Source organism: Xenopus laevis, chromosome 3L (genome assembly GCF_017654675.1).
Source record: "Xenopus laevis strain J_2021 chromosome 3L, Xenopus_laevis_v10.1, whole genome shotgun sequence".
NCBI lineage: Eukaryota > Metazoa > Chordata > Amphibia > Anura > Pipidae > Xenopus > Xenopus laevis.
In genome coordinates this window covers 142,001,690-142,073,778 of record NC_054375.1, presented here as the reverse complement: position 1 = coordinate 142,073,778, position 72,089 = coordinate 142,001,690, and the positions used below count along the sequence as shown (strand labels likewise).

At 42.9% G+C, this 72,089-nt stretch overlaps 1 protein-coding gene across 1 annotated transcript; it reads left to right on the top strand.

The window, feature by feature from the left end:
* Positions 1 to 19,674: 19,674 nt before the first annotated feature.
* On the top strand, positions 19,675 to 71,253 carry notch3.L (notch 3 L homeolog). The gene is made up of 34 exons (XM_018253602.2): positions 19,675 to 19,831; positions 37,776 to 37,857; positions 49,612 to 49,754; positions 50,179 to 50,514; positions 50,653 to 50,775; positions 51,538 to 51,771; positions 52,267 to 52,422; positions 52,559 to 52,744; positions 53,156 to 53,269; positions 53,375 to 53,488; positions 53,836 to 54,069; positions 55,040 to 55,150; positions 55,477 to 55,684; positions 55,917 to 56,065; positions 56,241 to 56,354; positions 56,592 to 56,711; positions 56,803 to 56,955; positions 57,042 to 57,270; positions 58,291 to 58,492; positions 60,296 to 60,449; positions 60,535 to 60,719; positions 60,812 to 60,944; positions 61,040 to 61,291; positions 62,248 to 62,360; positions 62,454 to 63,013; positions 63,143 to 63,475; positions 63,989 to 64,137; positions 64,250 to 64,454; positions 64,833 to 64,917; positions 65,875 to 66,037; positions 67,609 to 67,907; positions 69,156 to 69,303; positions 69,423 to 69,520; positions 69,847 to 71,253. The coding sequence occupies exons 1-34, from the start codon at positions 19,762 to 19,764 to the stop codon at positions 71,104 to 71,106; spliced, it is 7,215 nt and encodes a 2,404-aa protein (XP_018109091.1). The 5' UTR covers positions 19,675 to 19,761; the 3' UTR covers positions 71,107 to 71,253.
* Positions 71,254 to 72,089: the final 836 nt, after the last annotated feature.

Here is a 72,089-nt window from a genome sequence, read left to right as displayed (position 1 = left end):
ACACAAATTATATGCAGTCCTATATACTTGGATTTACTGAATCAACAGTTACAGATAATTGGGGTAGAGGGATCCCTATCCCCAATGCAGCGCTGCTTATTCTAATTTATTTTAAATGGTTTTAAGTACATGCGGCATGGTGGTAAATAAATATTGCCTTTTATCTTAATTATATTGTATGGCTTTTTGTCATTTAAAGTAAGATTGGGCCTAGCACATGGTTGTTAAGTCCCACATTTGGTTTGTGTATATATTTCTAGCATTATTCTATTCTATTTTAGTTTAAAGTTTCCCTTTAACTAGACTCTCCCTCCTAGTAAAGGCGCGTTGTTTTGATCGCCACTAAGGTCTGTGTCCTTACACTGCTCTCTTCAGTGACCACCCCCAGGGTGTTTTGGCAATGTTCAAAGGAGAACCACGATGAAAAAAAAACTATGGTGTTGCCTCTAATACTAATAATTTGGAAAAGCTCTGACTATAGAAGTTTCTGGTCAGGGGCATAACAAAGCAAACCCCCCAACAGAAAAATTTTCGTAGGGCCTGTAGGGGGTTAGTAATTCTGGTGGTGTCACATAGGCATCACTTGGGAACGCTTGATTGGCATTCCACCTCTAACATCACCAGCATTTGCCATAGGCAGGACATCTTCGGATCAGCTGAATAGGATGCAATGTCAGGTGGGGAAGGGTATTTTGATGCTCTTCCTAAGAGCGCTGCATTGATCAAAGCCTCCAGTGTGACATAGACATTAAAATATAGTGTTACTGTTGCATAATTGTCCTATTGTCTCCATCTTGCTCCGTTATACCAGCTCACCTTCACTCTTTTCACTAAGAATTGTTGTCCCAAAATTCCGGCCCCAGGGCAATCATCTCTCTTATTGAAACAAGTATTCCTTCCCCTAACTGGGCACACTATTTGCTAACCTTGTCATACATACATTGTAAGTAGGGATGCCGAATCCACTATTTTGGATTCGGCCGAACCCCCGAATCCTTTGTGAAAGATTAGCCAGAATACTGAACCGAATCCTAATTTGCATATGCAAAGTCTTGTGATTTCCCTTCCCAATCCTAATTAGCATATGCAAATTAGGATTCAGATTCAGTTCGTCCAGACACAAGGATTCGGCTGAATCCGAATCATGCTGAAAAAGACAGAATCCTGGCCGAATCCCCAACCAAATCCTGTATTTGGTGCATCCCTAATTGTAAGTCTCAGAGAAAGTAGGGTTCTGGGGTTTCGTAGCCCTCCTACATCCATTTGTATGTTTATATTAGGGATGCACCGAATCCAAGATTCGGCCTTTTTCAGCAGGATTCGGATTCGGCCGAATCCTTGTGCCTGTACGAACTGATTCTGAATCCTAATTTGCATATGCAAATTAGGATTGGGAAGGGAAATCACAAGACTTTTGTCACAAAACAAGGAAGTAAACAATTTTTTTCACTTTTTCTGTTCCCAACCCTAATATGCTTATGCTTATGCAAATTAAGATTCGGTATTCGGTGATCTTTCACTAAGGATTCGGCCAAATCCAAAATAGTTTATATGGGTAATAACAATGCAATAATGCACCAGTGTTCCCAAAATATTTCAGGAGAAAGCAGCATCCTTCAAGTGCAGATCCACACTGTTTGTCCCTTGCAAGCAGTACCTTTATGTTACATACTGTATATCATGTGCTTTGGGAACGGAAAATTCTGTTTTGGGAAAATCCGAAGCAGATGCCTGGGAACTGACAGTATTGACGTGAGAGTCTTGTGTGACCAGAATAGAGGGCAATAAAGCACACGAGAAAGTAAGATGCTACGGGGGCCAAAAGGGCATATGGAAAAAGAAGGCAGAGGAAGTTATTTGTTGCTTATTTATAAAGTGCCAGGCATATTCCCTACCACTGAATGAAAAAGAAAAACAACTGCCTAGAACCAAAGACCAGTACTGTATATCAGTGGCATAACCATAGTGGGAGCAGATGCAATGGCTATTGGGGGGGAGATGTTTGTGTGTGTGTGTGTAGGGGGTGCGGACCCACAACATGTGTCTGCTGCCAGTGTGAATGCTTGGGTCCCCAATTGTGACAATTCAAGCATCCAACTCAAGTTGATTCTGGTCAAGATGCTGCAGAGTCCTGCATTCTTGCTGCTAACACACTGGCACAATAACATATTTTATCTGGGTAATAATGTAATTTAAAGGAGAACTAAACCCCAAAAATGAATATGGCTAAAAAGGCCTTATTTTATATAATGAACTTATTGCGCCAGCCTAAAGTTTCAGCTTGTCAATAGCGGCAATGATCCAGGACTTCAAACTTGTCACAGGGGGTCACCATCTTGGAAAGTGTCTGTGACACTCACATGCTCAGTGGGCTCTGAGCAGCTGTTGAGAAGCTAAGCTTAGGGCTCGTCACTAATTATCCAGCAGAAAATGAGGTTGGTCTGTAATATAAGCTGATGCTACAGGGCTGATTATTAAATTCTGATGCTAATTGCACTGGTTTCTGTGCTGCCATGTAGTAATTATCTGTATTAATGACTAATCAGCCTTATATTGTGACATTTCTATTCTATGTGTACTGTATATTGTGAGTGGGTCCCTAAGCTCAGTAAGTGACAGCAGCACAGAGCATGTGCAGTGAATCAGCAGAAAAGAAGATGGGGAGCTACTGGGGCATCTTTGGAGACAAAGATCTTTACTGCTAAAGGGCTGTGGTTGCCTTGAGCTGGTACAGAAGCACAAAACATAATGTACAACATTTTTATCCTACTTCTTTAGTTAAGCTTTAGTTCTCCTTTAAAGGGGGCAGGGATGTCTGTAATGGGCTAACATTTAGCAAAACCAAACAGAAGTTCTAGTTTTCCTTTGAAGGGCACCGGTCACCCCCTTAAAAGAGCCCACATACTACTATAGTTTATATAAACAAGCTGCTGTGTAGCCATGGGGACAACCATTCAAGCACAGGATACACAGTAGATAACAGATAAGTACTACTATAGTTTATATAAACAAGCTGCTGTGTAGCCATGGGGGCAGCCATTCAAGCACAGGATACACAGTAGATAACAGATAAGTACTACTATAGTTTATATAAACAAGCTGCTGTGTAGCCATGGGGGCAGCCATTCAAGCACAGGATACACAGTAGGTAACAGATAAATACTACTATAGTTTATATAAACAAGCTGCTGTGTAGCCATGGGGGCAGCCATTCAAGCACAGGATACACAGTAGATAACAGATAAGTACTACTATAGTTTACATAAACAAGCTGCTGTGTAGCCATGGGGGCAGCCATTCAAGCACAGGATACACAGTAGATAACAGATAAGTACTACTATAGTTTATATAAACAAGCTGCTGTGTAGCCATGGGGGCAGCCATTCAAGCACAGGATACACAGTAGATAAGGGATAAGCTCTACAGAATCCCATTGTATACTACAGAGATTATCTGTTATCTGCTGTGTATCCTGTGTATTTTCTCATTTTTCAGCTTTGAATGGCCGCCCCCATGGCTACACAGCGGCTTGTTTATATAAAGTATAGCAGAGTTTCTGAAGCTAACACATCAGTTTTACCAGTGCAGTTCAACAGTACATTATATTTTCATTACTTAGAAACAGTTTCATTTGTTGGTGGTACTGTTCCTTTAAGGAGAGTCTTCCTTCCCTTCACTAGCATGATGTGCACTATATTTTAAACTGCCATGTCCATTTCATACACAGAATTCATTTGAGAGAATGGGTGTGTAGCGCTCCCTGAGGAAAGATGCTGCATATGCTTTAGATATATCTTTATATGTATATGAGTCTGAATTCCTGTTTTGCAGTGCCTATTAACTACTTGTTGTGCCCCTTACTATAGACACACACACACTAGTGCACACATAAATCAAGTGTTTGTACAAAGACACGTATAAATTTCTCGCTATATCATTCAGCCTAATCACTGACCAAGCAATGCCAGTTGCCTTGAAGGACAAATCTAAAAAAGGCAAAAATGTGCTGACAGTGAGATGAGATCTTGAAAGCCTCTCTGTGAGAGCATCTGTCACAGCTCCCTTTGCACAGATACTTGGAACATTGGCTAAAGAATAGGTAGGAATGGCCAAGGAGAGGCAGACATGGGCTGATAAAAGTTGTTGACTCAGTCCCTTCAGAAATATTTGGTTCCATATTGGCCTGTTTATTGGGAATTTATTATGATCCTAAATCAGGTAGGTTAGATAATTCTATCAGACAAGGACCACAAGAATGCTGGGATGCAGTCAACTTTAAATGGGTCTCCAAAGACCCACAGTTAGGGCTGTCCCCTGGCTGGTATTTGACCGGCCTAGCCGGTAAAATACCTGCCAAGGCCGGTATTACAAATTTACCAGCAATGTAGTTGCCGGTAATTTGTAAAGGCCTTAGCCCTCCGGTGGAACTTACCTTTTCTTGTCTTCTTGGCATTGCGTGGTGTGGCCCCAGTGTCGGACTGGCCCGGCGGGATACCGGGAAAATACCCGGTGGGCCCCGACCCTAGTGGGCCCCGCCGGGCCAGTCCCCCTCTCCCAAACTGTTTTTTAAAAATAATAAAAAAAAAATCGGCGCATAGTAGCGCCGTTTGCGCATGCGCGCCGAGCGCCGTTTCCGTTTGCGCATGCGCGCCGTTTGCGCATGCGCGATGCGCCGAGCAGGGATTCGCCGAACAAGTAGGTAGCGGGGCCAGAGGGGGGCCCTGGACACCAGTCCCGGTGGGCCCCGGACCCCCCAGTCCGACCCTGTGTGGCCCAGCCCATTTTGCTGCACGACCCGTCGCGGCTCCACCCATTTTTGCATCATGGTCCACCCCTTTTTGCGTCATGGCCCTCTCCTTTAGTTCCCGTCCCCACCACTAGCCGTTAAAAGCCGGAAAAGTTGGCAACCCTACCTACAATATTAACTGATTTTTGGCTAGGGATGCACAGAATTCACTATTTTGGATTTGGCCGAACCCCTGAATCCTTTGTGAAAGATTCAGCTGAATACCGAATCGAATCTGAACCCTAATTTGCATTTTTTACTTCCTTGTTTTGTCACATGATTTTAAAGGGATATTGTCATTTTTTTCAAAATGCATCAGTTAATAGTGCTGCTCCAGCAGAATTCTGCACTGAAATCCATTTTTCAAAAGAGCAAAGAGATTTTTTTATATTCAATTTTGAAATCTGATTTTGAATCTGACTTGAAATCTGAAATCTAGACAGTTTCCCAGCTGCCCCGAGTCATGTGACTTATGCTCTGATAAATTTCAGTCACTCTTTACTGTTGTACGGCAAGTTGGAGTGATCTCACCTCCTCCCTAGAACAATGGAAAGGTAACCAGATAGCAGCTCCCTAACACAAGATAATAGCTGCCTGGTAGATCTAAGAACAGCACTCAATAGTAAAATCCAGGTCCCACTGCGACACATTCAGTTACATTGTGTCAGGGCCCGAAGGACTATATATATATATACGGACTAAGGAGGAAGCAGCAGGCACCAAACAAAGTTCAAGGTATCTAAGGGGTTAAGAAGATCAGCACAGTCAAGTCCAGGCAAGGGTCAGTTCAGGCAACAAGAATTCAAGTCGGTGAAACAGGCCGAGGTCAGGATCAGGAATCAGAATTAATAGTAAATAGTAGTAAATAATAGTAAATAGCGCACCCAGGAACACACAAGCTAGAACCTATAATTGGCATTGTTTACAAATTTCCGGCGTCTTTTAAAGGGGATTTGGCGGCAAAAACGGATGCGTTAATGTCACGCGCTGACGGCACGCGTTTTGACGCAGTGGCATTAAAACATCATGACATGACGAGTGCGACCTGTGGACGCCGCCATCTAGCGGGAGAAGTTGGCCGAATACCGAACCGAATCCTGGATTCGGTGCATTCTTATTTTTGGCCCAACAGTGAAAAGGTTGGATCATTCCTATTTAGCAAAGGGCAAAAAAAACCATGGGCAGTACAGTAGGGCACTAAAACCTTAACATACCAGCAGATCTGGTAAACAGCTACAAACAACCGTGGGATAACTGTAAAGCTATCTGAAGGGATTAACACAAAAATGCAGTTAATAAGCTTTCTATAATAGACCAACTGGTAATTTTCTACTTTTAAATTCTGTTTTTTACGTTTGTCATTCTATTGATTTTACACAGGAATCTTGGCTTTAAAGGGCATCTTCGGTTCCAATGATGTGAATTATTTTAAAGCTTCCAGCAAGCATTTGGCTTGGGAGAGGGTACACATATTTGACTGTTCTGCCGCAAACAAGGAACTGTAATTTTGCCCAGAGGCCTTGGTTGCACTTCCATGGTGGGAAGGGGTTATAAGGGCACATTAATAAAGCACTAGGCTGGGATGCCCTCCCCATCCTTCAACAATGGCCAAGACTGAAAACTCATTGTATGTCCAGAATACAGTTCCACAGGACACTTCTTGGTGAGGCACGGGCAAATTCCCTTTCTGCTCATATATTAATGAGGCCCTTGTTTTCAGGCTTTCCCATGCGGCAGGTTTTCTATATACCCACTCACCCAAATATTTTATTCAAATCTCTATTGTTTTCCTGCTCTCTCTTCACCATTCACTGATTTATACACTGGTCTCCTTTTGCCCTTACAGTACTTTCTTTTATTTCCCTTTATCTGCTTTTGACTTTTTTATTATTTTCCATACATTCCCCTATCCACCCCCTATAGCAACCACTTTAGGCCCATTGTTCCTTAAATGTGGGGGCTGCCCCTCACGGTGAGAACTCAACCTAAAGGAGTTACATGCGATTTGAGGAAAAATCTTATTTAATCACCTTGATACACCTGAAACCCCAGCATGAAGGTGATATTTAGGGAGTCCAGCAACAAAGTGATAGTGGGAGCACTTACCCGTACACAGCCAAGCTTCTGCGTGCTGTAACGTCCAGAGCGCTATCCCAAACGGCAATCCAGGGCAAAATCAATTTAGAGGAACGGAGCACCGCATACACCGCAACATAATATGTTTAAAAAGTTAAAATTTATTATAAATCCGTTAAGATCCGTCAGAAGTTGATGAAGTGCCAGTGAGTCACGAAACGCGTTGTGGGCAGCCCCACAGGAAAGATGCTGCTGTAATACCGAATCTGTAATAATACTGTAATTTTTAACGGATTTATAATAAATTTTAATTTTTTTTAACATATTATTCTGGCTCGCGGTGCTCCGTTCCTCTACATTGATATTTGGGGAGAAAATGCATTTGCTGCCTTATATATTTATCAAGCTATGACTGAATAACTGAAACTCCAATGTTTTCATATATTTGTGGCCTTTTTATGAGCAAAGGGAGGTCCCGACCAAAGTTTAACCTTGGAGAAGGGCTTGAACCATAACATTCAAATAAACAAACTGTATGGGCATATTTATAGTCTCTTTAAACAGATATGGGATCCATTATCCTGAAACCAATTATCCAGAAAACTCGAAAAGCCGTCTCATATTTTATCCAATTAATCCAACTTTTTAAAAATATTTCCTTTTTCTCTGTAATAATTAAACAGTATATTATACTTGACCCCAACTGTGCTTTTCTAGTAGACTTTAGCTATGGAGATACAAATTACAGAAAGGTCCGTTATCCAGAAAACTCCAGGTCCCGAGCATTCTGGATAACGGGTCCCAAACCTGTACCACATTAGTCTGAGCACATCTTGTGGCCAGTTTTTAAGACCCGCTTTGTAAAAGGAAAATCGACAAACATGAGAGAATTCACCAAGGGCTACTAAAATGCTTCAAATAAAGCGTATCGAGATGCAGCCGAGGAACCTAATATGTCTACCTCGCAGGGGGAGAGATTTCTCAAACTTGTAAATTCATCAAAGGGCCCCATAAAGTTGAGGAGGGTGTATATTTCAGAGGAAGGAGACTTATAGAACCAGAGGTCATGCCCTGAAGATCTTAGGTGGAAAGGTCAGAGGTAATTTTAGAAAGTATTTTACTGAAGGATAACGGGTGCTTGCAGCTCTCTTTCAGCAGGAGTAATATAAAACCTGTAGGGTATGAGACTGCAAAAAGGCAGGCTTAGGATAAGTATAGCATACGGCTATAGGCTAAAACTGCTTAGGATAAGTACAGTGTATGTCTATAGGCTAAAACTCCAATAGAGAGAAATAAGGGTTCCTTATACTTCAGACCTCTCCTAGTCCCTTATTAAGACCAATAAGACCAGCAAACGGTCTCGCCAAATCACTATCTTCATCATATTAAAAAAAGGTGAACTACCCCTATAAGAATTCTAATGTTTTGTGAGGCACTTCTACAGGATTAAATTTTACCTGCAAATAGAGCATGCGTGTGATGTGTATAATGGGGTTAAAGCCGTTGTTCACCTTTAGAGGACCTTGTTCACCATTAAGTTATTTCTTAATAAAGAAAATAAAGAATTAAAGGGGTTGTTCACCTTTAGAGGACCAGTAACATCATTTTTTTTTAAATTTGTTAGTATAAAACGGAAAAAAAAAACACAAGACAAATTAAACTTTTAAAAGTTTAATTTGTCTTGTGTTTTTTTTTTCGTTCTATACTAACAAATTGAAAAAAAAAATTGATGTTACTGGTCCTCTAAAGGTGAACAACACCTTTAATTCTTTATTTTCTTTATTAAGAAATAACTTACCAGAAACTCCGCTTGCGCTCCTCCTCAGAAAAGGCAACATGGGGACGATCCTTCATGCGGCACTCGATTTCTCCTCCCTGGCTAGCTCCTATAAGGAAGGCAGGAAGGAAAAATCAAGGGCCGCGCGATGGATCGTCCTTTTCTGAAGAGGAGCGAAAACAGCGTGTCGGTGAGTTTATTGCTTAATAAAGACTTAGCGATTTAAAAGTTTATTTTGTCTTTGTGTTTTTTTTTTCTTTCTGTACTCACAAATTAAAAAAAAAATGTTACTGGTCCTTTAAATAAACTTTTGGAATGATGTATATAGCGTTATTTTAAGACAATTTACACTGGTTTTTCACTTTTTTATTATTTGTGGTTTTTGCGTAATTAATTGTTTATTCAGCAGCTCTCCAGTTTGCAGTTTCAGCAATCTGGTTGTTAGGGTCTAAATCACCCTAGCAACCATGCATTGATATGAATAAGAGACTGGAATATGAATAGGAGAGGCCTGAATAGAAAGATGAGTAATAATAAAATGGGACCATTTGAAAGCTGAAAAGAGTCAGAAGGAAAAAGGCAAATAATTCAAAAAATATAAAAAAGAAAAGGCCAAAGAGTTGCTTAAACTTGGTCATTCTATGACATACCAAAAGTTAACTTAAAGGTGAACCACCCCCTTAACTAAAGAAGTAAGAACAAGCTTGGAAGAAGTAAACATAGGGGTATATGTGATATCATTAGTATGTTTGGAATTGGTACAGTGTAAGGTTATAGGCTAACGCTATGGTTTAAATGACCAGTAACATCAAAAACATTTTTTTAAAAGTTTGTTAGTATACCACTAAAAAAAAACAACAAGACAAATTTAACTTTAAAAATCGCACAGCCTTTATTAAGAAATAACTTATCGAAACTTTGCTTGTGCAACTCTTCAGAAAAGGCGATCCATCATGCGGCGCTCGTTTTCTCCTCCCTGCCTTCCTTATAGGAGATAGCCAGGGAGGAAAAATCGAGCGCCGCACGATGGATCGTCGCCATGTCGCCTTTTCTGAGGAGGAGCGCAAGCGGAGTTTCGGTAAGTTATTTCTCAATAAAGGATGTGCTAATTTAAAGTTTAATTAGTCTTGGTGTTTTTTTTTTCGTGGTATACTATCGAATATTTTTAAAAATATTTTTGATGTTACTGGTCCTTTAAAGCATGGTTTGGATATGTTACATTATAGCCTAAAACTCTATAGGCCCCTATACATGGACAGATATAAGCTGCCGACAGATTAAGTCGGCAGTTTATTGGGCAGTGTGTGGGGGCCCTCAGACGGGTTATCCTGATCGATATCTGGCTGAAAGTTGTCCACATGTTGATCGGTGGGTTTAAAAATCCTGTCGTATCCAGGGATCAGTTCATTGATGCGGTCCTTGGTCCAATTGCCAATATTGTTCTTATTGTGATCTGAACGTTGGGCCCTAGGGCCCACTATCGGATCAGCCAAATATCGCATATATATGGGCATATAGGGGAGAGATCCGCTCATTTGGTGACTTTGCCAAACAAGCAGATCTCCCTATGTATGGCCAGCTTAAAGGGGAAGGAAACCTAGTCGGCGCAAACCCCCCACCCCCCCTCTCATGTGTTGCCCACCCTCCCTCCTCCCCCCTGGCCTACCCGTCCCGCTGGGCAAATGCCCCTAACTTGTTACTTACCCTTCTGTGCAGGTCCAGTCCAGGGAGTTCACAGGCGACATCTTCTTCCACGCGATCTTCTTCCTGCTGTGAACGGCGCATGCGCAGTAGGATCATTTCGCCGGTACGATCTACTGCGCATGCGCGTGACTTTTGGCGCATGCTCAGTAGATCCGTACCGGCGAAATGATCCCACTGTGCATGCGCCAAAACGCCGGTCAAAGCAGGAAGAAGATCGCGTGGAAGAAGATGTCGTCTGTGAACTCCCTGGACTGGACCTGCACAGAAGGGTAAGTAACAAGTTAGGGGCATTTGCCCAGCGGGACGGGTAGGCCAGGGGGTAGGAGGGAGGGTGGGCAACAAACGGGTGGGGGGGTGGGGGGTTTGCGCCGACTAGGTTTCCTTCCCCTTTAAGAAAGCATGCTTGGAATAGGCAAATCATTTTTCTAAATCAGTGATCCCCAACCAGTAGTTTGCATGCAACATGTTGCTCACCAACCTCTTGTATGTAGCTCCCAGTGGCCTCAAAACAGGAGCTTATTTTTTAATTACAGACTTGGAGGCAAGTTTTGGTTTCATAAAAACCAGGTGTATTGACAAATAAAGCCTCCTGTAGTCTGCTAGGCCACATAGGGCCCACCAAATAGCCAGTTACCGCCCTTATTTAGCCCCCCAGGATGTTTTTGTATGACTTTGTTGCTCCCCAACTCTTTTTATTTTTGAATGTGGCTCACGGATTAAAAAAAGGTTGGGGACCCCTGTTCTAGAGGTTAAAACAGTAAGATAAGCTTAGAATAGGTACAGTACGCAGGTATAGGCTAAAACTGTAAGAAACCATGTTTGCAATATATATATTGGTTTAGACTTTTCTTGTGTTAAACTGTGCACATGGGTGTAAGCAGAGCAAGCTGAAGGGAAGCACTGGAACTCACAGCAAGTTGCAGAGAAGAACATGCATCCGTTTTAGCTCTTTGCATTGAGTGAATGAGCCCTGGTTAGGTATATGAGTATGGATATTCTAAAGGTGGCCACAGACTTTACAATTACGATCTTTCCTGGAAAATATCTTTCCAGGAAAGATCATTGGTTTCAATACACACACGTGTAGAGCTGAATCGTCAGATATACAGACAGAAACAATAGAATTCTACCTATAGACGATTCAGCACTAACAATGGGCGATGTTTGGAAGCCTCTAAAGGTGCCCGATCAAAGTTTTCCGACTAGCCCAATCATGAACCGACTGATATCCAAGTCCTCTGCTGAAATCAAGTTGGCTCGTCTCCCACCAATAAGCACCGAACATTGTAGGAATATTTGTTTCACACAATATAATCGGTGTGTCACCGTAACAGCCAATAAGAGTGAATAAACCTCCCTAGAAGAACTACCCCCTTGGTATTTCGTACTTACATCTTTTCTGGAATTTCTGCTATGTTTTCTCTTCTCTGTCACTCTCTGCCATCTATAAGTATAGCAGCCGCGAAGTAAGAGAATTCTCAAAGCCATTTGTCCTGTAAACAAGAAAATGTTTTATGTAGGACACTCTCTGAGACGCAATTATTTGCTCTGTCGTAATAAGATGTATCAACAACATGTCTGGCCATTTATCATGCAATCCGCTACAAACTCAGAGGCAGTTGTGTCTCCAGGGTTCATTGACCCTGAGTGCCCGCATGTGGCTACTGTTGTCCAAAAGTAAGGGGGGGAAAGTCATATTTTGTATGAGCAGTTACATTTTTCATGTATAAGCAACTTTATACCCCCCTGAAATCATTAAAGCATCTAGCACTGCACTTCAATGGTTGATCCTTTTCTAATCTGAACAGCAAGGTAGATCAATCAGGAGGAACATCTCCCAGTAGTTTAAAAGGGAAAATCACAACCCCCTCTTCCATGCTGTAAAGCTAGTAACGGCTCTGAGGCATACTGCACTGATTTCTATGTAGCCATGTAAACAAAAGGATGCCACAAACTCAGCATGCACAGGCTGCAGAGCACAGGAATAAGGGCGTTCTCTCTTCACTCTGATTTCAGGTTAACCATTATATCCTAACAGACTTGTATTGGAAAGTTTCATCAGGAACAAAGGCATTTCTCATGATTCTGAGTCAGACACAAAGCTATGGCGCTATCATAAAAATTCTCTTTATTGTACAAATTCACAAACCCTTCCTTTAACCCATTCTGCCTCTGAACTAGGACATCTACAAGTGCAACAGTGTGACAGGCCATGGACCCATTGCTTATAGGGGCTCAGCCACTCCAAGCCAAATCAGCAGCTTATCAATATGTATCAATATGTAGCCCTTGAGAGTTCCTGTTTGATCGATAACTCACTGAAAATTGCAGCGGCACAATCCTTCCTTGACGGGTCTCTTGGCCCCTAACCGGATCATAATGGGGCCACCATATGGAGAGGATAACACAGATGCGGCCCTTGTCGAACCAGTCTCCATAGGTCCTCATTATGAACTGATTGTTTACCCGGGGGCCAAATAATAAATTCATCCCAATGAGCAAAGATCTGCTTGTTTGGTGACCTGGCCAAATGAGATGATCTTACAATGTATGGGCAGATTTACCTTTCTATAAAGGTATGGGGTCTGTTATCCAGAATGCTCAGGACCATGGTGGTCTTTCTGTAACTTCTCCATGCCATGTATCTACTAAAAAACTATTTAAACCAAATAGAATTGTTTTGCCTCCAGTAAGGATTAATTATAAGTCAGTTGGGATCAAGTACAATGTACTGTTTTATTATTACAGGGATAAAGGAAATCGTGTTTTAAATCTTTCATTGTTCGATTGAAATGGAGTCTATGGGAAATGGCCTTCTCGTAATTTGGAGCTTTCTGGATGATGGGTTTCCGGATATAACAGATGTCATACCTGTACTGAATATTTATACATATATGTGTGTATGTATATTGTTGCATTTTTTGTGCATTTTCCAATAGTATATAACCGTGAGATATAAAAAATATCATCTATATATCTTTTTTCAACTTGCTCTTCTATATAGTCGGCACATCTAAAGGTGGCCATACACGATAAAATGTACTCGTTTGGCAAGGTCGAAAAACGAGCGGATCTTAACCCGATATTCCCACCAAAGGCAGGGCGATATCAGGTTAATCTGATCATTTGGCCCTAGTGCCAAACAATCGGATTACAATGAAGGAAATGGGCGCCTACGGGACGAGGACCACATCAACTAGTCAATGCGGTCCTCGATCACAAAAATCAACCCTGCCCAGTTGATATCTGGATGATTTTTGTCCTAACGTTTGGGGAGACCCGCTGGAATGCCCCCTTCACGGGCATATACAATGCTGAATCAATCTAATGGACAGATATCGGCAGCTTTAACCTGCCCATGTATAGCCACCCTTACAAGAAGTTGCAGGCTTCTACAAGTGAACTACAACTCCTAGCTTCTTCAGTTGGGGTATACTGGGAATTTAATTTGAATAACATCTAAAGGGCTTTAAATTAGTGATGCCTGCTGCAGACTATTTGTATGATATGAAGACCTAGTCATTTTAAATGTGGCCCTTGACACCCATGTTTTCTATTCAACTTTTAGATGTGCACAAATCCTTAACATCTTTTTAGAAAACATATACTTTTATTACTTCTTTTCTAGGCAAAGCCAGTGTTAATTAAGGTTAAGAAAAAAAAAACAGCTCATGCATGCCTTATGTGAGTTACTTGCATTGTCCCGTTTGTGTTTTCTTTGAATAGAACAATCAGGGAGGCAAAGGGCAAAGATTTCTCAGCCAGAAGGGAGTGAGCTCTGCTAGTGAAACTCCGCCGCTGCTGATTTCTTCCCTACTTTCTGCTCGAGTCGGCAGATGAGAAGCTTTGCAAGGGACTCCCTAAGCATGTCTTCCCACCGACAAAAATAAATATTCCCAAGATCGCTCCAGAGTTAATATAATCGTCCTCCTGACCTGTATGCACCAGAAGAAATATATAACATTTTCCAAGAAACTGTAAAGAAACAAGAAACGTGGGACAGGTTTTCTCAAGGGTGGTTTGAGGAATTGAGTGGGCCTTTGACCCGAGTCAAGCCCAAAATTATCCTTGATAAAATGACATATTCCAGACCCCCAAAAGAAGCATCACTAATAATCACATTCAATGGCAGGATATCTGAAGTTAACACCATTTCCCCCACCTGTGTTTATTTTATAGTCTGCACTTGGGCACTTAAAAGACGAGCGCTGCTCAAGCTTCCACGCACACTTATCATTGTTTACATATGAATTAATATTGCACTGAGTAACAGAAAATTAACTCACTGAATCATTAAGGAGGCGGGAGCTGGTGTGTCCCTGTTGGAGTTTGGATCCTTTTACCTGCAGTATCATGTATCCCTACAGCCTCTTCATGAATTGTGTGTTGTTTGTAGATCACTTTGAAATCGATCTACGTGGAATATGCCACGAAATACGAGAAAGGTGACACAAAATAAGGGGAGAGGAAGGAACAGTATTTAAATTAAACTGTAAGCTCTATGGGGCAGAGATCCCCTTCCTCTTTTCTTTCTAAGGGCAGGACTACAAGGGCATTTTCGGTGCGATCCGACGCGCTGCGCAAAAACGCAGGGGTCAAGTCGGTGGCAGCGGAAATAAGGTAAGATATGCAAATGTCGGATGATAGTTGCAGCGTTGATCCGACGCGACTGTCGGATGCAGATGGATTAACGCTAGGGTTGCCACCCGGCCAGTATTTTACCGGCCTAGCCGGTAAAATACCTGCCAAGGCCGGTATTACATATTTACCGGCAATGTAGCTGCCGGTAAATTTGTAGTACGATTAAAAGGAGCCCTCGGCTGCCCCCAATCCCCTGGAACTTACCTTTTCTTTTGCTTCTTCTAGCATCCGTGGCGCGGCCCCGCCCTTTTGATGCCACGACCCGCCCATTTTGACGTCACGGCCCGTCCCTTTGTGTCCCCGCCCCCCACCAGCCGGTAAAGCATTTTAAAAAAAATGGCAACCCTAATCAACGCTGCGGCACCATCCGACAATGCTATTGCTTACCTTATTTCCGTCGCATCCGACTTGACGTCTGCGATTTTGAGCAGCGCGTCGGATCACGCCGAAAACGCCCGTGTAGTCCTACCCTCTTACTTACAGTAGCTCTTAATCCTAAGTGTAAATGTATTTTGGATTTATTTATATTTTACTAGACATTAAGCCCGCTAAATTAACGGGCGCTAGCAGTGTCGGACTGGGGCACCTGGGGCCCACCAGAGAACCTGATCTGAAGGGCCCCCCAATTTACACACAAAAGCCCACAAGGGAAAATAAAGGCAATGCATACTAAAGTAAACATTCTCATTTGTATACTATTAAATAACATTAAGTTGCAATAACTATTAAATAAGCTTAATACCAAAAAAGCAACAATATTAAAGAAAGATGTTAAATCACAGCACATACTGTATAATTGTTAATCACTTAACTTTTAATCATCTATAAAAAATAAACACAAAGTAAATTAAATTATTTGCAATGTTCCTTTCAATGTTGTTAATATTTTGCATGTATGTACTTACTGTAGAAAATGTGTAAGATCACTTGGGCAGGGACTGATGGGAATGTGAAGGGGCAATGAAAGCAGTCCACAGTAGGTAAACATTATCATAGCTATATGTCTAAATATATAGATATATACACAATTATACACAGTTTAAAAAAAACAGTACTCCATTCCATTTAATCAACTTGTTATTTATTAATCAACTAAAAATTCATGTTACACTAACAATTAATCAAGTAAAAATTCAGTGAACATTTAATTTATTTGATCAATTTTTAATTCGTTGTAAGCACACCAGTCACAGTAAAATAACTTATAACTCAACCAGGGGCAGAGAGATGGAGAGATGCAGCAACTACAAAGGAGCATGGAAACAGGTAGTAAAAGTAAAGCAGCAAACTTAAAGGGGCAAACAATCTAAGAGTCCTCAGGGGTTAAAGGTAAAATTACATTTTGGTGCTGGATTGTTTGCCCTCCCCCAGGATCACTTGCTTTGACAGCAGCACCCCTCCAGATCTTTTGCACAGACAGCACATCCCCCATTCCTCCCCCTCCCCTAGGATAAGTTGCTCACCGGTAATGTAGCAGAGGAGCCAGTTTAGAAGGATGCAGCTTAGAAAGAACACAGTGGGGGTCATTTATCAACAATGGGCAAATTTGCCCATGGGCAGTAACCCATGGCAACGTATCAGATTGCTGCATTCATTGTTCTACTTGCAGCTAGTTTCAAAAAGCTAATCACTGATTGGTTGCTATAGGTAACTGCCCATGAGCAAATTTGCCCAGTGTTGATAAATGAGCCCAGTGAGTGCGAGCATGCAGCCCCAACCGGCCCAGAAGATAAATCAGCACAGGCAGCCACTCGCTGTAATCCGCAGACGCTCCCTTCTCAATTCGCCTCTCTCTGATTCCCTCCACGTGCAGAGTCTGACATCAGGTCGCACAGCAGATAACGTGCACAACCGGACAGTAGCAGGAACAGCGGGGCAGCATTTCCAATTAAAGCACTATGTGCCTGGTGAAGTAGGGAGTGGGGTGGGCCCATTAAGTTTGAGGGGGGCCCACATAGCTACTATATACTTGCGCGAAACTGGGGCGCACAATCTAACCACCTGCAAAGAAGTGAAGTAGCGAGTGCCCGCAGGGGCCCACAAGGCCTGGGGCCCACCGGAATTTCTCCCGGGGTCCGTGGGGCACATGCGCAGTAGCGCCAGAGACGGTCCGTGGGGCACATGCGCAGTAGCGCCAGAGACGGTCCGTGGGGCACATGCGCAGTAGCGCCAGAGACGGTCCGTGGGGCACATGCGCAGTAGCGCCAGAGACGGTCCGTGGGGCACATGCGCAGTAGCGCCAGAGACGGTCCGTGGGGCACATGCGCAGTAGCGCCAGAGACGGTCCGTGGGGCACATGCGCAGTAGCGCCAGAGACGGTCCGTGGGGCACATGCGCAGTAGCGCCAGAGACGGTCCGTGGGGCACATGCGCAGTAGCGCCAGAGACGGTCCGTGGAGCACATGCGCAGTAGCGCCAGAGACGGTCCGTGGAGCACATGCGCAGTAGCGCCAGAGACGGTCCGTGGGGCACATGCGCAGTAGCGCCAGAGACGGTCCGTGGGGCACATGCGCAGTAGCGCCAGAGACGGTCCGTGGGGCACATGCGCAGTAGCGCCAGAGACGGTCCGTGGGGCACATGCGCAGTAGCGCCAGAGACGGTCCGTGGGGCACATGCGCAGTAGCGCCAGAGACGGTCCGTGGGGCACATGCGCAGTAGCGCCAGAGACGGTCCGTGGAGCACATGCGCAGTAGCGCCAGAGACGGTCCGTGGGGCACATGCGCAGTAGCGCCAGAGACGAGCCGTGGGGCACATGCGCAGTAGCGCAATCCCACGGACACAGGGACTGGACGCAGAGACACTTCAACTTTATTATATAGTGAATAAAGTACCCCCTCTTGTAAAATATAAGGATATTATAAGTTACCGAGGAGTTTCATGACCATATAAAAACACGAGGCCGAAGGCCGAGTGTTTTTATACAGGTCATGGAACTCCGAGGTAACTTCTAATATCCTCATATTTTACAACTGGGGGTACTTTATTTATTATAATACACAAGTTTCAGTAAGTCATGTGACTGAAATGACATCAGAACTCACCGTTTATAACTGATGACATCAGAACTCACCGTTTATAAGGATATAATTTACACGATATTCATGGCTTTTGTGTATTATATAGGATTATTGTATCGACCCTAGTCTGTTCTATGAATGTATTGTTCTGCTGTACAAAACTGCATGCACCATTAGAACTATATAAATAATAAACAAACGTACAATTCAAAACCCATGGGCCTGGATGAAACGTCATGCCGCCGGCGTCAAAACGCGCAGGTGGCCCTTATGTGGCCAGGAGACTCTGTTTGGCATTATACTTAGTTGTTATGCAATTAAAACTTGCTTTTAATCCAGGAATTCAAAAATAAGAGGCACTGAGAGCAACATCCAAGGGGTTGGTGAGTAACATGTTGCTCATGAGCTACTGGTTGGGGATCACTGGTCCAGATTAAAGGTGGCCATAGACTCAAAGATCCGCTCCTTTGGCGACATCGCCAAACGAGCGGATCTTTCCCCGATATGCCACTAAACTGCGTGGCTATATCGGGGGTAATTCAAGCGTTCGGCCGTATGGCCGAACGATCGAATTACGATGCGCCAAGCGGCTCCGACGGGTCGGTCGGGTAAAAATCCAACCTTCCCGATCGATATCGTGGCCAGATATCAATCGGGAAGACCCGTCGGAAGCCCCCATACACGGGCAGATAAGCTGTCAAATCGGTCCAAACGACCGATATCGGCAGCTTTATCTGCCCGTGTATGGCCACCTTAACACTGACAATAGTGAATGAGAGCGGAGCAAAGGGACAATAGTGAGGGGATGGGATTGGCAGTAATGAGGTGGATGATGATGAGGTGGGCAATAAAAAAAAATGTTGGCTACTGGGGGTGAGGCTCAAATGGTAAAAACTGGCAATTGGTGAGGGGGAGGAGCTGCTGAAGGGGAACAGGCAGTTGTGGGGTTGATCCTGAGGTAGAAAATGGTCAGTGTGTGTGTTGGTTGCTGGGGGGTAAATAATAATGGCGCAAAGTAAACCAGTTCATAGAGAAAGGAGCAGTCACTGCGCAAAGGCAGGTGGGACACTTGTTTAGATGAGGGAGACAATAGTGAGCGGGAAGAAGCCATTGCACATACAAATAATGACTGAGAAAAGCGAGGGAAAGTTGTAATGGAGAGCAGCACATCACACGCTGCAGGGACACATTGTAACATGGCTCCCACGGGAGGCCCGGATCTGCTAGTGGACAATAGGTCACAGGCACAGAGCCCTATTCATTCCAGCACAAATAACTTGCCCCACGTGGTGTCTGCTCTGGAATCCACTCTCTGCGACTTGCCTCCGTTGCTAGGGGTTTCTAGCCCCGCCCCTACACAGCCGTCTCAGTCCGAGCTCGATCCTCAGCTCTGATTGGAAGAGCGAATGTCGGATTTGTCAATCATGTCCTTATCTCCCGCCTTCAATCATTCTTAGAGCGATACAATGCATGAAAAAAGGGGGCGTGGCAAGCATTCTCGGGGCGGGGGACGTTTCTTCAATTACTTCGCAGGCGGGGTGTGTCTTCGTCTCCCAGGGCTTTGAGTTGCAGCAATCGAGCTTGTAGGAGGCGTCAAGCCCCGCCCATCTTTACTTCTATTGGTTGCTGTTTTGTATGGTAGGTGTGACCAAGAGTCCGCTTGCTTCCCACTGCACTAAACCTTCTTCAGTGTATCTAAAGCAGCCGGGCCGATAGGAGATCCCGGATTGGATTGGAGGGGTCCCGGGGGAGGAGAGCATCATGGGCCGGCCACGGATGTGTGAACTTATCTGGGTCGCTGCTGTACTGCTCAGTCGGAAAGGAATCCATGGTATGTTGTCCCATCTCCCCTACAGAGAAATGCCGATATGTGTCTGTAGCCAGCGCAGCGATCATGTGCGACTGCCGCCTCCGTACAGCTGGCAATTGCTTACTGCTCACAGCGGGGGTCTGGGAATGTAGTGTAACAATGGCATGGGGTCGGGGGCAGGGGTACAGCTTGCTTCTTAGTATTCTGTGTCTTACATACACTATTGCTCCTGCTTTTATAATATATATGGTACCTGTTTAAGCCTGAAAATGTTACTTACCTGTTATTCACTATGTGCATCATCATTTAATCTGCTATTGCATTCTTATTAACCCTCTTAATATTATGTGTAATTAAAGATGCACTGGTGTCTGTCTCACTGTCTACTGCCTATGCTGGCTCCATTATGTGTAATTAAATAGTTACTGATTTCTATCTGTCTGCTGGCTCTGTAAAATCAAGTGCCCGCTTGACTGGCACTTGATTTGATAGAACCAGCATAGGTGGTAGGGGAAATAGATAATCCTTATTGGGAGCAAAACAGTCCTATTAAGGGTCAGGGCACACGCTCAGATTCTGGGAGATTAGTCGCCAAAATATCCGCTTCTTCAGGGCAACTAATCTCCCCGGCTAGTATGTAAATCGCCGGCGGGATGGCACTCGGAACGCTTCATTTCTGAATTCGCCCGAGGTTTCCTCATAAGGCGACTACGGAAAACGAAGCGCACCGTTTGCCATCCCACCGGCGATTTACATTCTAGCCGGCGGGAGGCAGTTCGGCGAGATTTCCTCGTGAGGCAACTTCGGACGACTTTAGAAAACGAAGCGCTCTGAGTGCCATCCCGCCGGTGATTCTAGCCAGCAGGAGGCCGATTAGTCGCCCGAAGAACAGGAGATTTGACTAATCTCCCTGAATCTGAGCGTGTGCCATGACCCTAATTATTGTTTAAATGAGACTTAAGGTACAGAGATCCAAATTATGTAAAGATCCCTTACCTGGAAACTCCCAGGTCCAGAGTGTTCTGGATAACCGGTTCTATACATGTGTTTGTGTGTATATATATCTAGGACGGCTAGAGTTTGATAGCCCAAACGTTGAGGAATAAAATCACAGCCCTTGTGGCTTTTTTTTCTAAATAAATATATGTAAATTTTTACCAGATTTTGGACTTCTATATTTTATATATATATATATATATATATATATATATATATATATATATATATATATATATATATATATATATATATATATATATATATATTTATTTATTTATTAAGGCATACAGAATCGTGACAACCAGATTGATGGGGGTCCAGGCGTGGGAGAGATATTTACTTCCTTTATAGCGCTGGGATTGTATATATCTTTGTATATACAGTAGTAATGGATTTCTTATCAGCAGTTGTGTTTCTTTTGAGGAGGGCGGCTATAAACATTCCAAACTCAGGGCAGTCTTGTCATTTCTAAATTATTTTAATGACATATACTAAATATTTGATTTTAATTTTAGCTAGACTTTGTCTAGAGAATTTACTCTCTAACTGTGTGACAATTAAACAATGCTGTTATGGGAGTAGCTCCCTTGCCATGAACTGTATGGGTTCACAACTAGCACAACTGTGTGTTTGCCGAGTGGCAGTTAGCGGATTCCATGCATACTGATGGAGGTTACATTGCATTGGCTAAGGGGCTCGGGATGCTCTTGTTTCCTGTTGTCATGACGTTCAGTTTGGACCGTGCAACTGTAACTTTTAGAAGTGTTTTAAAAGCATTAATAGTATCCACTTGTTGGGTGAAACAGTTACAGCCATCCTTGTTCTTGTGCATGGAGGCATGTGAGTGTAACAGGCAGTTAGGTGAGGCCACTGCTCCCACACCTTGACTTTCCCCTCTGTTTTTATGGGATGTCTGGCCCAATATTCTGTATGTGTGTGTATATAGTGAATAAAGTACCCCCCTTGTAAAATATAAGGATATTATAAATTACCTAGGAGTTTCATGACCATATAAAAACACGAGGCTGAAGGCCGAGTGTTTTTATACAGGTCATGGAACTCCGAGGTAACTTCTAATATCCTCATATTTTACAACTGGGGGTACTTTATTTATTATAATACACAAATTTCAGTGAGTCATGTAACAGAAATGACCTCAGAACTCACCGTTTATAACTGATGACATCAGAACTCACCGTTTATAAGGATATAATTTACAGGATATTCATGGCTTTTGTGTATTATATATATATATATATATATATATATATATATATATATATATATATATATAACTTTCCTTATTGTAGAGATGCCATACTGAATTAAACCGTTTAATTAATTGAGATGAGACTATACGGTGGGCTTTTTTAAATTTTTTATTTATTTAATCTGAGAAATTCTTTTCGTGCTGCATCTCAGGGCATATGGCGCACATTGTGTCGAAAGGCAAATGGGCAGAATCAGCCTTAGTTGGCACCATAAGGGAAGTGGTTTCTCATGTTATATCAAACATTTCCTGTTAGATATTTTGATATGGAACTCAAGGGTTGCTGGAATGTTGGTTTTTTTTTTCTAAAAGTTGTGGCATTTTTAATAACCTCAGGGCTGTCTTCAGTAGTGGCATGTCCCCAGGCAAAACTGACTTTGCAGAGCTTATATTTGTGTTCCGTAAAACTATCCAACGTGTAGCCCTTAAGCTAAAACTCTCAGAACCCCTGACAGCTGAAGGTTGTGACACAGTTATATAAGTGGTAACAGCATCATACGTCTCTGTTTCTCTATCTCCCTCTACACTTTATAACCCGCAGTAGCCTTATTACACTATACCTGCTATGACATGAATCCATTCCCAGAGACTATTGTCACCACTGCTACTATAGGCACCATCTCTCCCTACTATACCTGCTATCCCACAGTCACACTCCCTTCCCAGAGACTATTATACCACTGTTACTATAGGCACCATCTCACCCTACTATACCTGCTATCCCACAGTCACACTCCCTTCCCAGAGACTATTATCCACTGTTACTATAGGCACCATCTCACCCTACTATACCTGCTATCCCACAGTCACACTCCCTTCCCAGAGACTATTATCCCACTGTTACTATAGGCACCATCTCTCCCTACTATACCTGCTATCCCACAGTCACACTCCCTTCCCAGAGACTATTATCCCACTGTTACTATAGGCACCATCTCTCCCTACTATACCTGCTATCCCACAGTCACACTCCCTTCCCAGAGACTATTATCCACTGTTACTATAGGCACCATCTCTCCCTACTATACCTGCTATCCCACAGTCACACTCCCTTCCCAGAGACTATAATCCACTGTTACTATAGGCACCATCTCTCCCTACTATACCTGCTATCTCACAGCCACATAGGTTTTATATTACTGGCAAATCTTGAACTGGTTGCAGGATTCTGCTAACCTGTAGAGTCAGTGGGAGGCATGGGTAGAAGCACTATTCAGGATTCTGTAGGTGACAAGAGGGTTTTGCAGGATCAGGTTTTCAGTATAGAAACCCACACATTGCTCTTTGTTAATGGGGTTAAAAAAAAAAAAATTCTGCATTTCCACAAATAATTGTGTTTAGATTCATAGATTTCTCTCCTGAATTTTCCCAGACAGTTTTGCCTCTAATCTGTAGCCACTACAATTATTTCACATGGCAGGACCAGCTAAAATAAGGTCCAGGGGTCGGATGCACCCATTCCCACAATGCTCACCTGCCCCTTTGTTCCTTGGAGCAATTGGGAAAATGCTGTAATTACTATCCTGCATATGTAATCAGTATTATTTGCTAATGTAATCACTGTCCTGCAGGCTGCTACAATCCTAAATGGACTTTCGTTAAAAAGGGCAGTTGTTCTACACCTTAATAACCTATTAACATTATAAAAATGATCCCCTTTCCCTTCTAGTGATGGTATTGCACAATTTTTTACTCTTTTGTCAGAAAATCTTGGAATGGGTATCTCCAAATTGTGGTTATAGTTTTAACTACAGTTCCCATCATCTTCAGTCTGATATATATTGTATAATAATATATTTTTCTGAATTTTAATGTAGATCACAACTTATAATAATATAATAGCCACCCTGTCGCCCACTCATTAGGCAGATGTACAAATCCCAGTAACCTTAGCAAGGGTGTTGCAATTTCTGCCGTACAGGATTTAGTATGCAGCGACTGTGCTTATTACATGGGAATTCTCCTTAGCCCGCACTGCTGTTTTTTTTTTTTCCCTCTAACAATCCTTTTTCCAAATTTTCCCACCCATCCCCCTCCAGCTCTCCCCCTCCTCCCCCCCCCCAGAGGGCAGAGAGAAGGAGTGAGAGGGGGGAGGAGAGAAAGAGAGAGAGGAGGAAGAGAGAGACCTTTCTTGTGTGATAACAATTGGGATAAGAGAGAGTAGGGGGATGGGGGAGACGCTCTACAAAAAGCCCCCACAAATCTGTCTGCTGCCTCCCGCAGCTCCTCTCTCTGTCTCTCTCAGCTGCTACTTGTCTCCTACTCCCTTGTGCTGTCTCTTCTTTTCCCCCAACCCATTGTGTTTGCCCCTTTTACTCAGTCCGTTGCACCCTTGTTCCTCTCCCCCTCCCTCTCTGTGCCAGTCTTGCACTTTGGCTCCTGGCTCCCCCCACATGGCCACTCATTCACTGGTTCTATCAGTATCTCTTGCTTGGTGCCTGATGATTTTCCATACTTTGCTGCCAGTCTAGTAAACTTGGCACTCTCTTTGCCACCTCCTGTGCTCTGTTTGTGCCAGTCATTCCCACTTGCCAATCTGCTTTTTTGAACTCTGGCAGTCTCTCACTCCTCATTGGCTCTCTGACTGTCTCTTCTGTTTGCTTGTAGTCTCTTCTTTCCTCAACTCTTTGTCTGTTTGCCAGTATCTTTCTCTTTCCATACTGGGTACCTGATACTCTCCATCCCTGTGTTCATTAAACTTGGTATACTCTTTGCCCCCTTTTTCACTCCCAGTCTTTCCCTTTTTCTCGTTATTTTATGTTGGTGGTCTCTTGCCATTGCTCATTTGCTTTCCTCCATCAATCTGTGCCCCTTCTTCACTGCCTTTATCTGTCACACTGTAGCGATTATTCATCACATCTTTCTGCCAGTCTCTCCCTTCCTGACACCTTTCTACTGCCATGATCATTCTCCCGCACATATTGAATATGACAGTCTCTATACCTTGCCCTTTTCTGACTCCTGGCTGAATTTTGATCATGTCAGTCTCGCCTCCTTGAATTCCCTGCCACTCTTTTACAGCACTCTCTGTCAGTGTCGTTTCCCTGATGCATTTTCTCTCTCTGACAGTTTTGTCTCACTTGAACGCTCTCTTTGCCAATTTCCCCCCTCATACTCCTTTATTTACTCTCTCCCCCTCACATTCCTATTTTCTATCCCTAGTTGCTCTCTACCTATCTGCCAGTTTATTTTCTTTCTGAGCCAGTCCCTACCCCTCCCTCCTTGTCCATCTCTTTTTTTTTTTTTTTTTCTCCCTTTCTCCATGCCAAACTTTCTCCTCCTTGCAAAGAGACATAATTCTGCCGGATACATCCATAGCCTATGCTAGGGAATTTTCTCTGAAGCTGTTATTCTTTCTCAATGACTTCCCTTACTTATCCTGCCTTGTGCATACATTTCTTTTCATTGATTTAATTCTTCTCCTCTCCTGTAGCCCAGTGAGTGCCCATCTTGCCAGCCATATTTCTGCTTGGTCGGCTCACAATTCCTCTGATTGACTGGTTGGCTCTGTGTGTTTGTCCTGCTTGGCTGGTTCTACTCAATCATCTTGCTCGGCTGCTGCTCATAAACTACTTTAATGTATACATTGTCTGTAACCCAACGTAAATCTCCATCTGGACGCCTTAATGTGTTTTAACATGCACATCCATTCCAATCAGGTTCCTCTGCTAAATGTATCACAGGGTGTTGCCAATGATCTTCGACTGGTAGATCTCCACCAATGACTTGTTCCTTTACATCTGACAATAGCAGCAGTATGGCAGCTTCCAGATGAAGTTTAATGACTGTACACAAACAAGTAATGCTTGTTCAGTCCTTCTATGAAATTCTGTGGAACTGTATCCACTTAAAATGTTGGCTTCTTTTTTTACTCCATTCCCAGCAGATATAGTTTAGTTCCTATGGGGGGCGGTGGGGGGTTGGCTGGGGGATAGTATAAATATTCCTGCAACCCAGGAGGCCAGTTGAAATGTACCTACTGCAGGTACATTTTTCATGTTACATAAAAAAAGTTTCTAGGGCACTGGGTTCTTGGGTTTGAAGAGTTACCCATAAGGAACCCCTGATGGTGGTATATTTGCACGGTATATTTGCACTAACGCGCCTATCTGTAAGTCATTCCATGTTTATTACCTGCTTCAAGATCTATAGCCTACGCAGTCTGATGGGTATCCATCAACGAGCCGTATCCTTGACCTGCTGCTCCCAGCAAACCCTGACAGCTTAGGACTGTCAATGAACCTGTAGTTTAACAATATCTACATTAACACTGGTGATCTGTGCCTTGACTAAGTCCCCCACATTCATTAAGACTAGGGATGCCAATACTTGTTGCCAGCCTACAACAGTAGGTGAGATGATGGAAAATATAATCCAGACAAGGCAGGAGGATTGGGGTTCCTGACAATTGTCCATCTGGATGTCCATAATACAGACGTGACCATCCAAGAGAATTTGTTGGCCCCCAGAACTGCTCAACCACATCATCAGCCAATGAGTATGCTTCTGGGCATGAGATTTATTGGTTGGCTGGGTAGATTGTTGGCATGTACAGAAATTCCTTGTATCAGTTATTCTTGGAATATGTTTTGAGATCTTTTTTTTCCCCAAAAGTTGGATGAGTGACGAAGGGAGGCACAGAACATTGAAACCACATTGATGCAGAGGAGAGAATCACTGTGACTCAGGCCCAGATTGAATCGGGTCCAACTCTTCAGCTTTTTTTTTTAATTCAGACAAGTCACTGTACCTCAGGCGTGGGCAATAACGATTCTGAACAAATTAATTACACTTTATGACATGTAAAGTATCAGTCGGATTGCACAAAGTTGTGCTTTTCTTCCTGTGTGTAGGGGTGGTGTTTTGTGTAGGGACAGGGAGCATCATAGAAGCTGAGGCTGGGAAAATACTCGTGTCCGTGGGCAAAGCAGTTGTACTGACCGTTCTATGAAAGAAAACTGTATGTGATCTGTCTATATGTAATTTTATTTTAAACAGACAGTTCTAATAAAGACAATATCTTTGCGCAATGTAAATTACTTTGACCCTTTGCACTTACAATACCCCCTTTCTTTTGTCCTTCTTTTCATGACCTTTCTTTTTGCTTTATTTGTGACTTTTTTTGTTCTCTGCCACTCCCTGTTGTGGTGTTTGCTGCTTTCAGATGCACCTTGCTGCATTGTGACCTTGTTGCTCAGCACCTAATTCCATTGTGATGTTGCTGCTGTGCACCCTGCAATCTGTTCTATGCTGAGACCTTGTCACTCTAGGACCACCCTATTGCCTTTTTGCATTGTGCTCAATGCCCCGCAGGAGTTGTACAGTATAAACCTTCACAAGACGCCCTTGGGACAATCTTCCATCAAATTTAGGGCAGTTGGGATCTAAGCTCTTTGTCCGTGTTGTGTTTTCCTCTGATTGGACTTTGTTCATTGCCCCCCCCCCCCCGTTACTATTCAAACTAAGCTATTTTGGTGAACCCAAAGGAATAAATATATTTTGTGTTGGTGGGAACAACAAAAAAGGCAGTGTGGAGCAGCAAGGCAGCTGGGGAGGTGGATAATGGAGCAGCTGGAGAGGTGGAGCAACAAGGCTCCAGGATGGGGTACCCACTGTGGGGGCACCTAGTAATAACACCATAGTAGGGTGGAACAAGTGGCATGGAATGTTGGGAACGCAATGTATGGGAGATCTGGGGGCCTGAGTGTCACTTGTTTAGGGTGATAGACACCCAGGGCGGCAGGGTATAGGGCATAGACAATGCGTTAATTGGAGGCCTGCCTGAACAGATTTAATGTACCCCCAAAGTGGGAGGACATGGGGTAAATAGGTACTGAGGAGACAAAGCAACAAGCTGCTTAGAAGGATTCCCTAATCAATTTACGGGAATTAATTTCCCTTAAAAATGTTCTACCCCAGCTTATCTGTATAACAAGATTTTAAAGTTCAAATCTTCTTAATGTGTTGTTGCTGAATTATTTAAAAAAAAATAATAAAAAGACTAATGCTCTTCAGCCCATATCTTGCTCTGACCTTCACTCCCTATGATCTTAATTCCTCCATCTACTGTTTATTGCACTTTTTGACATATTTGTACATTTTTTTCTCTACCTTACTCCTCCGTATTACCTCTTCCTGCCTCCCCTTCAATTTCCATTTTTTATTTCTCGTGTTGGTTTGTTCATTATCTGAATCTGTTCAGTCATATTTCCATTTGCTGAATTATGTAGATGACATTTTTACTGCCAATAAAAACTCTGTGAATCGTTATCCAATAGAAACCCGTACCTAAAATTATGGGTTTTTCTGGCAAGTTCTTCTGCAAGTCTACTTGTGAGGTGCCCATGGTGGTCCTTCCATTGCACTCAATAGGAAACCATGTGGCATTGTGTTGCCACTATCAGGGGATCAAAATTCCTGTTGTGCCATAACCCAGGAAGAGGGAGCTGGAACCGGAAGTCACTGTGGTTGGAGGGCTGAAGCTTAGAAAGGTGACAATAACCACTTCTTTGATTTAGGGCAAATTGAATCTTATACTTAAAGGGATATTGTCATGGGAAAAAAACATTTTTTCAAAATGAATCAGTTAATAGTGCTGCTTCAGCAGAATTCTGCACTGAAATCCATTTCTCAAAAGAGCATACAGCTTTTTTTACATTCAATTTTGAAATCTGACATGGGGCTAGACATTTTGTCAATTTCCCAGCTGCCCCTGGTCATGTGACTTGTGCCTGCACTTTAGGAGAGAAATGCTTTCTGGCAGGCTACTGTTTTTCCTTCTCAATGTAACTGAATGTGTCTCAGTGGGACATGGGTTTTTACTATTGAGTGTTGTTCTTAGATCTACCAAGCAGCTGTTATTTTGTGTTAGGGAGCTGTTATCTGGTTACCTTCCCATTGTTCTTTTGTTTGGCTGCTGGGGGGGAAGGGAGGGGAGTGATATCACTCCAACTTGCAGTACAGCAGTAAAGAGTGACTGAAGTTTATCAGAGCACAAGTCACATGACTTGGGGCAGCTGGGAAATTGACAATATGTCTAGCCCCATGTCAGATTTCAAAACTGAATATAAAAAAATCTGTTTGCTCTTTTGAGAAACGGATTTCAGTGCAGAATTCTGCTGGAGCAGCACTATTAACTGAATCATTTTGAAAAAAAAATGTTTTTCCCATGACAGTATCCCTTTAACTTGTGTTGCAAGATGTGGAGACTTCCAAGTTGGAATTGACTTGCGTTTCGGGGAAATTTATTATAATGACCCACATTTTGATGTCACAATTGCTTCATTGGCACACGTTCGTAGGAATCTTTCTATGGAAAGCTGGTCATTTTTGGTGCCATCTAGTGCGAAGGGAAAGTCTTTTAGCCACGATGAAACCTACAAAAAGAAATTAACTATCCTTAATGATCTATTGGAGTCTCAAAGACCAACAGTTGAGTCTAAGTAGAAAGAGTTCTAAATACTAGTTATTGTATGACAAGATTGAGACTGGGCAGGTTCCTTTTAATGCTCCTTAAATTTTCTTTTGTCCTGGGCCCACCACAACTAAAGACAGTCTGTAGAACCAAGGAAACATTTTTTCAAATATGTAAAATAAAGTAATATAATTTTCTTGGCAGGCATGGAGTTAAATTAATCCTGGGGACTATTCCCTTATTAATTCCACTCCCTCATTCCCTCCCCCCCAATAGTCTGATGGGGAACAATACACACGTCCCTTTTTCTATGGGAATCTTCCCCTCCCCTATAAAAGCCTGTCTGGGAAAGAAGGAGAAGGGGGAGAGAGGGACTTGAATTTCTCAGGGAGCAGAGGACGGGTTTTATATATGGCTTTTTTTTTTTTTTTTTTAAGTCCCCTTTCTGGCATTTTAATGAGGGACTTGGGTATAGGGGTAAAGGGCTACTAGAAAAGAAAGGACCCTATTGAATAATGAAAAAGATGTGAGAGAGAGAAAAAAAATATTCTCAAGATGGAAAAGGAGTTTACTAATGCTGTGTGTCTGAGATGCAACAAAGGCAGCAAAAGAAAAAACACTATACTGGGTGAAACCATAGTGCCGGCGTATAAGGGAATTAGTGGCCTATAAAGGCAACCAAAATGAGGTGATTACAAAGCCTTAGGTGGTGGATCTTAAAATGATATATTATATATTTTTTTGCTCATGCAAATCTCTGTTGCAAGGAAATCTGCTTTCGCCCAACATGCAATAGTTAATCTTGAAGCCTTATGCTTGACCTTAGGCCCAGGATAACCAACGTAGGAAGTTCTAGATACTGGAGAACTTAAAAAAACCCAACACTAGCTCCACTATCCCCTTATAGACTTCTTTATTAAATCTTCTTCGACTTCATTTTAGATTTTATTTGCCTTTAGAGGGTGCAAACCTCATTGCGGCTGGCCATATGTGCCCAAAGAAAACAAATTATTCACTGGAAGTGGGTGTTTGGCAAACGGCCATTAAGGCTGCAGACTAGGCAGCCAGCCATATACGCTGTATATTTGTACATCACATTTTTCTGCTTCTCCCATTACTTTTTCACATTGTTTGCTTTCCTCTCTCCTCTTGTTTGCCTCTATTTACACATATCACCTCCTCTCCATAGTCCTGTTATTAGCGGAATATTTACTTTTTGGGCCCATGTCATCAGGTTGTTTTGTATTGAATTAAAAAATGTCCTTCACAGCAGGCTGATGTGCTAGTGCCTTTGCGTGCATGGGAAAACTGGTCATTGCATTGGGTTTCTGTTCCATCCCTTTGGTTGGCAGAAAATGAGGCCACCAGTAAGGCAGTTGTGTATGTGGATCTTTCTTTTGCCATCTACTAAATTGTCTGCCCTCATTATTTCTACTTTTCTGGTTTTGTCACTCACTCTGGCTTCACCCCATTTCTCCCCCTTTCACTGCCTATGCAACATTCCTATACACTTGGAGCTCTCTTGTCATTCACTCACATTCTGTTCAACCCTTGCTCTTTTTGCAGACACATATGGCTTGACCTTTAACCCTTGGCTTCTTTGCACCTCCCCTTGCAAGCCATTTAATTATGCGCATTTCTCGCTGTTTTTATGCCCTTTCACATTTTCCCAAAAGCCTCTTTTAGCTGCATCTGTCTTCCCAGTGCTGTCTGCTCACTCTCCTAATCCCCTTATTTATTTATATATATAAATACAAGAGTGTCCTCTGCACTCAACCCATTATCAATATATTTAAGACATGGACATTTTGTGCATGCTGCTACTAAAAAATGCCTTACCCTTTAAACAAAACAGGGATTGTTTGTCCATATATTGCAATATATTTAAGCTGGCCAACTACATCAAAGTCATCCCATATCTGGCCAACTTTCCCTTGTTTGTTCTATAGATATATAGATATACATATACATACATATGTCACACACACAACCATTTTGTTTGTCTTTAGTCCTTGTACTTCAGACTTTGGTCTGGTTGTTGAAATGCTATTAGGTTTTATTAAGTACAGTTCTAAACTTTGCTGTTGGATCTGGTGAGAATGTGCTTAAGGCTAGTCTTGTGCAGAAAGATTGGCCTGTAGGTTACCCAAGTGCTGGACAAAATCTGCAGAGCTGAGGATTTGGCCAGCACTCGAGCTACATTGGGATCCCCTGCACGACGAGGACATGGTGGAGCAAATCTATGGGCCAATTTGGTCCACTGCTAGTGGAATTTTTCACCCTTCCTTACCGATATCAGGCATTGCTAAGACCATATTGCATTTCTGGTCTCTTCATAAAGTTTCTTGGCATACTTTAATCATAACAGCTTGAGCTACTAAATTGCTTGTCCAAAGGAAACATTGTCAACAGACAATGCCACAGCACCCATCATACATGATAAATGGAATTCTGTTGCTGTTGAGAGTCAAGGGCAAACTAAACGAATACTCTCCTGATCTCTCTCCAATGCAAATGTTAATGTGCTAGATTTGAGTGTTCTCTGTCCACAATGAGCCTGCATTCTTTACTGTTTAAGGGGAAATTTAAACATTTGTATAAATTGGATATATCTGCCCTTTAGACGGCTAGGAGATTCTTCTACTTCCAGTGCTTCGTGAAGCTTCTCTGTTGCTGAAGCAACCGGTTGTAATGGTAGCTGGACTGGGTACAGTCCTATACGATTCGGCAGAATGGCCCCCCTCCTCCCAGCCTCTCAGCCAGTTTGTCATGGTATTGCTGTTAGGCAGTCTCTATGTTGGGCTGAGGTCAAGGGCCTTAATGCATTGTATGGGAGGGGGAATGACTCAATCAGCTTATTCAACAGCTCCCTATTTCCCCCCTCAAACTGTAGCTCTTTCTACTTATCCTCATGTAACTTCCATCTCTTTAGTCTTGCATCCTGGCTTCATTTTCCCCTTTTATTCTTCTTTGCTAAGGATGGCAGAACTCAGAAGCTCCTCCATACTGTGTGCCAGATCTTAAGGGCCTCTGATTGTAGCTGGTTGGAGGTGACTGCTGAGATACCAAACATTTTACTCACATTTACTCAGTAACTGCTTTTAAAGTTTCAGGTGGGAAAAATGTAGCTAAAATTCAAGAGCCCATCAGCAGTATTTGACTGATCTTAGGCATTCATCTCCAAAACGGCGAGTCTCTATGAGAAATAGTATATGCCACATTTGTATGGGGTATTTGTCTGTCTAATGTGACCTTTGTGGTAGGCTCTAGGTCCAGCTGCAACGGATGTGGCCTGTCAAATCTTTTTAAGGCCTCTAAATTGAAGGCCTCCATTGATCCTCATTTTATTTTGACCTGGTCAACATACAAGCAGTATAGTAAATAGTCAGGCCATTATATGGAAACCGTAGGGCACCACTGATCTAAATGATGAAGCTATGAAGTAATACAATCATTCTGATGATAAACTTTTAGCCTACAGCTACACAGTTGGCCTGCCCCCCAGTAACAAAATCTCTGTAATGTAAATAGATTTATTGCCTTGGGCATGAGTTACGTAAATGATCTTCACTGTGCAGGCTGCCTCTCGCCATTGTTCCATTGTTATCAGATGCTTCCCTGCTAGTATTTTGGCCAGTGCAGCCTGTAGCTTAGGGCTACACTCTGTGGCAGACAGTCAACTCTGGCTAATATCACTAATGCCAATTAATCTCCCCAAGTCGCTTTGGGCATTCGAGTAATAGCATTTGGAAATGTTTCAATAAATGATGGTTCTGAAGAGATCACAGAAGGCACAACTAACCATTCAATGGGATCTTTGCAGCTCCAACTTGGCTGCTGAGATACTCGTAGTTAAGCCACCAGCTGCCTTTTTTTTGATTTATGGTCATGACTGACATAAGCAAGCATTTCAATGCAAGCACATCTCCATTAAAGCAGATATTGGGTAAATCAAACATTCGCTAAACCTCAATTATAATTTGATCAACTAAGACTTTGTTGGGGCTCTCAGTTCTGATGTTTTTAGCCTATAATTAGACATGCAGCAGATAGGGTTGCTTACGTTTGATCTTGATTGACCCTAGTCTTAAGGAGGCAAGCTGAAGCACCATTCAGGAGCCTTGAGGGCAGTTAAAATCCCTTGCACCTGTGGGTGCAGTCACGTTTTGAGGGGTTATAGTTCGAAATTAATTTTCAAGGGACTAACTAGTCTGACCAATGAGTGAACCTATGTTGATTGTAATTGTTTTGCAGATTGCCCACCAAGGCTGATGTCTTATGGTTGGGCAGTTTAACCATACAGTCTTATGGCTGGGCAGTCTGCTAGGAATTGCCAACATCACTTCCTATTACTGTTAACGGGAGTTGGTCATTTTTAGGGCACATATACGGTATTCCCAAAAACATGAAGTTCAACGTTTTTGGTCAATAGTCGCTTGACTGAGAATATTTAGCTTTACCTGCAATGGCAGGCTGTTTGAAGACAGCTCCTGTCTTTTCTCTTTGAGAAAAACAAACAAAAAAGTTGATAAATGCCACGTGTACAATTGCCCCTTCAATCATGTGTTTGTGATTGTTATAAACAACCATTCGTGCCTTGCGTTTTAAGTTCCTTTAAGTAACTGGACACTTGCCTGGTGGACTGAAGATTGAATCCTGCTGTTCTTGGAAGGCCAACCTGTGTAAAGATCCCTCTGGTTATATTAACGCCATCCCACTTTAATAGGGACACAATAGGGCTTACGCTCTCATTGTGCCATTTCAATAGCAGGTATGTGTATAGGATTTCAGGTTAACACAAACCACAAAACTAAACCGCCCGTAATATTTTGTATCCCCGTAAATAATCTGAGGAGGTGTGACATTCCCACGGTTCCCCACCCTAAAACACAACAGAAAACCTTACTACATTATTATCTCATTAACCCTGTCCCAGCTTGGGTTAAGCATTTTCTGATATTTTTGTCAGAGGTAAACAGATTTGTTTAGTTCTTTCCCCTCAAACAGGCACATTTCCATTATAAATATAGATGGGATTAGCTGTGTTTTTTTTTTATTTTTTAATATATTCTAAATTTCTGCTCTGTCTTTTCTCCTTATCATGAAAGGCTACATGTCTAAACACGGGTACTGCAGTGTAAGTGCAAAAAAGTAAATTGGCCCCTCTGGGTGACGTTTCCTCATATTCGCAATCATAGCTACTCCCATTTGTATCAGTTATCACAAGGAAGCAGTTCAGTAATGTTCCCCATGTAGAATATCCTATGGCAGTTTCACTGAACCTTTACAAAACCTTAAAGAAGCAGTATACATCCCTTTTCTACACAAGCTTAGCAAATAGGGCATGTGCTAATTATACTTTTTGCCTATTGTTGTCATTACGAAATACCTATGGATTTTATTATGTCTGACCCTAAATGACAAGATGAAGCCTGTTGCATTTTAGTACCTCCTGTCCTGCAGAACCTCGAATGAGCTGATAAAACTACTTACCAGTCCACTGTGGAGCCTCCTGATAATGAGTTGCTCAAAGGCTACTGGAGGGAATTTTTGTTCAGTGGTAGATGGGAGCTCTGAACAAAACAACCCTGTTTAGAAAGTGATGGGGGGGGGATTAAGTTCAACGTAAATAGCCCAAAATTTAAACTAGTGTATAATAATTTCAAAATTAGGTTACTGTTTTTTAGTTCAAACTATAGGCAAACTTCAACACAAGACCTATTGAAAGTGCTAATTTTTGGCAAAGGTGTTGTTAGGTGTATACTTCCCCTTTAAAGTGAATGTAAAAGCTAGTTTGTGTGAGGATTGGGCAATCAAAGCCTACACAGACCGGCACTCTGTTTTTCTAATCAAAGGGAAAAAAATACCTTCAGCTCAGGAGCAGGTGCAGCTTTTAGAACACAATAGGCTTCAAGACACAGTACTTATTCTGCAATGGATTGCAAGCACCTTGAGAATACGGCATGTGTAGCAAGGCGAGGTGTGTGCTGGGTGGGTCAATTATTTGTTATTTCTAAACCTACTAGCCAGATGCCAGATTGGGTGGCCTGGATGTTGAAGGTGACCGCTGAGTATAGCCGACACGCTAAGCTAGTCATACACTATAAGAACCGCTGATTTGTCAAGTTCACCACAATATTGGGCCTTATCTAATCAGATTACAATGGCAGGAATCGAGTGAAGACCATATCAACTAGCTGAGAGCCCCATAAACGGGCAAATAAGCTGCAGAATTGGTCTAAAGGGCTTGAATTGGCAGCTTAAATCTACCAGTGTATGGGCACATTTAGATAGGCTCCTAGTTTCAGTTTAGGAGGACGGGCAACACCAGGGCCTCTTAATTTATGGCACCACTGGAATTATATTCTCCAAGTTTATGGCACCACTGGAATTATATGCAAAGAACTGACATTTTCATTGGGATAATAGAGCTGCTCTCTTATTTACATGCATGCCCTGAGATAAGCCATTTAGTTGAGCAATTTAGCAGAGTGGAAGAGCTAACCAGTGTAAACAAAATCCAGTCAGTCAGAAGAGCGATAATGCATTCTTCCGTAGAACCCGGAACTGCTCTCGAGCACAAATCTGTAACTTACTGCTGCTTATTTATTCTTTATTCATTTCAAGTGACGTAGAATTGAGCTTGTGTAATAATCACTTGCTGGATGATATGTGACTTGTGTTCAGCCATGTTGAGGTGACTGTCAGGGCGTGGCTTTTTTTTCCCTCCATATCTATAACTTGTTTTGTTATGTCATTTTTTCACCCTAGCAACATGGCAAATCATTAAAGTGATAATAAACTCTATCAGTTGGTTTTTAATCATTCGCATATCGCACTAGGGATGGTTATTCTACACAAGAAGGCTTCAATATTTGTGTCAGCGATTGTGACAGGCAGTTTCCATCTCCAAAATTTTGGTTCACGTGACAGTTAGTGCCCTGTTATGTCCATGGCAGGAGGCACAGGCCGAGTATTTGGCATTTCTCTGCTGGCGGAGATTCGCTATGTGTACCATGGACTTCAGGTGCATTGTTTACATAACCAATTATTTGTGGCTGATAAACTGTTCCTTTGTAATAATTAAACAATGCAAAGTAATTAAGCATAAATCTCTCTTGATAGCAAAACAATCGATTCCATTTTGTGAAGTTTAAATGCGTTCTATTGGATTTTAGGCACGGTGCATTAAATTATGGGGTAAATTACTTTAAGGGCTAGTCCACACGGGGAGATAGCCACGCGTTTGCGGTCGCGGCGACAAAGCGCCGCGCCAGTCGCCGCGACCGGCGCAGGCGACAGTTTTGTATGGGCGCCTATGTAAAAACGCCTGTGCTAACCACACGAGGCGATGCGCTTTTCAACAGTCGCCTGAAAAAGCCTGGCGAGGCATTTTCAGGCGACTGTTGAAAAGCGCATCGCCTCGTGTGGTTAGCACAGGCGTTTTTACATAGGCGCCCATACAAAACTGTCGCCTGCGCCGGTCGCGGCGACTGGCGCAGCGCTTTGTCGCCGCGACCGCAAACGCGTGGCTATCTCCCCGTGTGGAATAGCCCTAAAGGGATTCTGACATGCTTTTTAGGGCAGAGACATGCGCTGCTATTTCGGGAGATTAGTCGTCTGAATCGCTTCTTCAAACGACTAATCTCCCCAAAAAGCCTTCCCGCCGACTAGAATCGGGATGGCAATCGGAACGCTTCATATTCCAAAGTCGCCCAAAGTTGCCTCACAAGTGCCATCCTGCCGGCGATTTAGATTCTAGCCAGCGGGAAAGATTTTCGGGGAGATTAGTCGCCTGAAGAAGAAACAATTTGTCGCTGGGCAACTAATCTTCCGAAATAGCAGCGTGTGTCTCTGCCCTTATGGCGTAGTTTTTATTTTTAAATTACACTGTTTACACTTTGGGGAGTGAGGGGGAGATATTAGTCCAACTTGAAGTGCAGCAGTAACTTGTGACTGATGTTTATCAGAGCACAAGTCACATGACTGGGGGCAGCTGGGAAACTGACCATATGTCTAGTCCCATGTCAGATTTCAAAAATAAATATAAAAAAATATGTTTGCTCTTTTGAAAAATAAATTTCAGTGCAGACGTCTGCAGCACTATTAACTATTGTATTTTGGGGGAAAAAAAAGAATTTTCCCATGACAGTATCCCTTTAAATGAACAGAGTGTGCTGGTGTGTATATTGCTGCATGTGTATTTGTAATGGACCTGGTTTATGATTGCTTGAGGTATACTTGGTCTCTCAGTAAAGTACACTTTTTCTTTGATTTTACAGGTTTTCAGTGTCAGGATTCCTACAGACCATGCCAAAATGGAGGCCGATGTACAATGTATTCCAATGGAGAAGCTGCCTGTGTGTAAGTAAATGTTTGGGATTGAAAGATCTGCCTTCTGTATATTGTAGATGAAAGATAGGTGTATTTCAGACCAAGCTTGATTTGATAATGGAAATAAACCCTGTTCCAGATGTCTCCAGTTCAGGCTCTCACTTTGGGGCAAATTCACTAAGATTCGTAGTTGCGCCAGGCGTAACTTCGCCGCACTTCACCAGGCGTAGTTTCGCCAGCGCTCCGCAAATTCACTAAAATCCGAAGTTGCGCACAGGGGTAGCGTAAGGTTGCGAAGTTGCGCTAGCGTTGATTCGCTAAGCGAAGCGAAGTTACGCTAGCGATGGTTAATTTGCATACGGAGCCAAATTCAAATTTCAATGGAGGAATATGTAGCAGCACTATAAATGCCTGGGAAACCTTCAAAACATCAAATAAAAATTTTATTTTGCCCTACACATGTGCCCACTGTATAGTTAAGTTGCCATGAGTTAGGAAATATAGGGGGGAAGGAGGGGAGCCCCAAAAATTTTTTCCATCTTTTTCAGACTATCACCCATGATATAGAAAAAACGCCAGCGTTTTTTGGGACTTAGAAAAAATGTGAACTTTTTTTGAAGCAATCCCTATCTACTCTATTGTGCTTGCGTTAAAGGTAGCGTTCAGTACACTGCGCGCGTGAATTTGCGTAGTTACGTCCGTAGCGAAAATTCGCCAGTGTTCGTTAGTGAATTTGCGAAGTAACGAAAATGCCCAACGCTAGCGAATTGACGCTAGCGTTAGGCGCTTCGGCGCTTAGTGAATTTGCCCCTTGGAACTTAAACATTTGGGGGCCCCCTTGGAGATATGTATTAAGAATGTCCAATCTTCACACCTCTTGCTTTTATGGGTGTTGTTGCATGCCATGTAGCAGCTGTATAGGGTGGCGGTTACAGTGCTGATCACTCCGCTGTGAATTTTAGATTGTAGCATCTTTTTATATTCTGACTGTTCCATGCAGCCTCTCACGTTCTCATTGTATACCACTCTTAGTAGTAGTACTCTTGTATGTGCAATATGCGCAAAAGAGGCTAGCCCTGGTGCTATGTATCCGGTAGGTATGTTTATATGGCAGCAGCTGGAATTTCTTCTTGGCAGGCTCTACGTACTATTCTTATTAGTTGCTGTGAAGTAAAGACTGACACTTAAACTGACATTGCATGTAGTGCAGAGATCCAGTTACCCTGGCACCCCAGGCATTTTTGCATACGAGGAGCAGACTGGCACTGCCTACGTGCCAAGTTATTCGCTGGATATGTATATCAGTAGGAGGTTGGCACCCACTGATCCAGTAGAGGAGGCAGAACTTGACTGTGCATGCAATGCCGGCACTGTTTATGTTGACAGGCTTGTATTCCATGCGGCCCAAACTGTATAAGTGCTGTCCAGTATTTTGAAGGAAAACTACCTAGTTCAGATATGGGACTAGATATCCCAAAACCAAACACTTTGAATTATTGGAAGTCCATCTCCCGTAGACTCCATTTAAGGCAAATAATTCAAATTTTTCTAATGCCTTTATCAATAAAATCCTTTATCTGTGAAATCTCCTATTCCCAAGCATTTTGGTAATTGTTCCCATACCTGTATGTGTATGGGTTCTTCCTATCAGAGCAAATGTATTAGGTGAATCTACTGGCGCCTGCTCTGTCCCTGTATTTGTGGTGCCAAAGAAGCTGGCACCACTGCAGCGTCCTCTCTACCTGTATTTATTGTGAGGGAACAGTTGGCACACAGCCTTCTCCCATTATACCTATAGATGTGTACAGGATGGGTGCTTCTCTCACCTCAGGGTATAACGCTGAGCAAAACAGGTTGGAGTCTCAGGGTGTGTGAGTTGGTGGGGTTAGGCGGCGGGAGGGAGCGTCTAACAGGTGCAGGCAGAGCAAAAGCTGAGACTTGAGTGTGTGTGTGCGAGAGACTGAGAAAGAGCTCTGTATAAACGCACACATGCGTGTAGTTATGTAAACTTCTAGCCCGGCTCTGTGATTTTTCAGAAGCTGATATTTTTGGTATGTGGGCAAACAAAAAAGCCGCCTATCATTATAAGAGACGTCTGTGATAACATATTATGTAAGTATAGTAACGTATGTCAAAAATGTTACAAATTGTGTTTTGTATGTGGCTACATTTTTAACAGAGTTATGTTCCAACACCGTCACCAACTGGGCAGAAGAGCTGATTTCTGGATCCAGAAATATGTGTGTCCGCCACCTTCCTAATCCTAAATGGTCGGCACATTCACACCCCAAACCTTGAGCCGTTCCTGTTTTTACTTCAATCTCTCTCCCACCTGAATACGATCACAGAACTCCATTGTCAGAGCTCAGAGCCAGCAGTGGGGTACATCAGCTTTTATACATTGTATTGGGAACACTGGGGTTAAATCTACACGTAGGCAGCTTAGAGCGTACAGGTTAATACACCCTGCCGTGGGAATAAGCTTCGAACAGAACTTGCCAGACTGGTCTGTTTGGTGGCTAAGGGTGCGGAAGAAAGTGTGAGGGAGGGGGGCCAGGGTGCTGTTTTCCAGCCAAGCTGCTGACATCGTATGAGTGTGATCATTCAGTACACCCCCTATTTGAGGGGCAGCCCCCTCCCTGCCTTTCACTGGGTAACTGACAAATAGGGACACTTGATACCATACAGTTTCTAGAAATCTAGGGGAAATTCTTTCTTTCTTGTGTGGGCAGCCATTTAGAAGGCTCCTTTTAGGGCAGGGCCCTATTTATTCTTGGCCCCCAGCCTGGAAGACGGGGGCCCTTTTGCACAAGTGTCCTCCTTCTAAATGTGTGTGAGAAGTGCTATGTATTTTCTGCCTCTCCATTAGGAGTCTCTAACATAATGCCCTGCAGCTGTTGCTAAACTGTAACTCTCAGCCTCCCACTATCAGACTTTGGCACTGCTGTGTTACTGCTTAGTAAAGCCAAGCAAGCACTGCACCAATAACTTCTAATATTTTCTCTGTTCTGAGGATCTCCTGGTGGGCCCATCAGCCCTCGCTAATTTACACTATAGGTCTCGATCTTCTACTGAAAGCCGTGGGTTAAATGTGGCCCTTTAAAAAGTTTGTCCTCAACCAGATCAAGGCCACTTCTGCCTTGAATTTGTATTATCAAAAATTCTAAAGAAGGATTGCACATTCTAAATCAAAAATAAAAAGTGTTCATTACAGCAAAGAAATATACAAAAATCATACCAAAATGTGTGTCATTAGCCCCAACACGTTTCGGCCAAAGTGGTCTTCCTCAGGGGCAAATAAAATAAGAAAAAAGACGTCATATCTCTTACTTGTATTATAACCCAACCTAAAGCTGGCCATACACGGGCCAATAAAAACTGCCTACAGACCAAGTCCCGTGTTTGTGGCCCGCCGACTGTCTTCCCCGATTAATATCTAACAGGGTTAAAAATCCTATCGGATCGCGGCTGCATCTGTTCGTCGATGCGGTCCCGCAATCCGACCACACATATTGGCTTCATTATGATCCCATCGTGGGGCCCTAGGGCCCATGATTGGATCAGCCCAATTTCGCCCACCTCAATGTGAGCACATCGGGGAGAGATCTGCTCGTTCGTTGAAATCGCCAAACAAACGGATCTCTACGTGTACGGCCACCTTAACTGTAGTGGATATTTGATCTACTATATGCAAATAGCAACTATGCCAAACCACAACGTTTTGCTAACTATTTATTAGAAAAGAAATGCAATGTAAATTGTCCATTTAACTGCGGCCCCACCAGCATACAAAGTAAACACTCCTATGTGGGTCAATTATTTACTCTTTTGCAGCTTAACAGACTTAGAAGAGCAGTCTCTGGATAATATTCCTTTAAAAATAAACCTTGGGTAACTGGATAATCAGGGAAATGAGAACAGATTGCCTAATGACGGATAGAAGGGTCTGTTTAAAATTGGCACTTTCGCAGTGATTCATTCTCGTCCCGTCCCACGCTGGGCCTCCCCGGCTGCTTAATGTTCCAATGACAGAACAGCCCTCTGTCGGCCATTTTGAAAGGATGTTTATAATTGAATATGGGATTCTTTCTCTTTTATGAAATACTCCATCCGGATATCTCTGGTCCCCTGAGAGGTATCAAGGAGTGAGGGGCGAAACTAAAATATTTATCCCCTACTTGTAGAATTATGCTTGGGCCCAGCTGTCTCACGAGGGGGGAGCGGGACGCTGTAGAGCGGGGATCGTGGGAAATTGGAAGGGAGCAGAAACATCTGGTTTTCATCTGGACTCGTTTATCCACCTGTCCTTGCCAGTCTGGAGTCTGTCAGAAATCCAGGCTTGGTCCTTTCGTCTTGGTTTCTCTTATTATGCTTGGGCTCATTGTTCTGGATTTTTAACTGGCTGACCTCAACACAGCTGCCCAGATTTCTCAAATCTCTGCTTTTCAAAATGAATCACCTGACATATCTAATACCTAATAAATACATTTGGTGGCATGTTGCAGAATGCACAGTCTACAGTCATCTAGAGGCATAGGCCTGCAATATAGAGGTTATATGCGTCCTCTTATACAAGGGTAGTTGTTTAAATTGGAAACGGCAGGGTAAGCGGACAAGGAATGCACTTGATGTCCAAGTTTGTACATCAAGATAGTTACTTGAACAGGATCACAGAGTAACTTGTAGCCTATCAACACACAGGTGGCTGAATATCTTTGCACATGGATAACTGATGGCACAGGAATCATTAAGGGCCACATTCTAATGGTCGTTTTAAGCTCCGACCTTGGTACAGTGCATTGCGTTGATGTGTCTCCTGCCACAGTCCATGTTATAGTGTAGGTATAGGCCCTGTGGTCTCTCCACATTCCCGGTTCCTGAACAGCATCACGAGGCCAAGGTGCAGTGATTCCATTGTGATATCACTGGTTGCAAATGTGTTTCGAGACGGAGGCATGTTGGCTTCTGTATGTCAGACATGTGACAGCACAGACCTCAGTGCAAACAAGAAACCGACAACAAAACTGGCATTAAGCTCTACGTTTAGCTACATGCGTGAGTACATACTCGCCCTTGTGTATATTACACTGTAGAGCAACATGCATTCACTTGATTTCTTTGCTCTGCCATGCGTGGAACCAACCCAGACACAATCACACTTCATTCTATTCTTCCTCTACTAAGTTTTGAAACATGAAAAGTTTGGGTTCCTATAGTGATCCCATCTGCCTATCGTTTTGGGGGCTCTGAGTGTGCAGAACATCCTGGGTACTCCAGGCCTGATGTCTCTCATTGGTTCCACGGTTTCAGCATATACTGCTCTCATTTTGCCACTCTTATTCCCCTTCTGATCTTGAACTGGTTGAAGCTTTGAGATATTTGGCTTGGATTCCCATAGGGAACCATCCATGAGTTATGCTCCCTGTACTTTTGGGCCAGGAAAGGGTTACAGTGTGCGCTCTTAACTTTTCCCAGCTGTTCCCTGTCTGTCTGTTTCTGCCAGTCTGTCTCTCCATCACCCCCTCCCTCTCGCTTGTTTACTTTTACTCTCCCTCTTTTTCACACTTTTTTTTAATTTCCCTCTTGGTTTATTCTTAATTGTTTTAGATATAACCTAATTCTATATAACTATAGGATAGGGTAACAGTATCTGAAAATTTATTTTTATTGATGTCCCGGGCCTGATGTTGCACTCTTCAGTAACAATCTTCTTCAGTAACTTCTTTTTGGCTGAAGTTAAATCAGATGCCAGTTTAGCTACCAGTATGATATTTAGGAGAAACAACTATAACCCAGTAAGGTATATGGACGGTGTCTTATAACAAGGTTAATCTATTCTCACCCCACCTCCCAAGGCATTTGGCCATGTATTGGCATCCTACCGTTTTTTGTGATTGACACTAATTCTTTCTTATTGACTGGCGTAGATACCTATGTTTTTTAGATTCTTTGTTTTTGTGGTTTCACCCTCCCTGAGAATTTGACCCCACGTACTTTCAATCCTTTTTTCTGTAGAAAAAAAGAAAATCTTATCTCCTGTCCCCTATGGAATCCTTGTGAAAAGCCTGCCATGCCCTGCAGTGCTGTAGATAATGACTAGGTACTATACAATACTGCAGCTCCATGAACCCTGGCCCAAAGACCTCTCTACTCCATTCTGGATCCAGCAGCCTTTCATATTATTTGGTGTGTGTGTGTGTGTGTATATATATATATATATATATATATATATATATATATATATATATATATATATATATATATATATATATATTGTATGTATGTATATATATGTATGTGTATGTATGTATATGTATGTATGTATGTGTATGTATATGTATGTATATGTATATATATGTATATATATGTATATATATGTATATATATACATATATATACATACATACATACAAGATCCATGAATATCCTGTAAATCATCCTTATAAACGTTGCTTAGTGATGTCATTGGTTATAATCGGAGCTTAGTGATGTCATTTCATAAAGTAACCCCTGTTGCAAAATATGAAGATATTAGAAGTCACCTCGGTGTTTCATCGAACTCCTTGGTAACTTATAATATCCTTGTATTTTACAAGAGGGGGTAATTTATTCACTGTATATAGTTATAAAAAAGGCTTGAAGACTTGCAGGCTGTATCAGCCAAGATTGTGGTCTGCTGTTTTTGCCCTTTAGACCAGATATTCCTGTTGGTGATTAATCTAATATAGACTGTATCATGCCAGGTAAATGGGGTAGGCATGTGATTGCCATAATTATTTTAATCTGTATCTATAAGAAACATCCACTGCCTTTCCTTCAATTAAAAACATACCCAATGGTCTGCCGTAGGCCAGTTTTTTAAACCAACCAGGTTCATTGACCTAACATTTAGTATGTAATAGAAGAATCTCTATATAACAACTTTCAGGGTTTTTTTTTTTTTTTTTTTTTTAACTCCTTCTACTTATTCTGTTGTTGGGTGGGTCACTGACCCCAGCAGCAGCAACAACAAAAGAAATGTTGCGATGTGAGGCTACAATTTTATCGCTATTGTTACTTTGTATAGCTTCTGTTTATAGTCGGGCCCTATGCTATTCATCGTACAGTCCACCAGTCAAACCGCTCCTTGGTTGTTAGGGTAAATTGGACCCTAGCAACCAGGTGGCTGTTGAAAAGAAAAAATAGTAAAAAATTAAGATCATCTTTGCATCTTTCTTAAAGTTAATTTAAAGGTGCTTTTCTCCATTATACATCAGCTATAGTCTAGACCTCAGGCTGATGTCCTTGATCTTGAAATGAAAACAACAAGGGTTGGCACCTCTGGTTCATCAGTGTTACCCTTTAGTATCTGCATTGTTCTCTCCTAGTGATTCATTTGGGTACATTTATTTTGAGCCCGATATCAAGTCCTTCCACTGCACAAATTAATGAACTCCGAATTTTTGGACGTTTAGTCATTTTTCTTTGACTTTATCATGTCACAACAAGACTCACAGCTGTCGCCCCAGCCTTGAGTCACGTCGTATATTGATTTTTATCAGCGACTAATTGTGAATTCAGATACAGTCCCTAGATCCTTATCTGCCACAGCTGTGTCCCTATATCAGCAATAAAACCTGTTATTTTTGGTGTCTCTGACTTTGAACTCGCTCCTGTGTTAAGACTTGTTTATTCGGATAGCTTTTGTTTTTGTCACATAGAATAAGGATTTTGTTGCTCAATAGGACAGGAATGTGTGGGTTGCACAGTAATTTGGGGGGGGGGCAGTTTGGCCTGGCACAGTAACCCACAGCAATCACAGATCAGTTACCTGAATCCTAAGGGCAGAGACACACGGTCAGATTTGGGGAGATTAGTCGCCCGGCGACAAATCTCCTCTTCTTTGGGGCGGCTAATATCCCCGAACTACCTTCCCGCCAGCTAGAATGAAAATCGCAGGCGGGATGGAACTCGGAGAGCTTCGTTTTCCAAAGTCGCCCAAAGTTTCCCCGTAAAGGAACCCTAACACCGAAAAACTGAAAGTGTATCAAAGTAATACACATATAATATATTGCTGCTCTGCACTTGTTAAAGCTGTGTATTTGCTTCAGAAACACTACTATAGTTCATATAAACAAGCTGCGGAGTAGCAATGGCAGAAATTGAAAAAAGTCTATATGGCACAGGTTAAATAGTGGATAACAGATAACACCATTATATTCTACAGAGCTTATCTGCTGTGTAACCTGAGCCTTTTCTCCTTTGAATGGCTGCCCCCATTCTTACACAGCAGCTTGTTTTAATAAACTATAGTAGTGTTTCTGAAGCAAATGCACCAGTCTTACCACTGCATGCTTTCAGTATATTATATGTTTGTTGCTTTAAAACGCTTTTATTTTTTGCTGTTGCTTTAATCCTGTGCTCATTCACAACTGGCCTCTACTACGTTGTTTCAAACGTCAGAACCACCACGGCAGAGAAAAGAAAGGGACAGACGCTGCTTTAAATGTACCAGTATACAAGTGGCAGACAATGGATGCCCGGACGTTTCACAACACCGAGGCCCAGCATCACGTTGTTGTTTCTTGTTCTCCGTATAGGAATTTTCATGTAAAATCACGGCATGCTTACGGGCACGGTCTGCTTGCTTCAGAGCTTTATTATTATTATTATTCCCTTGCACTGGGTTTGCCCGTGACAACACTGTGTCTGTGACAGTCAGCAGGGGATTATCTGCGTAAAAGGAAACTTTATCTCCTCTCCTTTGCCGTTCACTAGGGGTAGAATATCAGCGTGTGCGGCCAGACCTCAACAATATAGAGCATTCCCACAGCTCCCATATCTGTTTCAATGTAACTTGTAGCCAGCTTTCCCAGGTATCCTCATGTCAGAGTCTTATGTCTATGGCACCACTATTTAACCATTTCTGCCACGACTACCCCTATTTATACTTGAAAATATTAGTGATGCACCGAATCCACTTTTTTGGATTCGGCCGAACCCCTGAGTCCTTTGTGAAAGATTCAGCCGGATGCCGAACCAAATCCTAATTTGCATATGCAAATTAGGGGTGGGAAGTTGAAAACATTTTTTACTTCCTTGTTTTGTGACAAAAAGTCACGTGATTTCCTTTCCTGGTTCGGCCTGGCAGAAGGATTCGGCCGAATCCAAATCCTGCTGAAAAAGGCCGAATCCCGAACAGAATCCTGGATTCGGGGGATACCTAGAAAATATGGCATTGGGCTCCCAGTTCTGCCCCCACTCCATCCAAAATCTATAGCCATGGGCCTTGATAAACCTAATGCCACCCAACACTGCAATGAGAATTTGTCTATCTTACAACTTGACTTACATCTGAATCCTGACCACTTTGCGGGTACCTGACCCATTGCAGGGCTGTATCCCATACCTCCCAACTGTCCCGTTTGCTGCGGGGCAGTCCTGATTTTGACAGCTCAGCCCACAGTCCCGGGTTTCTTGCTGAATTGTGCCGACTTTCTTTTTGATCTTCTGCACTGACACCAGAAAAAGATACAAAGTTTCGAAAACTTAATTAAAATCAAAGGCTTTTTGGCAGAGATCCCAGAACACTCAGCAGCTGCACATGGATACTTTTATAACAATCTTTAAGATAAGCAAAGACACAATTGTAACGATTTAAGATAAGCAGGTCTCTTGGGAGAACTGAGACTCACAGTTTAAAGGGCAATTCACTTGCATTAGCAAAACTGTTATAACACATAAAACATTGCACTAAAAACAGAAATGTGTTTAAACTTTCATAACCTGGCAAATTTTGTAAAATGGACAATAAAGGGGAGTGGTTAAAAAAAAAAATAATCGCGCTGGGGTGGGGCACACAATTTTGTCCCTCTTCATTTTTTCAAATGTTGCGAGGTAAGATATCCAGTGCATAATAATGACAATTTTTAGGTGTGGTAAATTGGTCTCCTCCTAACTAGTTATATCATTAGTACCGGGGACCTTTCCCCTTAACAGTACAGGGGAGAAGGCACAAGCAAAAGTTTTTTTTATTGAGGCGAGAGCAGGACCCCAACTTTATCTGCAGTACTTAAATGGGTGGTTTACCTTTAAAATTAACTTTTAGTATGTTATAGAATAGCCAATTATAAGCAACTTTTCAGTTGGCCTTAATTTTTTTATAGTTTTCTTTTTCTTTAGACTCTTTCCAGCTTTCAAATTTTGGTCACTGACCCCATTAAAAACACTAATGCTCTGTAAGGCTACACATGTATTGTTATTGCTACTTTTTATTACTTGTCTTTCTATTCAGGCCTCTCCTATTCATATTCCAGTCTCTTATTATTAAATCAATGCATGGTTACTAGGGTAGTTTGGACCCTAGCAACTAGATTGCTGAAACTGATGAATAAAAATAACTCAAAAACTACAAATCATAAAAAATTAAAGCCAATTGCAATTTGTCTCAGAATATCACTCTCTACATCATACGAAATGTTAATTTAAAGTTGAGCAACCCCTTTAACAATGCCTACAGCAAGCACCATATTTTTATTGCTACTGTCCCAATGTTTGGCATTATTCATTTATTTGTGTCAGTCTGAGCAATGTTGGATTGTTACCATTGTATGTACCATAGATATATATATATATATATATATATATATATATATATATATATATATATATATATATATATATATATATACACGAACACACACACATGTGTCTTGTCTCCCTTCCAGCTCGCTGTAGTTCTGCGCTACAGACAAGCCTTGCTGGACTGGTATTTCTTTCCCTGGCTGTGTTTTTACAACAACACCCTTTGTTAGCTCCTCCTTGTCTGTGTATCTTTATTTATAAATATATTTCACAACTTGGCTAGTTCTTTTGTGTCCTGCTTGGCTTATAAATAAAATATTCCAATACCGGTCATATTTTTCAGATTTCAGAGCTGGACCATTTTAACTTGTCGGATGTCTCCTGTCCATAATGCCTATGCATGTGCTGGGATGTTCATTTATGTCCGTTGCATATTATAAGGACACAAATCTGTGTATTGCCATAAAGTTGCCATGTTGCTTGCCTCCAATCTTAGACTTTGGGCAGAACAACACCCCTACTGACCATAGAATGCAATTGCAATGAGCTCATTGGAGAATTTCTTATCTGCTGAGATGAATGGGGCTGTGATTGCTTGTGCAGCTAATGGGATAGGATGGTACTTGTTGCATATTGTGCAACTCCCTTTCAGTCAGATGACATGGTGTGCATGAGCCCATGTGAGCCCCATAGGAATCCACTGAAAGGAAAGATATATCCTATTTTTGTTTTATAGGATTTCAGTGCAATATTGGTGCCTTCGTGGTGTTCTTAAGTAATGTATGAAGGGATGATCTGTGTTCACAGTTGTGCACTTTTATGGACACGTTTCATAGGACGCCTTTTGATATGGAAGAGGGTGCAAAGTGCTGCTCTGCATGCTGTCGGAGTGCTGCACATGAATATTTATGGGGCATTGGTGCTTGTGCCTTCTGTGCTCTAGAACAGTGCTGAACCTTTTTGCTTGTGTCCTCCATGCTCCTTGTGCTCTAGAACACTTCTAGAGCACATGGAGTACGGAGGGCGCTAGCACCAAAGCTCAGAACACTTCTGAGCTATACGATGTGTGCATATAACTTATTTGTGAATCTCCATAATGCCAAATGCAGGCCTAGATGGTGCTGTAGTCGGCTTATCCGTGCACTAGTCACTGTAGAGCAGTAGTGAGTAGTGTAATGCACAATGTATGATACGTTTTTCTTTTAATGTGTTCATTTTTAGCTGTCTCACTTCATGGATTGGGGAGCTGTGCCAATTTAAAGACCCCTGCTATCCTTCACCCTGTGTTAATGGAGGGGCCTGCCAGAGCTCCATCCGAGGCGGCACTATACAGTACGAATGCAGCTGTGCCAAGGGATTTAGAGGTGAGTGATAACTGGCGAATTTACTTACTTGTGTTTTTTTTTTCTACAAGTAAGCTAGTATGAACTTCACATTGCTCAGTGCCAGTGGATTCTGCTCATGGATATATAACAACATTTTTATTCAACTTGCATAACTTACAAGCTTTTTTCCAGCCCAAAGGTTCAGATATCGCAATTAATGCATCATTGATCCCATAACCCTTCTCTGTTGCCTTCCAACGTGCTCTTGTCAGTCTGTCGTTGGTCGACATTCAGTAAAACAGACGTCACCAGGCTACCATGTGGTAGTTTCTAGTGGCCCTTTAAGTTTTCTCCTGCTTCTGTACCCGCTAACATAGTAACCTCATCTTCTTCATTATGTTTCCCACAGCTTTGTCATGTTGCCCCGCCCCTCACCTCTCCCTCTCTGTCTCATTATCATTAGGACAAGATTGTTCCCTCATTGATGCTTGTGCTTCAAACCCCTGTGAGAATGGCGCACGCTGCACTAACTGGAATGGCCGCTATAATTGCACTTGCCCGTCCGGCTATCAGGGCCGCAGTTGCCGTGTGGATATAGATGAATGTCGCACCCCTGGGCTCTGCCAAAATGGAGGACATTGCGTTAATACCCCTGGTTCCTTCCGCTGCCGCTGCCCCAGTGGTTACACAGGGCAGTTTTGTGAAGCTATTTATGTGCCGTGTGCCCCCTCCCAGTGCCAAAACGGGGGGACCTGCAGACAGACTGGAGACCTGACCTACCAGTGTGCCTGCCTGCCTGGTGAGTGAGATAGATAAGAGATAGATAGTTAGATAGAAAGTACTACCTTCCCCCCCAACCAGTGCGTCTTTGCTCAGGCCTAAATGGGACGGGCCTTTGAGACCAGATCTCACCTTCTCAATCGCTGCTTTTCTGCAGGTTTCGAAGGACCAAACTGTGAGATAAATGTGGATGATTGCCCAGGACACAAGTGTATGAATGGTGGCACATGTGTAGATGGCGTGAATACCTACAACTGCCAGTGTGCCCCAGAATGGACAGGTAAGTGGTATATTTATAACTTGGTTAGGGGTTAGTTCTAGCCTTATAAAGGTTCTAGTTGTCACATTAACTGCAAATTGGTGTAAGTCATGGTCCATAATTTAGTGCTCTAACCCACGTGTGAAAAAAGTGATCAAAGAAACAGAACTGAAAGTACCTAACCTGGATTAAAACCCCCTATTTCTGACCATGAAGGGTGGTCAAGTGTCTTTTAAATCTTCTTTTTCCAAGTGAATGCTTAAAGGAAAACTATACCCCCTGAACAATGTAGGTCTCTATAAAAAGATATTGCAGCTCATGTGTAAAACCCGGCTTTATATAAATAAACCATTGTCAAAATAATTAAATTTTTTAGTAGTATGTGCCATTGGGTAATCCTAAATAGAAAACTGCCATTTTAAAAAAATAAGCGCCGCCTTGGATCATACGATTAACGGTGCACAAACAAACCATACATGTTAGGTCACATGAGCCAATTAAACAGACAGAGTTCAGTCTTTTGCCTCCACACTTCTTCCTGTTACAGTTAGAGCTGCAGTATTTCTGGTCAGGTGATCTCTGAGGCAGCACACGGACCATCACAAAATGGTGGTACCAGGCAAGAGATGTAAAAGGGCAATATTTACTTAAATATATATAAGATTATTTAATATGCCACTTAATATGATATAAACCGTCTGTTGCTTCAATATTCATCTTGGGGTAATCCAATGCATCCAATGTTAAGAATATGACATTTGAACTTTTCTGTCCTTGCCACAGGTCAGTACTGCACAGAGGACGTCGACGAATGCCAACTTCAGCCCAACGCCTGTCACAACGGAGGCACCTGCTTCAACACCCAGGGGGGCCACACTTGTGTTTGTGTAAATGGCTGGACGGGGGAGAGCTGCAGTGAGAACATCGATGACTGTGCTACAGCTGTGTGCTTCAATGGTGCCACCTGCCATGATCGAGTGGCCTCCTTCTACTGCGAGTGTCCCATGGGCAAGACAGGTGGGTGCTATAAGGGTGACATGTTGGGGACCACACAGTAATAGCCTTTATATAGAATTCTCATGAATATTCTAAGCCAGTGATCCCCAACCAGTAGCTCGTGTACAACATGTTGCTCTCCAACCCCTTGGATGTTGCTCCCATTGGCCTCAAAGCAGGAGCTTATTTTTGAATTCCAGGCTTGAAGGATTTTTTTGGTTTCATAAAAACCAGTTGTATTGCCAAACAGAATCTCAATGTAGGTTGACAATCCACATAGGGGCTACCAAATGGCCAATCACGGCACTTATTTGACAACCCAAGAACATTTTTCATGCTAGTGTTGCTCTTTTTACTTCTGTATGTTGCTCACGGGTTCAAAAGGTTGGGGATCCCTGTTCTAAGCAAATGCCACATCAACATCATTATGGGGGTAATGTAATTAAAGTTACACTGTTTTAGTTGGCAACCAATTGGATGTTTGATGTTAATCATCCTTACAACTCCAATTGATAGGTCTTCTGTGCCATCTGGAAGACGCTTGTGTTAGCAACCCTTGCCACAAGGATGCCATGTGTGATACCAACCCAGTGAATGGACGCGCCATATGCACCTGCCCCCCCGGATTCACTGGCGGAGCCTGTGACCAGGATGTGGATGAGTGCTCTATAGGTAACTATTAGAAATAGTATTTTTAGATGTCTGTGTGATTTTAATGATTAGATAACCTCCTAAATGTATACCGTGTTGCCAAATTAAAGGATAAGTAAGCAGACTGATATTTTTAAAATGTTGACTTTTTCCCCAGGCGCTAACCCCTGTGAACACTTCGGACGATGTGTTAACACTCAGGGCTCCTTCCAGTGTCAGTGTGGGCGGGGCTATACAGGTCCCCGTTGCGAGACCGACGTAAACGAGTGCCTTTCCACCCCGTGTCAAAATGATGCCACCTGTTTAGACCGGATTGGAGAGTTTACCTGTATCTGCATGGCTGGTGAGACCTCAGTACTTTAATTGTATTATTGTTACAGTGAAACCTCGATTATAAGTACTCTGAATTTAAGTTTTCCCGCATTTTACATTTTTTTTTTTTTTTGTGTGTTCCCAACAATTTATAATGTATTTCAATAGGTACATTTCCCTGATTTTAAGTAACGTTTTCCCAGATATTACATCAAAATTTTGTCCTGGTGTTCCCAAAAACTGCCTTTTTCCCTCTATGAATGTTATAATTTGTGAAATAGAGGTTTAAAATACTAACCAGATGTATATTTTGCCATGGTTCTTCCTGTAAATGGTCAATTCCTAAATACTGTTTTATCATACATAGGAATCTAGGTGATACAAGTGTCCTGAGGGCTGCTTATAGCCTGTTTGTAAATATTCCTCTTCTCACCCCTCTCAGGATTCACTGGAACATTCTGTGAACTGAATATCAATGAGTGTGAGAGCAGCCCATGTGTAAATGGGGGAGTCTGCAAGGATGTGGTTAACGGATTCACTTGCAGCTGTCCTGCCGGTGAGTGGTAGAAAAGAAATATTAGGTTGAATTGAAATGACTGGCTGTCCGTAATGCAGCCTAATCAAGGTTTAATAATAAACAAAACAATCCATTGTCTGGCAGGTTTCACCGGCTCCATGTGTCAGATGGATATAGATGAGTGTGCCAGTACTCCATGCAAGAATGGAGCTAAATGCGTGGATAGACCCAATGGGTACGAGTGTCGTTGTGCCGAGGGTGAGTTCTGCGCTGTGCGGTTATCTCGCTGTAGGTAACCTTATTCCAGGGGTCTATCTCTGATGTTGTATCCTGTTCTCTCTCTCACGCTCTCTGGATGTTTCTTACTATGTTCAGGGAGGTAAGTCTTTTTCTGTCTTTTTTCCGACCTTGCCTGCCCTTTCCATCTTTGACCTTTCCTGCTTCTTCCATTGATGTGCCTGGATGTGCCCTGCTGCCCTTTGCTTTGGCAATGCCACCTGCCTGCTCCGCTAGTCCTTGCTTAATTGCTTCCCTCCAGCCATTGTCCCCTGCATTCCTCCTCATGAACTCTCCCTTTGACTCATTCACCTTCTGATCGCTTGTAGGTTTCGAGGGGCCACTTTGTGACCGTAATATTGATGACTGTTCCCCTGATCCCTGCCACCATGGAAAATGTCGGGATGGCATAGCCAGTTTCACCTGCACGTGCGAACCAGGGTATACAGGCTATCGTTGTGAAAATCAGATAAACGAGTGCCACAGCAACCCATGTATGCATGGAGGAAAGTGTATTGATCTGGTCAACAAGTACCTCTGTTACTGTCAACCAGGAACCTCCGGTAAGCCTGTATGATGACGATGATTGGGATCGGGGGCTATTTAGGAGGGCTGGAAAGTTGGCTGACCGTCATTCTTAGAATAGGGGAGATGTAGGAGTTTTACCAATCGCCAGGTGGAGCTCTGTTTAATTGGAATCTATTTCATACTGATCTTTTAAACATCTCAACATTGGGGATCAGCACATTAAGACATGGGTGATTACAGACACTTTTTAGCAGGGTCGTACGGGGACAGCAGGACACGGGGGGGGGGGAAACCTGATGGGCCCCACCAACCCAGACCTGCACCCTGACAGTGACCCTAGCCATTTCCTTAGCCATTTCTTGCTGCCTTACCTCACCCGCCCATGCAGGGGGGATGGGGCTGAGGAGGTGAGTCAGTGTGCTCGGGTTATGTGGGTGCCCCTGAGACTGAAACACCGGTGGGCCACGGACCCCCAGTCCGATGTTGCATTTTAGAAGTGCCAGTTAGTGCTGAGGCTCGGTGCGACTCCCTTTCCACTGACTAATAACGGAAAAGAATAAAAAACACTACCCATGTTGACCTTTCCATGGGTTAAGCTCAGTACCTGTGGTCATAGGAGATACCACACACACAGGTTCAGGTTTTGGATGGCCGAAACATACCATATGCCAACCTTAAAGTTGAGATCTGTAGGTATTAACAATTTTTTTCTTTAATCTTGCCTATTCATAGGGGAAAAAAACTAAATTTTGAGGGCAGTTTAGCATATCTGTGGGTGTGTCTGCTTCAAAAGATGTTGAAATGAGATTCTTTCTCTTCCTCGTCCATTTCCTCCTTTCTTATCAATTTGCCTTGTTACTTGTTTGTAGTAGTATATTAAAAATGATGTATATATATACTGTATAAATAAAATAAATTATATTACATAAAATAAAGATGGAGTAAGACTTGACCTACAAGGTGTGGCACATTTGGAATTGCTCACAGATTATTTTTGTTTTCTAGGTGTGCACTGTGAGCACAATTACGATGATTGTGCCAGTAACCCTTGCGACTACGGGGAGTGCAGAGATGGCATCAACAGATATGACTGCGTCTGCAAACCAGGGTTTGCAGGTAAAGACTAATATTCTTTGTTTGGTGTAGGGGTAGGGTTTTAGCAAATAAGTAATGATGGTGGCTGTATTGCAGGTCCATAAAAATGATGGTAGATCAGATGGATAATGACCAATTTTTCAGCAGTGTCAGCATTCAGGCTTAGGGGGCACTGAGGCTGGACTTTGGTGATGGTGATAAAAATTAGGGAGGTATGAGCAGTTTGGGAATGATCAAAGCCAAAAAAAAAACTGCATTTCAGACGAGAAGTATATGATTAGATGTAACTTTTGGGTCTCTTGTGCCTCTGAATTCTTACGTTCTTTTCTCGGGCCCCCATTTCACAGGTCCTCTATGCAACATCGAGGTGTCTCCCTGTGCATCCAACCCATGCCGTGCTGGGGGCACCTGCCAGGTTACGCAAAATGGCTTCCGGTGCCTCTGCCCTGAAGGACGAGGAACGCGCGACTCTTTATGCAACCCCACCCAAGATCCCGATAAAGAGCTCTGTCCGCCAGGTTGTGTGCATGGGGTTTGCCGCAAACTCTCAGAAGGGTGAGTTGTGTAGTTGTATCCTCAACAACTCCCTGCCACTAAAACAGTATTAAGCGAGAAGCCCATTCTTTCTGTTTTATTATAATTTCAACCTTGTTTTCTTCCTTTGACTGGCACTGCTGTCCCTCATCCGCTTATTTGCAATCCTTCATCTTTCCTCCCATCCAACTTCTCTTAATCCTGTTGAATCCCACCTCCTTGGCTCCCCTGCTCATGTTTTCTGTTTTCTCAGATACTCATGTGATTGTAAGATGGGCTGGACTGGGAGAATGTGTGATCGGAGGGGTAGTGATGTCTGTGCTCCCAATACTTGCCAGAATGGAGGAAATTGTATTGACCGCCAAGGAGCGCCTGTCTGCCACTGCAGAGATGGATTTAGAGGTAATTGATGGTTCTAATTCATTGCTATGTGTTACTCCACTAGGGGGCAAATCTTTATTTTGTTAGATAATAAGCCCAATTCAGTCTTTAATGATTATGATGATCATGATGATGATCTGTAAAGGAATTTTCAGGCAGAACCATTTTGTGACCGAATCTCTCTCTCTCTTGCCAGGTACCAATTGTCAGATTGACATTGACGAGTGTGCCATGTCCCCCTGTCTGAATGGAGGGAAGTGTGTGGACCGTATCGCAGGATACAACTGCCTCTGTGCTTTGCCATATACAGGTATGTGATTTTAAGGAACGCAAGGCATGTAAACACAGGAGAGTGGCAGGAAATAAAATAGGATTGGCTTTTTTATTTTAAATTGGGTATGAGTGGTGGGTTGATATAGTAGATGCTGAAAGCATGAGCTATACATCACGTTAGTGAAATCAAATACACCCATACCCATGGGGACTGAAAGTAGGAGCCACTTTAATATCCAAGGTGATTAACTCATTTTTATATTCCTACCTCCAGGCCAGAAATGTGAAACCATCTTGGACCCTTGTGCTCCTGATCCTTGTCATAATGGAGGCATTTGCTCACCTAGCCCTGACTACGAAAGCTACACGTGCCAGTGTTCTGCTGGATGGAAAGGTACGTGGACTTGGGTGTCTATGGAGAGCCAATGGCATTGGGTATAACGTCTGCGCGGGTTTCTTGGTAACCACCATAATAAATCTTACAGGGGAAACTTGTGACACCGACATTGACGAGTGTTCCCGGAGTCCGTGCAAGAATGGAGGCTTTTGTACCAACATGCAAGGTGGATACAGTTGTGCATGCATATCCGGATTTAACGGGCAGGACTGTGAAACCGATATTAATGACTGCAATCCCAGTAAGTTGCTCACGATCCATGCGGGACTTAGTGGTTCCATAGCTGCTCAGAAAAACTGACATTGCCTTGTTTGTGTGTGTTCTTAGATCCCTGCCTCAATGGTGGCGCCTGTAAAGATGGAATAAACTCCTTCGCTTGCACCTGCATGCCGGGTTTCACCGGATCTCGGTGCTCGGACGAGATAAACGAGTGTCTGAGCAATCCCTGCCGTAATGGGGCCACCTGCAAGGATTATGTCAACAGCTATGTGTGTTCTTGTGCTCCTGGCTACACTGGCCCTATCTGCGAAACCAACATCCAGGACTGCACAGAAAGGTGAGGCCTGCAGTCCCCTCCATTGAGTGTCTAGTGCGTGTGAAATGGAGGGTGTTGTCAACTCTGTATATACGACAAGAAAAACAGGGCTGTCCGGCACTCACAGGAATCCACAGGGCCAAAAAAAACTGAATTTACGGGTCAAAGTTAAAAATATGAAACATCTCCTTGACCCTACGCGTTTCGTACCCTAAGGGTATTTAATCATGGGCTGTTATCCACTCTGCCTCAAAAATGTGTTCCATGCACATGCTTCTGGGAAGCCTAATTTGCAAAGTTAATTAATTATGGCATTTGGAAGAGAGGGGTTTGGGATATAAACTGCTAGCCTTCTATGGTTTATATTTAGATTCAGAGTTTGTCCGACAAATAGAATTGCTGTGTAGATCTGTTATGTAAGCACTTTGTATTAAGCAACGTCCTGTTTTTGATGGAAATTTTTTTTTTTCTGTATAATGTGGTTTTAGTCTTCACTTAATTTCCGTTAAAAGAATTAGTTATAAGGACAATCTCTTCTTGCAAGGAGAGAGTGTATTGTACTGAGCGGACCATAGTTATTTAAACACCCTACGTAGCGTTGCCCATAAACCCTTAGGAATCGAACAGACAGGAACCCGGCAATAAAATCCGCTTCAAAGAAAACATTTAGTTTTTTGTTTTAACAAGTGCAGGAAAGGAATAACTGGCTCGGCCTGACTCCATTTACCTTTTTTTACTGCTCCCGTAAAAATCAAGGTTTATTGTTTTGTTTCAGTGTCATGGGTCACGGAGGAAGAAAAAAAAAAAAAATTCTTGATCATTTGTTTTAAATTCTTGATTTACAAAACATAAATGTAACAAACGGTAAAACTGGTTTATGTGACTTGTGCACTTGACAGCTGTTTGGATAATTGAACCTTCTAGTACACTAAACATACATGTTCCCCCACCACCATTAGTATAAACATAAGCCTAGCGTTGTTGCTTTTAGTGCATGACTGTATTTGTGCTCATTTTTTTTAATCTATGTTCTGCTTGCAGTTCCTGTTTCAATGGCGGCACGTGTGTGGACGGAGTCCATTCTTACACCTGTCTGTGCCGACCTGGCTTTATGGGCTCCCACTGCCAGAATGAAGTCGATGAATGTGCATCGAGGCCTTGCCAGAATGGAGCTGTGTGCGTGGATGGAGTCGAGTCTTATCGCTGCCTCTGTCCTTATGGGTACACAGGCACCCAGTGTCAGGTTAGGCACAGTATTATCAGGCAATGCCAGTTTGATACTAATGGATTGGAAGCAGGGTTGGTTTCGGTAGTGTCTCCAATAGGGATGGGCGAATTTGACCCGTTTCCTTTTGCCAAAAATTTGCTGCTGGCGAAATGTCGGCAACCCCCATTAAAGTCTATGGGCATTAAAAAAATTGTTGACGTACTTTTTTTTTGACGCACAAGTCCATGGGCCTCATTTCCGCGGCGAAACAAGGCGAAAAAATTCGCCCATCCCTAGTCTCCAACATGGGAATCATTATAGAATAATAAGGCAGGACGCTTAAGGGTTAAGTCAGTTTTTAAAATAAAAATGTAAAATTGCTTAGTGGTTTTTTTTTTTTTTTAGAGGGATACGGTCATGGGAAAATATTTTTTTTCAAAATGCATCAGTTAATGGTGCTGCTTCAGCTGAATTCTGCACTGAAATCCAATTCTCAAAAGAGCAAACCGATTTTTTTATATTTTATTTTGAAATCCGACATGGGGCTAGACATGTTGTCAGTTTCCCAGCTGTCTCGATTCATGTGACTTGTGCTCTGATAAAGTTCAGTCACTCTTTACAAGTTGGAGTGATATCACCCCTTGCCTTTCCCCCCATCAGCCTAAGAAATGAACAATGGGAAGGTAACAAGATAACATCTCCCTAACAAAAGATAACAGCTGCCTGGTAGATCTAAGAACAGCACTCAATAGTAAAATCCAGGTCCCACTGAGACACATTCAGTTACATTGAGTAGGAGCAACAACAGTCTGCCAGAAAGCAGTTCCATCCTAAAGTGCTGGCTCATTCTGAAAGCACATGACCAGGCAAAATGACTTGAGATGGCGCCTACACACCAATATTGCAACTAAAAAAAAAATACACTTGTTAGGTCAGGAATTAAATTTCATATTGTAGAGTGAAATTTTTGCAGCGCAAACAGTGTAATTTAGAAATAAAAACGACATCATAAAAATCATGACAGAATCCTACTTTTTCTGTTTATTTAACCTAGGGATGCACCGAATCCAGGATTCGGTTCGGGATTCGGCCAGGATTCGGCCTTTTTCAGCAGGATTCGGATTCGGCCGAATCCTTCTGCCTGGCCGAACCGAATCTGAATCCTAATTTGCATATGCAAATTAGGCGGGAGGGAAATTGCGTGACGTTTTGTCACAAAACAAGGAAGTAAAAAATGTTTTCCCCTTCCCACCCCTAATTTACATATGCAAATTAGGGTTCGGATTCGGTTCGGTATTCGCCCGAATCTTTTGTGAAGGATTCGGGGGTTCGGCCGAATCCAAAATAGTGGATTCGGTGCATCCCTAATTTAACCTTTTTCTAAGTGCTGATATAATGATTTTTGCAACAACTGCTCCGCATCCTGGCCTGTTCCTATGGCTGTACAGTTAAGAGTTATACCTTTAGAAAGAAAAATAGTGTTCTGATGTTGCTTTGCTTAGGAAAGAAGCCTCAGATGCACTTTCCCATCTCCTTGAACAGAGCAACAACACCAGAACGCTTCTCTGTTTCCCTTCTGAAGGATCTCTTTGACAGTACAGTTGCAAGAACTGACCAACAGGTGGTGCTGTTGTTACAAAATTCATTATATTGGCAGCCAATAAGAACTGAAATAGCTCTGAAACTGAAAAATAAAATAATTAATGGAAATTGCAAAAAGTGCTTAGGAAAGCATGCTGAGCATTTTTATTCTTTAATAGAGATCACAAATTGATTTGCCAGATATTGTACTTACAAAAACTAGTTTTACTCACCCGGACTCGTTGACTCTTTCTGCAGAATTTGGTCGATCTGTGTCGGCGCTCTCCTTGCCAGAATGGAGGCCGTTGTACACAAACCGGTCCTTCTTTCCGTTGCGAGTGCCCGGCCGGCTGGGCTGGAAGTTACTGCGATGTTCCGCGAGTGTCCTGTGAAGTGGCGGCAGCCAGGAGAAGTGAGTGGTCACTTTATAAGTGAATTTTGTTCCCATATGAGATCTATGGAAGTTCTGATTCACACCCACGGTTTCCTTCTTTCAGATGTACGTTTGGATCAGCTCTGCCACTCTGGTGGGATCTGTATGAATGCCGGGAGCTCCCACCATTGTATCTGCAGAGGGGGTTTTACAGGCAGCTACTGTGAGAATCCAATTAACCAGTGCGACCCAGACCCCTGTCACAACGGAGGGGCTTGCCACAGCTATCTGGGTGGCTACGTGTGTGAGGTAAGGGTTACATTGTAGTCTGTTAGCAGGGAAGATAGAAGGGCTTTTTGGCATTGAGTTTATATAACCCGTGTGTGTGTCCTTTTGTTTAGTGCCCTTCTGGATATGAAGGGAAGAACTGCGAGTATGATATAAACGAATGCCAGTCTCACCCATGCCAGAATGGTGGTACATGCATTGATCTGATTGGTCGTTATATTTGTTCCTGCCCACCTGGGACACTTGGTAAGTATCCTGACCCCCCTGCCCGGCTTTTAGTTTGTTCTGCCTTCTTTCCCTCTCATCTTAGAATCTTCCACTTACTCATTGCTATGTAATAGGTGTGCTGTGTGAAATTAATGAGGATGACTGCTCTCCGCTCTCAAGCTCTGGGCCACCCAAGTGTTTGAATAATGGAACGTGTATAGACAAAGTTGGAGGCTATCGCTGTAACTGCCCTCCAGGGTACACAGGCGAGAGGTGCGAGGGCGATATCAATGAATGTCTGTCTGGACCCTGCCATGCCCAGAACACCCGTCACTGCGTCCAGCTGGCCAATGACTACCAGTGCATCTGCAGGAGCGGCTATACTGGTAAGGACACAGCAAGTCTTATGTTGGATAAATGTCCACAAGAAGGTCACGTTCAAGCGTTAATAATATCCTGTTAATGTTCTGGAAAGCCAAGGATCAACACAAATACTGCTGACCATGAAATAAGCCTGAATAAGTGAAGTTATTCTAAGTAGATGGACAGACAAGATGGCATATCAGATCTGTTCTTATTTTATATTTGTTCAAAGGGACTGTAAAAAATGTTGTAGGGCAACCCATTATTTTTTATTTCAAAAAGGTTGCCCAATAACATTTTTACTGGTTAAGACGGTAAAGCAACTTTACCTGCAATTTAAAGGGACTGCAAATCCCTTAGGATTGGCGTTTCCAGTATTTTCACATATTCTCAGCCTTGGATGCGGAATAGATTTTAATGCCTAACTAAATTGCTGTTATGTTCCATGTTTGACCTCACACATAAGCAAAAAGGAACGCCCTTTGTCCTTATTAGGCTGCCCTTTCATAATTTTAATGCGGGTTTAAGAAAAAGTTAGCTTTTTTTTTTTCTATAATGTTTCATAAATTCCTTCTAAATCTAAAAGCGAAATCCTTGTTTGATCTGAAAACCTGGTTCTGCCCATTGAGTTCATGGTACCGACAGCTGTTCAGTAACAATGGTGCTAACTGAGATGAAAAGCTTTGGTAGAAAGGGCTAAAATTTACGATGGAACTGGAAGTTAAAAGTTCAGGACTTTTGGTGCCATGTGACCTAAGAAGCCAAAAGGATGGACCTTTCGGTAGTTCAAAAGGCCATTGATGGTCTTCTCAGCGCTCACAATGGCTCTGATATCAAGGGAAGGCTTTGTGGGTTGGTTTTGTTAGGAGCGTGGGGCCTGCTGGAGGAAGAACTTTTCACTGATGGGGGAATCTTGGGGAATAACGTTCATGGTGGGTTTGAAATGGTTGGTTATAGCACTTTTCTTTCTTCTGAACAGGACGACGCTGCCAAAGTGTAGTGAACACGTGCGAGTCCCGTCCATGCCAAAATGGAGGCGTGTGCAGTGTTACGGTTAACACGCCATTTGGCTACACCTGCCGTTGCCATCTGGTAAATGACTCACTTGATTCACCTTTCTCTCGATTTTATTTTGTAGCTACGCTTTGTCTCATTAATATATTTTTGTTTCTTTTTCTTGTACAGGGTTTTACAGGTCCCTCTTGCGAGCGACCACCCCTTTCTTGTCGGGAACTTTCCTGCCCTTCTGGTTCTACGTGTCTCCCTCCTCCACTAGGCCCTCGTTGTATCTGCCCTCCTGGTGTTCTCTGTCGCACGCCTAGCAACACCTCCTCTCCGACCCCTGCACCCTCACCCTGTTCTAATGGGCCTTGTCGGAATGGAGCCACTTGTATTCCCAGTAACCATTTCCCCTACTACCAATGTAAGTGCCAGCCTGGAACATCAGGGCCACGATGCGATATACGGACCCCCCGTATTCTAATCCAAACCCCAGCTCCAGGGTGCTTCCCATCACAGTGTCCAGGAAAGGCAGGAGATGGGCATTGTGACCGCGAGTGTAATGTTGCCGCTTGCCAGTGGGATGGTGGAGATTGTTCCCTGAGTGGGGGTGATCCTTGGAGGAATTGCCCACGTCAAGAATGCCGCGCACTTTTCAACAACTCTCAGTGTGATAAAGAGTGTACCTCTGCCGACTGCCTGTACGATAACTTCGACTGCCGTGGAAGGGAGGAACGGAGCTGCAAGTAAGGGGCCGCACATGCAATGACTGAAATCTGCAGAAGGCTAAGCAGAAATAGACAGATTTATAAAGTAAATGGAATTTCTCATAGTTCTGCTTTCTAATCTGTTCTTTAATGCTTTATCCATTTCAGCCCCGTCTATGAGCAGTACTGTATGGATCATTATGGTGACGGCCGCTGTGACCAGGGATGTAACTCAGAGGAATGTGGCTGGGACGGCTTGGACTGTGCCAAAAGCTCAGATAAGGAGGTTTTGGCAGATGGAGTGCTAGTCGTGGTTGTGCTGGTTCCCCCTAATGAGTTGTTGAAACAGAGCACCGCATTCCTGCAGCGGCTCAGCTCCATCCTACATACAAGTTTGCGCTACTGCACCGATAGCAATGGCAATTACAAGATTAAACCTTACCGGAGAAGCCAAGTACGGGACAAGAGGAAGAGGAGGGAACTGGACAGCGATATCATTGGGTAAGATGGCACTGATGGTACCAGTAGTTGGGAAAAAAAGACAAGGCCTTGGAGAATTAAAATGTCTAGAGATTGTACTGGTGCTTCTATATGTCACTGTTGGCTCCTCTCTCTGTTGATGGTTGGTTGTATGGCTATAAAAGTCTGAACCAAAGATTGGAGAGAAATCTTTTATTAGGCTGTAGATACTTCCGGATCAATAAGGGAACGCCAAAAGTAAATAGTCTTCATACACAGGAACTTAACCACATTAGCCATCTCCATAGACATCTCAATAGGTGGCAGTTAGTGGCACTGCCTTCTCATACCCTCACTTTGATATGTGATGTTCGCTGAAGCAAAGTCTCTCATTGGCTGGATTCTGTGGATTAGCAATTGGTCATCATGAGATCTGAATTATGAGCCTTCACCTCTCTGGCTTCTGCCAAACTTCCCTCCTTAGGTCCTTGGAAAATGTTCTGGAACGTTCTTGCCAAATATTGCTGTTTACTATCGGTAACATTTCTTTTACAGGTCGGAGGTTATGCTGGAGATTGATAACCGAATTTGTGTGAAGGAGACACCCGACTGCTTCCCGAACGCTGAAACTGCGGCGCAATTTCTTGCAGCTCTGAGCGCACTAGAGAGGCTGCAGTTTCCCTATCCAATCAAAGCTGTGCGCAGTAAGTCTTATAACATGGCCTCTTTGAGAAGAGTGTGTTTAATAATAAACAAGTGTGGGGAGACAAGAAGAAATGAATGTATCCAGTAATAAGTGTTCCCATCTCTCTCCAGGTGAAACTATTGAAGAACTGCCAGATAACTCCCGCTTCCTGCCATTATTTGGGGTGGCCGGTGTGCTCATCTTGATCGTTGCAGTTCTAGGTGTCATCGTTTCTCGCAGAAAGAGAGCACACAGCACCCTGTGGTTCCCCGAGGGCTTTATATTGAAGAAAGACAACAGACGAGAGCCAGTGGGACAAGATGCTCTGGGACTCAAGTAAGTAGTGGACATAGTTGGGGAGCACTAGGCTTGGTTTCTGGCTTCTCCAGGCTCCACCAGCCTTACTTGCCCACAACCCGTTTTTTCTTATGGTACAGTCCCAGTGTGAAAATACTCTTCTTCTCTCAAAGCAACGTTATCCATGAATTCATTCTCTTCCTCCCTTATCTTCTGCTTTTGTACCACTCTGTCGTGAACTCTTTTTCACTTTCTCCCTCTGCTTCCCATTGTTGGCCAATGCTGTTCAGGGTCCTCTTCATAGTAGTGTGCCCTTCTGCTTCTTGCCATCCATCCAACCTGTTGTGCCACTACTCAATTCCCCCACTGGGTTAGACTTCCTGAAGGCCTGGCCTCACCTTCTCTTTTTCTCCACAGAAACATTGCTAAAGCAGAACGTCTTATGGAAGACCCTTCAGAAGACTGGACAGAGACCGATTGCCCTGAAACTAAGAAACTAAAGGTAAGAGAATGTCATAATTACATGTTGCTGTAGAGACATATTGGTTTGTCTATATGACAGGTCAGTCATAATGCTTCCTTGAAAGAACTCCAGCTTGGGTAGGGTTGTTATAGGATCTGGGTGTTCTGAGACCATCCAAATACTGTATAAATAAGCACATCCTTTAAAGGCAAACTAAACCCCAAAAATGAAGGTGGCAAAAATGCCTTATTTTATACACTGAACTTATTGCACGAGGCTAAAGTTTCAGCTTGTCAATAGCAGCAATGATCCAGGACTTCAAACTTGTCACAGGGGGTCACCATCTTGGAAAGTGTTTGTGACACTCACATGCTCAGTGGGCTCTGAGCAGCTGTTGAGAAGCTAAGCTTAGGGCTCGTCACTAATTATCCAGCAGAAAATGAGGTTGATCTGTAATATAAGCTGATTCTACAGGGCTGATTATTAAATTCTGATGCTAATTGCACTGGTTTCTGTGCTGCCATGTAGTAATTATCTGTATTAATTACTAATCAGCCTTATATTGTGACATTTCTATTCTATGTGTACTGTATATTGTGAGTGGGTCCCTAAGCTCAGTAAGTGACAGCAGCACAGAGCATGAGCAGTGAATCAGCAGAAAAGATGATGGGGAGCTACTGGGGCATCTTTGGAGACACAGATCTTTACTGCTAAAGGGCTGTGGTTGCCTTGGGCTGGTACAGAAGCACAAAACATAATGTACAACATTTCTAGCTGCTTCTTTAGTTAAGCTTTAGTTCTCCTTTATCCAATGACCTCAGTCGATAGAAATTCCTTTCATCCAAGGCTTAGAGAATATATATATATATATATATATATATATATATATATATATATATATATATATATATATATATATATATATATATATATATATATATATATATATATATATTTATTGTGTAGTAATCCGGCTTTTGCCTCTCTTTTATTTAGACAGAGGAGCTTTCTCCATGCAGACAGGACCCAGTGGACCCCCGTCCTTGGACCCAGCATCATTTGGCAGCTGCTGATATCAGGCTCCCTCCTGCCACTGCACTTACCCCACCACAGGGTGACTACGAGAGTGATGGGATGGATGTCAATGTTAGAGGACCAGGTGAGTAGGAGAATGTCCCATTACACTATGAAAAAAAAAATAGATAGATAGAGATATAGATGGATGGATGGATAGATGGATGGAGAGATAGATAGATGGAGAGATAGATAAATAGATGGAGAGATAGAGAGATAGATGGAGAGATAGATAGATGGAGAGATAGAGAGATAGATGGAGAGATAGAGAGATAGAGAGATAGATAGATAGATGGAGAGATAGAGAGATAGATGGAGAGATAGAGAGATAGATAGAGAGATAGATGGAGAGATAGAGAGAGATAGATAGAAAGATAGAAAGATAGATCGATAAAGAGAGAGAGAGATATAGAGATAGAAAGAGAGATATTGAGATAGATAGATAGAGAGATATAGAGAGAGATAGATAGATAATGCATTGCACAACTGTCCCAGTCAAACATACACACGACTGCTGGTTTGCTGCAGATGGGGAATGACATACAGGTAGAGAGAGAGAGAGAGAGGGTGATTACATTCCTTTTCTCTGTTGCTTTGGCCTAATGCTAATGAACTTGAGAAGACGAACAGGCACTGGGCCCCTTGTCACCTACACCCGTTATCTAAAATCTGCCATAATAAAGCTCTCTGAGAAGCAGTTGATGACTGAGCAGGGATACATATAATCTGATGGCTTCACGGGATATTTTCCCACGTGTTTGCAATTTCTCAACCCCCTGAACAAGTAGAATCAGATCTTATTTACTGCAAGCCGAAACCAAGATTTGCTTAAGGGCAATGGTGCCCAAAGGCCTATTGGCTCCTGTTATGTCTCCCATGAGACCAGAAGTCCTGCCTGTGAGAGCAGGTCCTGTATTGAGTCTTCTAATTTTATGCCAAATTGTCAGGCATTGACGTGCATACAGGCCACGCTTTGACCCCCAGAAGCAGTGATTTGCAAGAATTTCGACTTAACAGTGCGTCCCCGGGAAAACTGCTTGGTCTTGTTTGTTCTGGGAATAATGGTTCCCACCATTGTAGGGCAGCACAAATGCATGAATAATACAGCTAGTCTCACCCCTAGTGACATCCTACAAGTAAAGATCATAACACAATAGGAAGGCTATGGTGTTGGTGTTGAAGAATAGTACAAGTTGATCCAGGGACTGGTCCCATTGCCATTTTGGAGTCAGGAAGGAATTTTTTTCCCCCTCTGAGGCAAATTGGAGAGGCTTCAAATGGGTTTTTTGCCTTCCTCTGGATCAACCGGCAGTTAAGCAGGTTAAAAAAAGTTACACGTTTGAACTTGATGGACATGTGTCTTTTTTCAAACGATGTTACATAGAAAATAACAGGTGTAGGATCGCATTGTATTATATTACAGAGCTTATCTGCTAAGTAGCCTGTGCCTTGTCTCCTTCTTTAGCTTGAATGGCTGCATTCCAATTCATAGCAACGGTACATTTTATTTGAATTATTTTAAAAAGCTTTTATTTTTTGGTGTTACTGTTCCATTAAACAACACGAGAGACAATGGCATATTAGGCAAGAATAAGATGGCGAGGTAGCGGATCACTTTGGATATTTTCTTTATTTAACCCCCGATCCGCTTTGCAGATGGCTTCACACCCCTGATGCTCGCTTCCTTCTTGGGTGGGGGACTGGAACCCGAGTCACAGGAAGAAGAGGAAGAAGGGGAAGCTTCGGCTATTACTGATCTCATCTGCCAGGGGGCATCTCTTGGAGCCCAGACTGACCGAACTGGTGAGGCGGCCCTACACTTGGCTGCACGTTATGCCCGAGCTGATGCTGCCAAGAGATTGCTGGATGCTGGCGCAGACCCCAATGCACAAGATCACACCGGCCGCACCCCACTCCATGCTGCTGTGGCTGCTGATGCACAGGGAGTCTTCCAGGTAAGCCATGTTCTAATTCTCTTATGGTGATGTATAGGCAGTGTAGTTCTCAAGTCTTACCACTGGGAGGCACTGTTGCTACTCTCAATTTTTCTGATCCTCCATGGGAGTTAAGTCTCTGCAGGTAATGGCTCCCGTACAGGGAGACACTCCTGATGCACCAGTCCTGATGCAATTTATCAAAATTAACTGCTAGTTAGGCAAATATAGAAAGAAACTGTAAGCTTAAAGGGGAACTATCGCGAAAAGGAACATTTAATATACGCTTCGTCATACTGAAATAAGAAACTTTCTAAATACAATCAATTAAAAATTGTTTCTGCAATAATCAAGTTTATCATCACTATTCCTCTCTCAGCGTCCGTTTCTCTTCATGCAGGAGTTGGGTGTCTGATGAATGATCCAATATATCTTAATGGGGGCTTCCTTTCCTAGCAGATGAATTAGAGCTCACTCATATAACTGATTCCAGTACAAATGAAATCTAAACAAAATAACTGACTTTTGCACAAATTCTGCATGTAGAGAGACATGATGTCTGGTGATTTTAATAGAGTGAGCTCTAAATACATCTTATAGGCAAAAGGAGCCCCCCTATAAGATATATTGGATCTAACTGTCAATGAATATCTGACACCCAACTGCTGCATGAAGACAGAATGGACAGAAACAGATGCTGCGAGAGGAACAGTGAAGATAAACTTGATTATTTCAGAATATTTAATTGATTGTTTTTATAAAAGTGATTTTCTTTTTTTATATATTTTATATTATATATATTTTTTTATAATATATATATATATATATATATATATATATATATATATATATATATATATATATATAAAAAAAATATTAAAGCTTAATTTTCCCCTATAATGAGCTTATACCCACCCACCCTGGACTATATTTATTATGGGGCCTCTGCCCACAGTCCCACCACCAATCTTGGCAGTGAGTTTGAGAACAACTGGAGGGCTGTAGACTGGCCTATTCCAGACTATAGGAATACTAGGAATCTACTGGAATGAGCTACTACAGTTGAACATATAATCACTTTATGGGCAGCTAAATAAATATGGATATTGAGTATATCTATAGAAATAAGTCAAATCAACTGGACTTGATTTGACTTATTTCTTTAGATATACCATGACCTGGGTGAATGAGAACTTTCACAAACATGGATGAGTGTATAATCTGTGTACCCTAAGGGTCCTCTGTGTAACAGTGTCCTCTCCTTTGTAGATTCTGATCCGGAACCGATCCACAGACCTGGACGCGCGAATGGGCGACGGTTCTACAGCTTTGATTCTAGCAGCCCGATTAGCAGTGGAAGGGATGGTGGAAGAACTCATTACTTGTCATGCTGATGTTAACGCTGTGGATGAGCTCGGTAAGGGCTTTGCTTCCATATTTGCAATGACTGCTTTGGGTATCAGGATTGAGGATGGATGAACATACAATGATCGTCCCATTTGTGTTAAAGCTTATATATCTGGTCTTCCCCGGCAGGTAAATCGGCTCTTCACTGGGCAGCAGCTGTAAATAACATTGAGGCAACCCTGGCTCTGCTGAAGAACGGAGCCAATAAAGACATGCAGGACAGCAAGGTGAGTGTGTGCAGGATAAGCAATGGTTCTTTGGGCCAGTAACATAGCAAGTTAGGTTGAAAAAAGACACACCTCCATCAAGTTCAACCTTTTAACTAATGTAATCTGCCTAACTGCTAGTTGATCCAGATGAAGGCAAAAAAAAAACCCATTTGTATGTAGTATAGTAGGGTTTTGTCTGTATTGGCCAGTGGAACATCAGAATATTTTCTGTATAGGCCAGTAATCCAGAAGGGGGTTTGTTTGTATAGATAAATGGTTGATAGCATGAATAGATTTTTTTTTAAAGAGATAAGTGGCACATGCTGACCCCCATTTCTCCACAGGAGGAGACCCCACTGTTTCTTGCTGCCCGGGAAGGTAGTTACGAAGCTTCCAAAGTTCTTCTTGATCACTACGCCAACCGTGAGATCACTGACCACATGGACCGACTCCCTCGTGACATTGCCCAGGAGAGGTTACACCATGACATTGTCCAGCTTCTGGAGGAACACAACACTGTCAGGAGCTCCCAGGGCCCCATGGGAGGACACACCATGTCACCGCTCCTCTGCCCTCCTAACGGGTTTATGGGCAGCATGAAGCAGACACCACAAGGCAAGAAGAACCGCAGGGCAAATGCCAAAGCTAATGGAGCCAGCCTGAGCCGGGCAGAAGCAAAAGGCAGGGGCAAGAAGTTATCTCTTGACTGTCACCCTGGAAATGGGGGGTTGTTGGAGAGTTCAGTCACTCTCTCGCCCGTCGACTCCCTTGATTCGCCCCGGGCATATAGTGCCAATCCAGGATCTCCTGTGATGCCAGCCCCAGGGAACTTCAACCTTGGCTCCCTGTCTGTGCCCTCTACCCCTCTTGTGAATGGGCTGATGGAAGGGCCTTTTGCCGTGTCACTGGCGAGGCTGAATGAGTTGGGTGACGTCCAAGGGGCTGGAATGATGGCGTTACAAGGCAGAGTTCCTTTGCAGAGAACACCAAGCTGTGTGGTGAATGGTCTGAATCTGGGTATGGTAAACACAAACACCATGCCCTTTATATGGCAGAACGGGGTGCCACCTTCTCACCCTTCTCGCAATGTTATGACGGGAGCTCCTGCTGCGTCGGTTCCCAACTTGCACCAGCTCCACGCTCAGCAGGTGCTCATGCTGCAGAATCAGATGGCCATGCAGAGCCCGGTGAAGATGTCCATGGATCAGCAGTGCCAAATGGTGTCCATACTTTCCAACCCCGTGCACATGAGGCAGCAGAGTATGCCCCACGAGAGGTCAGTCCAGCCCACTGAAGGCAGTTACTTCAAGCAGCAGAGCGTGCCCAATGATGTTACCATCCAGACCTCCCCAGCCATGTCTGTTGCTCCTCAGCAGACCTTCGCTCCGTCTCAAGAGGACACGCCCAAACACTACCTGCACATTCCCAACGAGCACCCTTACCTGACACCCTCTCCCGAGTCACCTGAGCAGTGGTCCAGCCCATCCCCTCACTCTGTGTCTGAGTGGTCTGATGCCACCCCTAGCCCTATTGTGGTGGGGGCAACACACGGACAGGCACCCCACCTACCAGAGCAGGGCAGCAACATGCAGGTGTTTGCCTGAGCCGCTTCTCTTTGCTTCGCTGGTTTTAATCAACATCCACCCCCTCTTTTTTTTTTTTTTTTTAACTCCCTCTGCCAATTAAAGGAACAGTAACCTCAAAAATGAAAGTGTTGCATAAATAATTTAGTGTTGCCCTGCACTGGTAAAACTGGGGTGTTTGCTTCAGAAAGACTATTATAGCTTATACAAACAAGCTGGTGTGCAGCCATGGGGGCAGCCATTTAAGCACTAGACAAATAGTAGGTAACAGATAAGCTATGCAGAATCGCATTGTAGACTACAGAGCTTATCTGTTATCTGCTGTGTATCCTGTGCCTTTTCTCCATTTTCAGCTTTGAATGGCTGTCCCCATGGCTACACAGCAGCTTGTTTATATAAATTATAGTAGTGATTCTGAAGCAAACACACCAGTTTTACAAGTGCAGGCCAACCGTGCATTATATTTTAATTAATTTAATATGCCTTCATTCGTTGGAGTTACTGTTCCTTTCACCGCCATTTTTTTTTTTCATGCCTGCCCTTTGTATTTAACTTTCCCCATCCCGCTGGCTACCTCTCTCCCCTGCTCTGTCCCGAACCAGCCTTGCAATAAAGTCTCACACAACTGAATGTCTTAAAGATGGGACCATGAAGAAAACCCCTTTACTTGGACCAATATTTTTCCTAAAGACACGTAACCATTATTTACTGTATTTTGAAGTTAACAAAAAAAAAACTGCAAAATATGTATATTTTTTTCCAGAATATGTTACAGTTCATTGGGGACATTTCTGTCTCGCTTGCCCTTAAGCTGTTATCACTGCCCTTTGTGTTCCGTGTTCGGAGACACATGGAACAAATACGCATATATTTTTATATATATGAAAATAAGACTTTTTTTTTTTTTTTTTTTTTTTTAAAGACTTTCCCATCATTTTCAGCATCCTGATGTATTTTACTGTAGAAATGATGGACTCTGCACTCCTGAAATTCCTCTAGAATTC

What these genes read in the sequence shown, in the direction of transcription:
- notch3.L (XM_018253602.2), top strand. Translation starts at nt 19,762, where the DNA reads ATGGGCCGGCCACGGATGTGTGAACTTATCTGGGTCGCTGCTGTACTG. An exon ending in GTGTGCCCCAGAATGGACAG is followed by an intron (nt 50,776 to 51,537) that starts GTAAGTGGTATA and finishes TCCTTGCCACAG; the next exon opens with GTCAGTACTGCACAGAGGAC. An exon ending in AAGACATGCAGGACAGCAAG is followed by an intron (nt 69,521 to 69,846) that starts GTGAGTGTGTGC and finishes ATTTCTCCACAG; the next exon opens with GAGGAGACCCCACTGTTTCT.